At 37.8% G+C, this 72089-nt stretch overlaps 5 protein-coding genes and 1 long non-coding RNA gene across 7 annotated transcripts; 5 read left to right on the forward strand and 1 right to left on the reverse strand.

Annotated features, from left to right (window-relative positions):
- Positions 1-6473: 6473 nt before the first annotated feature.
- On the forward strand, positions 6474-7216 carry LOC133785240 (uncharacterized). The gene is made up of 2 exons (XM_062224490.1): positions 6474-6539; positions 6614-7216. The coding sequence occupies exons 1-2, from the start codon at positions 6474-6476 to the stop codon at positions 7214-7216; spliced, it is 669 nt and encodes a 222-aa protein (XP_062080474.1).
- Positions 7217-21321: 14105 nt separating this feature from the next.
- LOC133785241 (uncharacterized) lies at positions 21322-22032 on the forward strand. The gene has a single exon (XM_062224491.1). It carries the CDS (start codon positions 21322-21324, stop codon positions 22030-22032), a length of 711 nt encoding a protein of 236 aa, XP_062080475.1.
- A 2259-nt stretch (positions 22033-24291) lies between these two features.
- Positions 24292-26058, forward strand: LOC133782307 (probable cytokinin riboside 5'-monophosphate phosphoribohydrolase LOGL2). 2 transcript variants are annotated; one of them, XM_062221560.1, is made up of 4 exons: positions 24296-24683; positions 24948-25076; positions 25191-25375; positions 25457-26058. In XM_062221560.1, exons 1-4 carry the CDS (start codon positions 24483-24485, stop codon positions 25848-25850), a joined length of 909 nt encoding a protein of 302 aa, XP_062077544.1. In that variant the 5' UTR covers positions 24296-24482; the 3' UTR covers positions 25851-26058. The 2 variants fall into 2 exon arrangements, with proteins under 2 accessions (XP_062077545.1, XP_062077544.1); XM_062221561.1 differs by lacking the exon at positions 24948-25076 and having other exon boundaries at positions 24292-24683.
- A 615-nt stretch (positions 26059-26673) lies between these two features.
- On the reverse strand, positions 26674-28944 carry LOC133782308 (mitochondrial import inner membrane translocase subunit TIM22-3-like). The gene is made up of 5 exons (XM_062221562.1): positions 28663-28944; positions 28177-28241; positions 27968-28040; positions 27831-27884; positions 26674-27086 (listed from the first exon to the last, which is right to left on the reverse strand). The coding sequence occupies exons 1-5, from the start codon at positions 28847-28849 to the stop codon at positions 26836-26838; spliced, it is 630 nt and encodes a 209-aa protein (XP_062077546.1). The 5' UTR covers positions 28850-28944; the 3' UTR covers positions 26674-26835.
- Positions 28945-29345: 401 nt separating this feature from the next.
- On the forward strand, positions 29346-31504 carry LOC133782309 (uncharacterized). The gene is made up of 3 exons (XR_009870458.1): positions 29346-30731; positions 30826-31021; positions 31178-31504. It is a non-coding gene; the product is annotated as an uncharacterized LOC133782309 (long non-coding RNA).
- A 12837-nt stretch (positions 31505-44341) lies between these two features.
- Positions 44342-45180, forward strand: LOC133785242 (uncharacterized mitochondrial protein AtMg00810-like). Its single transcript, XM_062224492.1, has 3 exons — positions 44342-44473; positions 44579-44818; positions 45157-45180. The coding sequence occupies exons 1-3, from the start codon at positions 44342-44344 to the stop codon at positions 45178-45180; spliced, it is 396 nt and encodes a 131-aa protein (XP_062080476.1).
- The last annotated feature ends 26909 nt before the right edge of the window (positions 45181-72089 follow it).

Here is a 72089-nt window from a genome sequence, read left to right on the forward strand (position 1 = left end):
GGGCTACGCCCGGCAATTCAATCACATAGGATCGTGCCCTGCATTACAAACTATAAGGCCATGCCCTGCTCTATGGGTATAACAGTTTTCTTACCTGTGTCCCGAGCTTCTTGAGCACCGAAATCCCGAGCATAGTCCTCTAACCCGGGCCTCGCTGAAAACCTAGTCACAACACACAAGTAACACTCTCGTTACTAACCAATTCATTATTGTACCCCAGAACCAATCTCGTGCACTCGGGACCTCCCGTTTCCCCACACAAGGTGGAAAAAGCTTCCCCTAAGCTAAAACCCTAAAAACACAAAATCACACATCCTAAAAATGGCCTAGCGCCATAGCACAACCCTATAGGGGTCGCGCGCGCCCAGCAGGGCTCCCTGTCTTGATTCAAACCAGCCCCGCGGCACGGAAGAACAAAGCCACGACGCTCATAAACGAACCCAGAAAACTGGGTTTTTCCTAACATTTTTCCCGAGCCAAAACTCATCCAAATCACTACCAAAGTACACCCAAGTCCCAATTCGACCTAAAACTTCAAATAAAACTGTATAGCAACTCAAAAATACCAGCAACAAACTCAAACACTCAACCAAACTCAAAAATCACCTAATGGTTTAAATCTCCACAAAACTTAAACCACACCAGAATATTTACTTCAGAAATCAATGAAATTCTTACCTCAAGTAGGAATTCGACCCTGAGATGCTTTCAAATCCAGTTCCAAGCTCAAATCCACAAATTCCTAAGCTTAACCTTGCCAAAACTTCATCCCATAATCCGCAAAGCAAAACACAATTCAGCTTACTAATATAACACTTCCAGTAGAAATTCAACAGAGAAGAAAGTTAAAACTTACCCTTGAACCCTTGAATTTATGGTCTAAAGTCTCCCAAAATCATGCACCCCAAATCAAGCACTATGGAGGGAGAGAGAGAGAAAATCGAATGGGAGAGAGCTGAGAGAAATTTCTATTCCTTTTCCTTTCTTTCTTCTGCTTTTGTCTAAATGCCTCTAGAACCCCTAGCTCCCACTGAGTATATTAACTTGCCAAAATGACTGAATTGCCCCCTTAAGTTAACCTAAGTCCTCAAATATCACCAAGGGTAGTTCAATCATTTGACAAATCCTGCTAAATCCTCGAGTACACCTAAAAATCCCCGTTAATCCCGGCATACTCAAATCATTACTAAATTACTACTTGATACTTAATAAATCCCAAACTCATATTATATACCCAAAATACCCCTAGGCTCCTCCCGAGCCGGGAATTTTACCCCGTTGTGACTTTCAAGCTAAACTGCTCCCTAGGACCGTCTCGGATCGTGAATCGCAATTTATATCACCACTCACATGGTGTCAATCACAATATACACAAATATTGCATTTATGCCCTTAGCAGGCTAAAATTACAACCATGCTCCTAATAACCAAATGGGGCCCACATGCATATTTATTTCACCTAAACATGAATTTCTAATCACATACTTATCAAATTCACATTTTAACATAATAAATAAATTATTGCCCTCCAAGCATGCTAATCAAGGCCCTAAGCCTTATTAGCAAATTTGGGATGCTACACCTCACTTCAGGAAAGATTCAACAACCAAAGAAGCCACCTCCCAGTTCAACCAATTAAACACAAATATCAAACCAATACAATGCACACATAACATAATCACATAGCAGTCAAAGGGGCCATGCCCTAGCATTATATATACTCATCATGCTCTACATATATATCAATCAAGCAAACAGGGCCATTCAGATAAGCAATTGAACAGACAATTCACTTAATACCAACCAACCCTTAGTCGAGCTTGTTTCTGGCAATGAGCGTACTTATTTGGTCAATCTCCAGGAACCATAAACCCTGGCACACTATGATACCAAGTTGTAACGCCCTGCTACCCTAGAGTCGTTACTGTGTGATTTTAAAATGTGTCGTTAACTTGCTAATCGAGGTATTAGACAAAAAAGTATGATTAACTAAAGTAAAGACTCATTTAAATAAGAATTTAGTATAAAAGTATGGTTCATTCAAATCATAAAAGTGTTACATTGGGATCCCAAAGTATTGCTTTAAAATATATTTACAACTCAAAAGTTAGTGTACAGTCGACCTAAGTGACAAAATCAAACATTTATAACACGTTCCTCAAAACTACCTCCAGCCGTGGCAGCTAGGTAGGCAAAACATGTACGCTCCGCTCCATGCCCTTGAACCCATGATTGGTCGGTATTTCCTTTGCCTCTTACCTGCACCATAGAGCACCCATGATCCAAGGCCCAATAAGAAAACTCCACAAATATAGCATATAACAATTCATTTCAGTAAATGCATAACTTAAATAGATACAACAGACAATTCACATAGCGGCCTAATTCGATCAAGGTGCGTTACCAGGCACCAAGTTCACAGTCTTCACCAAACGGGTGAGTACAACACCCTAGATGGCCATGCCATGGCGGCCTACAGTCAGCACACTTATTGCAATTCTCGACCTTTACCGACCTCGACCCTAGCCGATCTCGACCTTTGCCGATCAATCACAAAAACATAAACATGACATAACAGTTTTAAACATTCATACATAACACTAAACACAGATAATCGACCCATGCCCTACTCTACAAGCACAAACAGTTTTCTTACCTGAGTCTCGTGCTGACAAAATAGGGTGATCCCGAGCACGATCCCTAATCCCAAGCCTTAGCGGTAAAACCTAGACACAACGTATTAATAATAACTATCCATCAAACCCTAAACAAATTAAAATCTTTGGAATATTATTTTAGCCTCCGGGACCACAAATTCTACTAAAATTGGTAGTAGAATCTCTCCCGAGCCCTTAAATTTGAGTTCCCGAGCTTAAAAATTTGTTTTGGCCATTTCCCTTAATTTGAGTCATGGCCTAGCCCCTATGGCCACAGCGCGCTATAAGTCAGAGAGCCCAAGGCTCTCTCCTGGGGGACGCGGGCTGCGACGCGCCCCAACCTGCACCGCAGTGCCTGGGCGATTCGCCAAGCCCCTAACATGCAAACGAGTCGCGGTGCTTGAAGAACAGGGTCGCGGCTCAAGCTCCAAAACCTACAATTCCCTTACATTTTTGTTGACCCTCGATTTGGCCAATGACACGGAGTCAAAATAACGACAAAGAAACAAGAAGGAAATTAAGAATGAAATCAAATGGGAAGAAGGTGACACAAATGATTTATAGTGGTTCGGCCCCAACTGTGTGGTAATAACCTACGTCCACTTAGTGTTCTTATTGATGTTGAATCCTAATGCCGTGATCAAAGAACTAGGGTTCTCGAGTTTCACCAGCCTTAAGAGAATTACAACTTTTCGATGGATAATCACACTATGTTCTCTCTCTCAGTATTCAGGTTCAAGGTTCAAAAGTCAAAAGTCCATTCCTTGAGCCCTCTCATGCATATTTATAGGCTCAAGGGGGTTACATGGGCCAATGGGCCTTAATTATCCTTAATATCAGCGTATCAAGGCAATAAAGAAAAAATATCATAAGTGTAGTTATTACAAAATTACATATCTTTAAAGGAAATAAACCAAAGCATGCGACCAGGCTAGTCGCATCTAATCGCGAGATTTGATGAGGCAATATACATCTGGTCGACAGGCGAATAACATCCCTTTACTTTAACGCTTCCACATGCCAACCACATGTAATAAATTCTTGCCACGTCATCAGGAGTCTTTTTTGGGTAAACATTTTCCCCCCAAGTTTATTTTATTGCGACCAGCATAAAGTAGACTTAGGAGACTAACCCTTCACATACCCCACCAAATCTGTCAAAGTTGTCCATGCCTTCTCGAAAAAGCCAACCAATCATGTCTTTTTAATTTCCAAAAAGTTTTCTGATGGCTATTGCGTTTCCCCATGTCTTGAAAAAGTGATTCCCATTATTACCTCTTTTACAGTGCCACGATCAATATAAATAACCCATCCTTTTCATTTTTTTTACCTTTTACCTATCCCTTTGCCTTCAAGAACTCTGAAGAACAAAGCAAAACTAAACCCAGAAAAGTTCGTCGATCCACGGTGGGCCTGTCCGATTTTCTGAAATCCTCTCGATCCTTCATCGAAGTAAGTCTTCTAATCGATTCTTTTCTGTTACGTTGTGCCGTGCAATGCCTATTTTTCCTTCATTTTTAATTTCTGAGTTCTTGAATATCTCTATCAGTTCTTGCAAAATGGTTTCGGGGTAAACGGTTATATTGATTTGTGCTAAGTTTGGTAGGAAAATAACACTTTGTTGGGATGATGAATTAGTTGGGTAGTTAGGATTATAACTTTAGGGCTTGAAATCGAAGTAAAAATTTGAATTCTAAGCTTGTAGAAAAAACTGGGGTTTTCCCTCCCTTTCAGAGTCAAAAAGTTTTTTCTGAAAAACTTTTCACTTCTGCTTTTTAATCCAATTTCCAAACTGTTCGCTTAAAATGTAGTGTTTTTTGTCAGAATGATGTTGGTCGTATAACAGCTTAACTTTTATACACCAGCAACGTTATTCCAACTTTTAAACATCTTGATCCTTTTGGCCATTAGATTCTCATCTCCCCTTTTCGGTTCGCAGATTTTCATGCAAGATTCGTGGGGAGGAGAAAGGCCAGTCGACGATGATCTGCTAGCCCAACTGCTCAAGGACAAAGAACAACTGTCGCTGCTAGTTCCAAAAATTCCTTTTTCTCAAATTCCCCCAAACAGACCTCTTTCTAGTCCATCCAAAATGGGTAGAGTAAAATCCACTGCCCAGAAAAAGAAAACATCAAAACCTTCCAAAAATCGGCCTGCTTCTCGGGCTGAGATTCCTTCCACCAATGGTAGAGCCGAAACCACTGATCCCAAAATCCAAACAGAGGCCCGTCTCCACAATGCCATTCGACCAGACGTCGAATGGTACCTTGCTCCCCCTAGCACGATCACTGCTAGGATGATAAGTAATTTCCTCAGAAAGTATGGACTTTCTGGGGTTACTTTATTTCTTCCTACCATCGACCAAATGGTAAACCAGCCTGGCAGCGCCTTCAGCTCCTGGTTGAGGTACCACATTGAGGCAGGAGCAATCCCGCCTCTTCATCCTTACTTCTAGGGAGTGGCCAATTATTTTAGGGTTGCTCCCTTCCAGATAACTCCAAACGGGTATAGAATGCTTTCCGCACTCTATATCCTATACAGCCATAAAAATGGCCTGTCCCTTCTACTCACAAGATCAACTACCTGTTCGATCTCAAATCTAACCCCAACCAGGACAACACGGGGTTCTTTCATCTCTACCACCAGGAAATGAATCGCACCTTCCTGAGTGAGACTACCTACAAGTCTAATGTAGGAAAGTACCACTAGGAGTACTTTTTAACTACCGACCTGGTTGCCAACAACTTAGCCTTCACCCAAGGAGGTAACCTCTTCGTTCTCGTGGTCGTTTATTTTCTTTTATTTTATCTGCATTTTCCTTAGAAAATTAGCTCTCTTCAGGTCCATGGCTGCGACCAGCTCCTACTCCAGAATTGGAGCTTCGAGCAGCAATGTTGGCCAGTATGACTGACGTGAAAAAAAGCGTCAAACAGCTGGTCACTGAAGCTAACCTAAGATTGGTCGGGCTTTCGGCACCTCACCGGGATGTGAGGGAAACCACTGCAGGGAGTGCCACTAATGAAGGAGTTCATGAGCAGCACCCAGATGTGTCACAACCACCAAGGAGGAGGACAACTGGAGTGACAATCAGGGAACCCTCCAACACCCCGTGAGAAGATGCTCCTCGGGCCCCTTTAGGGAAGGGCAAGAAAAAGGCTTACGAACCCTCTGTACCCATCGACGAATCTTCAGATGAGAACAGTACTGATCTCTTGCTTTTAGATAGTTTGCCTATTCCCTGTCACTTATTTGATGGGGACGACAACTTTAAGTACACTCCCACTTTAGATTCAGACTTCTTCATGCCAGAAAGTGAGTGTAACACTAGTAAAGTATATAATGTAGCGATCAATAATTATAGCTCGGATATTTTACTTACAATTGCCTTTGTTTCCTTTTTTGACATAGCACACTCATTTATTTATATTGTCTAAATGTTCGTGTACTTGCCTTCTTACAGACATGCCATCCGAAGACATGTTCAATCTCTACAGTGCGCCTGATGCTCTTGCGAGCAAGAAAAAGGCGAACAGGCAGCATCGCGGGGAGTGCAACAAAGAGCCTTCGGCCAAGAAAACCCGCACTGAGGACCCTCCAGAAACTGGTCCTTCGAAAGACACAACACCACCTCCATCTCCCCTCGAGCAACAATCTCCGCATGCACTAGTCGGGTCGACCCATCCTCCACCGGCTCCTATTGATTAGACATAGCCAGCTGCCCCTGCTCAAACATGGGATAACTTATCGAGCCGTGCTTTAAGGTCGTCCAAGGACAGGATGACAAGGATCCTAAGGCACGAGCGCAGCTAAGAAGCCATGGCTGGGATAGAGTCAATGGATGTCGACCAGATCTTGAACCGCGCACTAAACGAGCTTGCCAGTGTAATTTGTCTCTTCCTGTTGAGACTCAATCTTTTTATCTATTATAGTCATTTCAACTTTTGTTCTGATCGCAGGCAATGCTGACCGTGACTGCCAGCCGGCTCCGCTCGAGGGTCATTACTGAGCAATCCAAGGCATCCGAGCAACGGAATGCTAAGGAGATTAAGGATATTGAAGAGAAATATAAAGAGCAGCTTGAGGTGGCTCAGAAGGCAAATGCGACATTGCTCGAGGAGAAAAATAAACTGGTCGAGGAGATGGAGCAAAAGCAGGCTTCTCTGAATAAAGCCCTTGAGGCAAAGGAGAAGTACAAAGAGTCCCACCTCATAAATTTTCGCAAAGCCAAAAGACTCGAGGCGGACCTGATCGAGACCAGGCAAGAGGCTGATAAGTTGGAGGCTCGCATCAAGGATCTCAAAAAAACCAACGCCAGCAATCTTGAGAGGTACAAGGGCGCCACGTCCAAGTGCTTCTATGATTTCTGGAAACACAACCAAGGGGCCAATTTCAACTATCTGTTTGAGCGCATGCGGCAAATAGAAATAGCTCGGTGCGTTGCTTGCTTGGAAGAAGAAGAGAGAGCGAAGACCCCAGCCTCGCCCGAGATATCCTTGGCCACTGGCGTTGAAGGCATAGAGAACGAAGTCGAAGCTACAGTCGACCAGGAAAATCCATAAGACCTTCCTGCTCCATGATTATATATTTCTTTTTTTATTATTTGTATTTCAAGACAATTATATTTATTGATGCACGGGCAGCTTTAACTTTTAACAGACAATTACATCCGAGCAGTAACTGCTCGCAGTGTAAAAGTTTTCCTTTTTTATATTAGAATACTTGCATTTTATTACAACATCTGTTCGCATGACCAAACTTAGCATAGTACTTTGGTTTGATTTAACAAAATACAAATTTGTGAAAAATATTTTGAAAAATACTCTAGGTACCGTAGCATGCTTTCACTTATTTTCCTTGTGTGTTTTCATACCTGTTGATATGCTTTGCTTACTAGGTACCGTATATGCCCCCCAAGTGATGGAGGAGCTTTAGGTCCTCGGTCACTTGCCTTGACCGAAACCTGTTCGAACATTTTTGCTCGTAATAAAGACTTGTAAAAATGATAATACAACAAAATAACACACGTAATGAGCAAATACTTGTAATAAATACAATAGATGGCAAGAATGACTGGCTGCGCACAGTCCCTTTTATTTCTCATAATAAATGGACAAAACATGTTTGTACGAGTGATCACCAAAATGATCTTACACTTATAAACGATCAGTCACATAAAATGACCAACCATTTTTCATAACTTGTAAAAAGTAAAATTAATACAAGCCAATTCTTTAAGAAGAATTGTTTATTGATAGTACTTGCACAGGTGTTCTCCATTCCAATAGCGAGGAATGAGATCTCCATTTAAGCGAGCAAGTTTGTAAGTGCCTGGATGGAGGACTTCTTCAATTTGGTACGGTCCTTCCCAGTTAGGTCCGAGTACTACAGCGGCCTGGTTGCAGGTGTTGAGGAAAACCTTTCGAAGTACTAGATCTCTGACATTGAATTTCCTTTCATGCACTTTAGAATTGAAATATCAGGCGACCTTTTGCTGGTAAGCTGCTACTCGGAGTTGGGCCTGCTCTCGCTTTTCATCGACCAAATCTAGCGATTCCATCAATAGCTAGCTATTAGAGCCTTGATCGTACATTATTCTTCGATGCGATGGCGGATCTAACTCAACATGCAACATAGCCTCTGTTGACTGCATTTTTAGCCAACGACGTGAGAACGTCTAATACGACAAGCCTTCAAGAGAATGTAACGACAACAGACAGTTTATGAACAGAAAATAAATAACACAAGAGATTTTATAGTGGTTCAGCCCCGATTGTCGGTAATAGCCTAATCCACTTAGAGTTGTGATTTATAGATCTGTACTCAAGATCAGATGGACTAAGCCAACCGAGTTTCTTCAGTACAAATTGCAAAAATACAAGAGTCCTCTCAAGATTCAGCACTTTCTCTCTCTAGAATACTCAGACCCAATTTTCTCTCTCTAGAAAGAAGAAGCAGAAGAATCCCTCTCTCCTCCATAAGCCCTCTATTTATAGGCCTGGGATACTCAACTGATATCCCCTTTAGATAGGGATATTTTATTATTCATCTTATATTTATATTACAAGAAATATTTAAAATACAACTGATTCCTCAATTTGAGTGAGGAATGAGAGATTCCCGGATGCTCAGACCAATTCTTGCTGAAGTCGTTCCGGGGATTTTGACGTAGTCTCACATGCATGTTGATTACTCCTTCAAGCTTTCCTTGGACCAAGGTGATACAAGCTTGGCTCTCCTTGGACCAAGGTGGTCCGAGCCAACTCCCTTGTTTCTCTCCTCGGACAAGTCCGAGCATACCTCTTCCATTCAAGGTCCCTTCAGACCTTGTGGCCTTCTCCTCGGACCAAGGTGGTCCAAGGCATCCTCCTTGGCATCTCACCTTGGACAAGTCTGAGGCACTCTCCTTGGCATCTCACCTTGGACAAGTCTGAGGCACTCTCCTTTAGCATCTCCCAACTATGTCCGATCGGACATTGTGTAGGCTCTCCATGTCAAAATCTAAGTCTCCATTCTTGACTTGCATGGGATTCCTCCTCCTTAGCTACTTACCTTGGACACTTTCGAGCCAACACTTAGGAAACCTTGGGAGGCTTACCTCGGACATCCTCCTTGGGGTCTCCTAGGACCACATACTCCTTGGGGTCTCCTAGGACCACTTTCTCCTTGGGGTCTCCTAAGACCACTTTCTTGAGTTCTCCTCGGACCTCATCCTTGGGTTCTCCTAGGATCACTCTCTTTAGCCTCCTAGGATGCATTTTGTCATCTTTATTGCCATGCCATTGATCTCCAATTTTTGGGTATAACAGCCTCATATCCATAAGCTAAGGAAAATGGAGTATGGCCTGTTGCTGTTCAATGGGAAGTTCTGTACGACCACAGGACCAAAGGCAATTGCTCTGGCCATGCCCCCTTCACTTCTTCAAGCCTTTTCTTCAGAGTATCCTTTAGCATTTTATTTACTGCTTCGACTTTTCCGTTTGCTTGAGGGTGAGCAACTAAAGAAAAGCTCTTGATAATTCCATGTCGCTCGCAAAAATCTGTGAACAGATACCGTTGTCTGAGACAATTTTTCTTGGCAATCCATAGTGACACACGATGTTTTTTACTGCAAAATCCAGCACTTTCTTGGTCGTTATGGTTGCAAGTGGTTTAGCTTCGACCCATTTAGTGAAGTAATTGACGACCACTAGGCGTACTTGACGCCGCCCTTTCCTGTGGGCAGAGATCCAATTAGATCTATACCCTAGACTGCGAACGGCCACAGACTTTGCATCTGTTTTAACTCATTTGGGGGTGCTCATGGAATTTTGGAGAACCTCTGGCATTTTTCACACCTCCGCACAAATTCCATCGAGTCTTTATTCATTGTTTGCCATAAGTATCCTTGCCTTAGGATCTTTTTTTATAAACTTTGCCCCCCAGCATGATCCCCACAAAAGCCTTCATGGATCTCTCTTATCAATTCTTTGGCCTTCTCTTTCGAAATACACCTGAGGAGTGGCATTGAGTATCCCCTTCGATACAAGATTCCATCGACCAGGATATACCTAGCAGCCTGCCGCTGAAGGGTCCTAGCTTTGTTCCTGTCCATTGGCAACACACTCTTCATTAGGTACTCTATGTAAGGTGCCATCCATGTATCCGCTGCTTGAATTACCAAAGATGCCCCTTCTGCTTGGATACTTGGTGTAGATAGTCGTTCAACTGGCACTATGTTTAGGGTGTCAGCATCCTTGGCACTCGCCAACTTGGCCAAAGCATCAGCGTTTGAATTTTGGTTGCGAGGTACTTGCTGGAGAGTGTACTTATCAAACTGCGCCAATAAATCCTTCACTTTATTCAAGTAAGCGACCATTTTTAAACCTCGGGCCTAGTATTCTCCAATGATTTGGTTGACCACTAACTGAGAGTCACTGTAGATATCAAGGGAATTTATGTGCATGATTCTAGCTAACCGTAATCCTGCGAGCAGTGCTTCATACTCGGCTTCGTTGTTAGAAGCAGTGAAGTCAAATCTGACGGCGCAGTGAAATCGATGCCCCTCGGGCATTATCAAAATCACTCCTGCTCCTGCGTGGTGCTCATTAGAAGAACCATCTGTAAACAACTTCCAAGGAGTTTGGCTTTGAGACTCAGGCTCTTCAGGCCCTTCTAGCTGTACATTGTCTAGAAGCCCAATGAGTTCTGTGATGAAATCGGCTAGAGCCTGTCCTTTTATCGCTGCTTATGGCAAGTAAGAGAAATCAAACTGTCCAAGTTCGACCGCCCACTTCAATAATCGGCCTGTGACTTCTGTTTTTTGCAGAACTTGCCGTAGAGGTTGGTCGGTCAGAACTGTAATTGGGTGAGCTTGGAAGTATGGCCGCAATTTTCTAGAGGCCAAGATCAAGCAATAGGCTAATTTCTCAATAGGTGGATATCGCATCTCCGCTCCTATTAGCCTTTTGCTTACATAATAAACAACCTTTTGCACGCCTTCCTCCTCTCTTACTAGGATAGCACTAGTAGCGTATTCTATAATCGCCAAGTAGATGAACAAAGTTTCTTTATCAACTGGCTTTGATAGAATCGGTGGCTGCGTCATGTGAGTCTTTAAGGCTTGAAAAGCCTGCTCGCACTCCTTCGTCCATTCAAATTTCTTGTTGCCTCTGAGTAGATTAAAATATGGGACGCATTTGTCTGTTGATTTGGAAATAAATCTACTGAGAGCAGCAATTCTTCTGGTCAAACTTTGAACATCTTTGATTTTTTTTGGCGATTTCATAACGACCAGGGCTTTGATCTTCTCGGGATTGGCTTCAATTCCTCGTGAGTTTACTATAAATCCCAGGAATTTCCCTGATCCAACTTCGAAGGAACACTTGAGGAGATTCAACTTCATCTGGTATTTGTTCAAGACGTTGAAGCACTCTTGCAAGTCCCCTATGTGTCCTTCTGCCTTCTTCGACGTAACCAGCATGTCATCGACGTATACTTCCATGTTTGTTTCAATCAGCTCCTTGAACATGTGATTGACTAGTCGCACCAGCGTATTTCAAACCGAAAGTCATTACCTTGTAACAGTAGAGCCCCATATCGGTCTGAAAGCTAGTGTGATCCTCGTCAGGGGGATGCATACTAATCTAATTGTATTCGGAGTATGCATCCATGAATGAGAGAATGTCGTGCTCTGTAGTGGCATCGACCAGCTGGTCAATTCTAGGGAGTGGGAAACAATCTTTAGGGCAGGCTTTATTAAGGTCTGTGAAATCCACGCACATTCGCCACTTGCCATTCGGCTTGGGACCAAGCACGGGATTAGAGACCCATGATGGATAAAACGCTGCCCTGATGAATCCATTCTCCTTTAGCTTCTTGACTTCTTCCTTTAGAGCCTTTGATCTATCTTTGTCGGGTAGCCTCCTCTTCTGTTGTACTAGTGGAAAACTCTTGTCTATGTTCAGGACATGGCTAATAACTGCAGGGTCTATTCCAACCATGTCTTTATGTGACCAGGCAAAGACTTCCTGGTTTTTCCTTAAAAATTCCACCAGTTCTTGTTTCGTTGTTGTCTCTAAGTTTTTACCGACTTTCACAACCCTAGTCGGATCTGCGTCATCAAGTTGGACCTCTTCAAGGTCCTCAATGGGACCTATCTCTTCATCAAAATCCCCAAAGTGAGGATCCAAATCCCTATCCTTACTTTGGGCAACACCCTATTTGGTGACACAATCACCTGATTGGGCTTGTACATCACTGGCCGTTTGCAACTCCTTTCCAGCAGCTTCCCTCAATCAGCCTTTTCTCGCTGTTGATATTGAGGCATTATAGCACTCCCTTGCTTCTCGCTGGTTTCCCAATACGCATCCTATCCCTGCGTCAGTTGGGAATTTCATGGCAAGGTGACAGCTCGTAGGTCGACCAAGATTGGCCTTCCAATTACAGCATTATACGCTGAAGGAAAATCAACCACTATGAAAGTAGTGAGTAATTTCATGTTTGCAGGCGCACTTCCTGCTGTAACTGGGAGTTTAATCAACCTTGTCGGGGCGAGCTCTTTCCCAGAAAAACCATATATGGTTTGGTTGCACGGCTCCAGGTCCTTGACGGACAACTTCATCCTTTCCAGTGAGGACTTGTACAAGATGTTGACTGAGCTTCTTGTGTCAACTAACACCCTTTTAACCATCATGTTTGCAATTTGGACGTCAACGACCAGCGGATCGGAGTGTGGGAATCGGACGTGTTGAGCATCGTCTACAGAGAAGGTTATCAACTCCTCCTCTATTCGAGCTTTCTTTGGTGCTCGATCCTCCACACTCATCATCTCGATGTCCTGGTCGTGGCGTAAAGTCCGAGCGTATCGCTCCCTTGCTTTCCCACTATCCCCTACAATGTGTGGACCGCCATAGATGGTGAGTAATATTCCTGCCACAGGAGCTGGCTGTAAAGGTGGCGAGCGTTGGCGTGCAGGCACCTGCTCGTTGCCACCCGGTGCCTCTTGCTGAGATCCTCCTGTGGCTCATACATATCTCCTTAGGTGTCCTTGCCTGATCAGGAACTTGATCTCGTCCTTCAACTGGTTACACTCATTGGTGTCATGTCTGTAGTCGTTATGAAAACGACAGAATTTTGTCGTATCTCTCTTGGAGATATCCTTCCTTATAGGCGCTGATCGCTCATAAGGGACATTAGCACTGGTCGCTTGATAGACCTCTGCTCTACTCTCGACAAGGGCCATATAGTTGGTGAATCTTGGCTCATATCTATTGCATTTGGAGCATTTATTTTCAGATGTTGACGGCTCATTGCCTGCCCTTTTTCCACCATTTCTGTCGTTCCCATTCCCGTTGCCTTTGTCGTTGCCATTAGGTTTATCTGACCCGTTGGCGGCTTTGGCAGGATCTTCCTTTGGTCCCTTGTCTTTTGTAGGCGACTTCCCCTCATTGGAAATCGCATCTTGAAGCTTGATGTATCGATTAGCTCGATCCAAGAATTCTTGGGTACTTCTTACCCCATTCTTTCTCAGGCTGCTCCAGAGGGGGGAGTGGCGTCTAATCCCAGCAGTTAGGGCCATCATATTTTCTTCGTCTCCCACTGTTTTGGCTCCAGCCGCTGCTCACATAAAGCGCTGGACATACTCCTTTAAGAGCTCTCCCTCCTTTTGGCGTATCTCGACCAGCTGGTTGGCCTCAGTGGGGTGTACGCGACCCGCATAGAATTGTCCGTAAAATTATTTCATGAACATTTCCCAGGATACTATACTAGCAAGAGGGAATTTAAAGAACCACTCTTGGGCAGTGTCAGATAAGGTGGCGAGGAAGATCTTGCATCGGGCATCGTCCGACACCTTCTGAATATCCATTTCTATCTCAAATTTGTTAACATGAGATACTGGGTCCCCGTACCCATCAAAGTTCGGCAGTACCGACATTTTGAACTTGCTGGGGGTTTCTGTCACATCAATCCTCTGCACAAACGGAGAGCCTTTCCTCTGGTCGTACTCTATGTGGGATGTCCGGCTCCCGACCAGCTGTTGTACTTCCTAGTTCAGAGCATCGATTTGAGCTTGAACTGCGTTTGGGATTGCTGGGACGACTGGTGCTGGAGGAGCATACTCATCATGTCTCTCATGCCTGTTGTTGAGTATGTCCCTCAAGTCATCATCTCTGTGCCTTAGCTCGCTAACTCCTAGCCAATCAAAGACGTTATGCCGTCTGGGCTGCCCCCAGCATTATGGCTTACAGGCCTATTGTCTCTTGATGGGGGATTCCTGTCTCCACCTCTTCCCTCATGCCTTCGACCAGCATTCCCCCTGCCAAAATTGGCCTCATTGTAGTCATGGCCGTCTCTAAACTGTGGCCGACTATGGCGTGACCGATTGGTCACGCTATTTCCTCCTCTGGCTGGAATCTCTTGAGCATCAGGGGGAGGCCTGCACTGGTCGTTGGGTCCTCGTGCATTATTATGTCGTGGGGGGGCCCTGACCGCAGAGCCTGACTCATTATGCCTTCTATTGGCAGAAGGACGTTGACCCCTGCTTGATGGATTTGGCTCATCGTCCCCTAGGCGTCTAGGGCTACGGGGTGGCTGCCCAGCCCTATTCAGCCTCTGGCGCTGGGGATTGCCGTGACCAGTCTGAGAAGGTGGCTGTTGCTCAGGATCTTGAATTGGGACATCATCCTGAGCAACAAGTGGCTGCTCCGGCCTTTGTGGGCGTGCTGGCTGGATCGAAGGACTCAGATTTGGGGCCCGCTGTGGTGGCGCACTTGGTGGCTGATCTGGTTGAGAGGCCGGTGCAGCATGCCCTCTGGCCAATTGAATGGCTGCTTCAAGAGCGGTCGTGGCATCTCTCTGCCAATGCTCCATTTCCGCCTGCTGCTCATTTAACTCCTAGCACTAACGCTCGATCTCCCTTTGTTGCCGCGCCAAGGTCTCTGCCGCATTTTCCTTATTGGCCCTCAGACTGGCCAACTCATCCCGCAACACGCCTAGTGTTACCCTCAGCGTCTCGGAATCTATTTCCTCCTCTTCGAAATCCAAGCATGGTTCATTTTCAGCCACATTTGGAGGAGGAGGTTGAGACGATGCAGCGCCAGCAGCCTGTCCAGCTTTCTTGGATGTCTTCTCCATTTGATTTTCTTTAAGCTTCTTGAGTTCAACTCTCAACGAAAGCACCAGAATGTTGACCCTCGATTTGGCCAACGACACGGAGTCAAAATAACGACAAAGAAACAAGAAGGAAATTAAGAATGAAATCAAATGGGAAGAAGGTGACACAAATTATTTATAGTGGTTCGACCCCAACTATGTGGTAATAACCTACGTTCACTTAGTGTTCTCATTGATGTTGAATCCTAATGTTGTGATCAAAGAACTAGGGTTCTCGAGTTTCACCAGCCTTAGGAGAATTACAACTTTTTGGTGGATAATAACACTATGTTCTCTCTCTGAGTATTCAGGTTCAAGGTTCAAAAGTCAAAAGTCTCTTCCTTGAGCCCTCTCATGCATATTTATAGGCTCAAGGGGGTTACATGGGCCAATGGGCCTTAATTATCCTTAATATCAGTGTATCAAGGCAACAAAGAAAAAAGATCATAAATGTAGTTATTACAAAATTACATATCTTTAAAGGAAATAGACCGAAGCATGCGACCAGGCTGGTCGCATCTAATCGCGAGATTTGATGAGGCAATAGACATCTGGTCGATAGGCGAACAACATCCCTTTACTTTAACGCCGCCACGTGCCAACCACATGTAATATATTCTTGCCACGTCATCAAGAGTCATTTTTGGGTAAACAATTTTCTCGAGCCCATTTCACTAAAATCCACCCTAAACAATACCCATACCCAAAATTATATCTAGAACTCACATCAATACAACATAATCACTATAATTACCCCAAAAACTACTCCATACTTTCACCAAAACCCAAAATCAGATCAAGGTTTAAACTTCAAGAAAACCTTTAAACTACAATTGAAAACCACCAGAAATTCAGAGACAACCTTACCTCAATCTGAGAATTGACCCTGAGCTAAATCCCAACCACTTCAAGCTTCAAATTCTAGAGCTTCTCCTTCAAAATTCCCAAGCCTAGAGAGAGAATGGCACCCGAGAGAGAGAAAGTGAGAGTTGAGGGTGTTGTGTTTTTTTCTAAGTGCTCTGCTGAAGTTAGCCTATCCTTAGCTTCAAAATGACTAAAATAACGCTAGATTAACCCTTAGCAATTTAATGCCTCCAAGGGCAATCCCATTATTTGTCACATTCCCACTAATTCCTCGAGTAGTCTTATAAATCTCCAATTAACCCCGGCATACCCAAATAACCACTAAATAACTACCCGTTACCCGATAAATCCCGAACACACACTAAGTTCTTAAATACCCCTAGGCTCACCCCAAGCCGGGTATCTGACCCCGTTGTGACTATTCCGCTAATCTGCTCCCTATGACCACCTCGTTCTACACATCTCAAATATATCCCCACCATACTGTGGTCTCAAGCATAGCACACACATAATTACATTTACGCCCTGAACGGACCAAAATTACAAATATGCTTTTATTAACATGAACGGGACCACATGCATATTTAATTCACCTAATCATGTATATGTAAGCATATAATAATATAACTTGAGTAATCAAGTACTGATACACATATATCACAATTAATCACGTAATAATATAGTTAAATCAATTATTGTCCTCCCAGCACACTAATCAAGGCACTAAGCCTTATTAGCAAATTTGGGGTGTTACAGTGCCCGTCCATAAGGTTCTATTGCTGAAGTTTATGTGGTTAATGATGTGTTGACATTTTGTTCTAGGTATCTTCAAGGTGTGGAAACTAGATTTAGTCGACCAGAATAAAAAGATGATGCCATCACGAACAAGTTGAATCACGAGTTCTCCATATTTAAGCATGTGGGACGGCCTATTGGTGCCAAAAAAAATTATACAATGCTAATAGATTTGAAGTGTAAGGCGCAGTGGTACATATTGAACAATTGTGCAGAAATTGAGAATTATGTCAAGTAAGATTTGTTGCATTTGAAGTTTTGATATTTTTTATAAGTTGAGAGTCGATATCTTAAAATTTGAAATTTTTCTGTGTAGTGAGCATATGAATGAGCGCAGAACAAGGGGTGATTCTAATCTTGACAAAAGGCAAAAAATGAGTTCCCTGATTTGTTCAAGAATCGAGTAAGCACATATATATTTTATTCTCCTAATCTTGTACATGTTTACAAATAAATCAACTTCCCTAACCCCTCAATTTCCACTTTTTATATTAATCAATTTTGGCAAATTATTCTGGATCAAGTGTCTGATGAGTTGTATGCCATTGCGAACCCAGCAAATGTCGTTGTGTTTTCCTATCCCGGATGCATTGTCAACTGTGTCAAATTTTTCGTTGAGAGCAGAGATATAAATCGTAAAACTCATAATAGCGGTGTTATGGTGCCTGGTGAAGATGGAATCAATTTTTATGGTGTCCTTCAAGAAGTCATTGAATTGAGTTATTTGAAAGACTGTAGTATTTTATTGTTCAAGTGTAAGTGGTTTGACACAAATGCCAGCAGCGGTAGGATTGAAAGTGATCCTGTTTTTACTAGCGTTCGTGCCAATCGTGAATGGTATCAAAATGAACCGTTTATACTTGCATCCCAAGCAAAGTTAATCAATTACATCAACGATTTGATGATTCAAGGCTCATAAGCACTTACATCCTGCACAATGTTTGGGATTTTCTAGACGAAGCAAAGGACACTATTCAAATACTCCAAGAAAACAACTCATCAGGAATTCAATTAGTTGTACAACTTCCACACTTAAGACAATTTTGACTACATACATGAGGATGTTTCCCTAACCAAAGTTCATGACATTGATGATGTAATTCCCATAAATGAAAGAGAAATTTCAGATGACTTTTTGGTTGATGAAGGAATGGCAGAGGCAACAAGAGGAACAATGAAGGCAAGAACAAGGGCAATTTTAGAGTTATTTTGAGACACAACAAGCCTTGATGGCTCAAATGGCTAATTTGTGGTCACAGCAGAACCTTGGACAATCGGCGCCTCCGCTTCCCCAGATTATCTACAGTTCTTTCAGGCACCAACTCCACCACCTCCTACTCAGGATGATTTTGGTGATGATGTTGGTGCCACTCAACTCTAGGTTCTAGTACATTTTTTATGTGTGTTGAACTTGATAATTATAAGTTAAATATTTTGTACTGAACTTCTTAATTATTGTGTTTAATTGTCTTTACTGAACAACTAATATTTAAACTTTTGAATTCTTAATGTTAATTAAGTATTAGTTATTTTGATTTTAATTTCAATTCATTATCAATTAATAAATATATATAAAAAATTATAATTATATTAATTAATATATATGAGAAAATTAAATTATATAATTTAAAAAAAAAAAAATTTAGTCAGCTCTTCCTAGAGCGCTAGCAAGTCTTTTAAACCAACATCTTTTACGGGTGCATTTATGTTTTCGTCAGCAAAGATATGTTTACCGGCGTGGAACCCCGCCGGTGAAAATGGTCTAATCGCCGGTTAAAAGGGGTCGTCGATCCAAAATCCAATGCCATTTTACCAGCGAGTTGGCCTTTGCCGACGTGTAAATCCATCAGGATTGTAAGCTTTACTGGCATGGTCTGTACAGCGTCGATAAAACATCATTCAACGACCAGGCATCGCCGACAAGTTTTGTTGGCGATAAATTTCACCAGCAAAGTGTTTTTGACCTTTGTCAGTGCATTTTGGGTACTTTTGCCAACGCTAATTTTCGTTGGCAAAAGCCTCCATTTTGTAGTGTCATTTGCACCAAATTGGTTTAGACCCCTTTGGAAGGTCAACTAATTCCCAAGTGTGGTCACACATAATTGAATTAATTTCACCATTAATTGCCTCCTTCCAAAAGGCGAAGTCCCTTAAGGATATATTCAAACCTTGCACTGCTAAAGGATAGAGAGTCAACTTTGCCATCCTTCCAATGGATTTGTGTGTTATAAATGATTATAATTAATATTTAATTCTATGTAAACATGTTCCCAGCAGTGAAAAAATGAAAATTACAAAGTCCCACATTGTTTTTAGAGTTAAATTTTCTCTAATTTCCATCTATATAATAACCCAATTCGTTTTTATCTAAACAAGAGTACTTCTTTGAGACTTTTATAGTTTAAGAAGTGTAGTTTTTATTTTTCTAGTTAATTTTAAATTATGATAATAATTTAAAAAATATTATAATAGAATAATTATTGGTATTTACTCATCACTTTGAGAGGGGATATCTCTTCAGGTATGTAAGTGTAATTGTACATAAAAAAAATTGTTCTTTAATATTTTTATCAACAAAAAAAATTGTTCTTTAATATTTTTTATCAATATAAATGTGTAATTTATGAATACAAATTATGTAACAAATATTTATTTGATATTTTTTTCCAATATAAATATGTAATTTATGAATACAAATTATGTAAGAATTGTATGTGTATGTGTAATTGTACATAAAAAAATTTGTTCTATATTTATTTGATATTTTTATCAATATAAATGTGTAATTTATTAATACAAATTATGTAAGAAAATGTGTTCTATATTTATTTGACACGGATATGAAAAATCATTATAAAAGAGTTTCAAATGTGTCACATTTTCCTGAGGTGGAGGTTGACAATTCAAAAAGAAAAAAAGTTTCAATTATGTCACGTAGTTGACAATTCAAAAAGAAAATGTACTTCAATTGATATGACTAATCTTCCTACCGACCCTGGGTTGTGACCTCCGATTTCTAATTACAACACAGATATTCAAGATGAAATTCGAAGACAATATCTATAACAAGGGCCTTCTCAACCAAGAAGTCATGAATTTCCTAAGACATTCTTTGGAACACAGGACCGTCGATTCAACATTGCATGGTTTGATCAATTTTCTACTTGGTTGGAATCTAGCATCAGTAAGGATTTTGCATTTTTTTTCTATGTTGCTATCTCTTCAAATCAAACATTAGAAAATAAGCTGGCGGCAACACATTTGTTAGTGAGGGTTTTTCAAATTGGAAGAAAATGAGCATATTTGAAAAACATTTCGGAAATCACAATAGTAGTCATTATAAGTGTTTCAAGAATTGTGAAGCTTTAGTGGATATAAAACAACAAATTGAACACATTTTTTAAAAGAAGAACATCAAAGATCGAATAAGTTACCGTGTTTGATTAATTGCTTCATTGTATTCACTTTCTTGAATGACAAGGTCTTGCATTTCGTGGTTATGATGAGTCCCAAGATTCTAATAATCTAGGTAACTTTCTCGAACTTCTAACTTTTCTTGCTAATCATAACGATGAAGTTAGAGTTGTTGCTTTGAAAAATGCTCCTGAGAATCTTAAGCCGACTTCACCAAAGATTCGGAAAGACATTGTAAATGCATGTGCTATGAAAACAATTAATGTTATTATTATAGATATGAGAGATGTTGTTTTTTCTATTTTAGTTTATGAATCTCGTGATGTATCCATAAAGGAGCAAATGGTTGTAATGTTTCGTTATGTGGACAAGAGAGGGTGTGTGATTGAGCGATTCATTGGTATTGAACATGTTCCTAATACCATTGCGATCTCACTTAAAATAGCAATTGATAAGTTGTTTTCAAAGCATGGGTTAAGCATATCCAGATTACGAGGTCAAGGGTATGATGGAGCTAGTAACATGAGTGGAGAGTTTAATGAGTTGAAAAATATTATCATGAAGGAGAATGAATGTGCTTTTTTTGTCCATTGTTTTGCTCATCAACTACAATTAGCACTCTTGGGTGTGGCAAAGAAACATGAATTAATAGGTATTTTCTTTGTTATTCATGTTCTAGTAATACTTGTTTCATAAACAAATTTTTTTATATATATAATGATTTATATTTTTATGAAAAAATAGGTACTTTTCTCACCGTAGTGTCTAATGTGGTGAATGTTTTTGGAGCCCCATCTAAGCGTCGTGACATTCTTTGGGGAAAAAAGCTCTCAAAGTCATCAAAGCCTTAAAATGTGGAGAACTTTTGAGTCGAAGAGGCCAAAATCAAGAAAATGGAATTAAGCATTCATGTGATACACGTTGGAGATCACACTTTGGTACTTTGGTAAGCTTTACTATCATGTTTTCATCTATTATTGATGTGCTTAAGGAAATTACAAATGATAGATTGAATAGTGAGCAAAAATATGAAGCATCTATTATGTTACAAATAGTGCAAACATATGATTTTGTCTTTAGCTTGCATTTGGTGAAGAATATTCTTGGGATCATAAATGAGTTGTCACAAGTCTTACAAAAAGGTGATCAAGTTATTGTGAATGCCATGGATTTGGTTAAAATATGGAAGAAACAACTACAAATGATGAGAGACAATGGCTGGGATTCCTTAGTGGAAGGTAATTTTTGTATGGAGTTCAATATTGATGTTCTTAATATGAATCATTTGTATTGTCCTCAAGGGAAATCACGGCGCAAGGCTCCAAAGCTTACAGATTTTCACTACTTCTGTGCTGATTTTTTCAATACCGTGATGGATTTATATCTACAAGAGCTAAATAGTCATTTTAACGAGGCTAATACTGAGTTGCTACTTTGTTTATCATGTTTATCTCTAGCTAATTCATTTTCTGCTTTTGACAAGGGAAAGTTAATTCGTCTTGATCATCTTTATCCATATGATTTTTCTACATTGGATTTAAATGTACTAGAATATCAACTTCAAACCTATATTGATGATATGTGTTCTCATCTCAAGTTTTTAGATATGAAAGAGATGGTTGATCTTTCTAAGAAACTGGTTGAGAAAAGAAAGGATGAGGTATTGTTGTGAAATTTTTTCTACGCAAGTATATCTAATCACAACTGTAGTAATATTTGGTAAATCTGATTATTGTCCCACGAAGGGTGACTACCAATTACCAACAATTAATTTCCAATTATATTTTACCAATAAACATGTAATGTTCTTTAAAAAAAGTTAAAAGTAAAATAAATAAACAAACAATTATAAAAACTTTGAATTAAAACCTAACTATTAACACCATGGACTAATCCAAGAAAATAACAAATTAGGGAATTTAATCTTATCAACCATCCACTCTATTATTTATCAATGCAAGATTCTCAATCTTTCCTCCTTATTAAGATAGTGAGTTTACCAAAACATTTAATACTCAGTTTATTAAATATTAAACTCGACCTAAATGAGAATTTTCTATATTTCAATGATAAATTCACATAAAAGAAGCATTAAGATTAAAAACTTAAAAACCACACAAACAATCGTGATACTCTCGTTCAAGATTAAACTTATGTCTGATCAATTATAGAATATTTGAACCTCACTTTTTATATTTTAATTCAAACTCATATAGATTATGTAAAAAGATGGCCAATCAACCACATATCAAAATCACAAATTGAACAAATCTTAAAAGAGAAGAAGAGAAATCATAAAATTTGCATTAGTTCATAAAAGAGGTTCAAGAGATTCAATTAAAAACCCTAAAACTGAAATTAGTTCATCATCATATCAAAGAAATCCATAATACTAAAATCTAACATAAAGAAAATTAAAGAAGAGGAAAAAAAAACTCTAGAATTGATCTCTGAAATCGTTCTCCAGATGTTCTCCTTGCTTCCCTTCGTAAAAACTGCACTAAAAACGGATATAGATCACCTAAAACTTCTAAAATACGTTTCAATATGAAACCCTAAAATTGTTCAGCCAAATAAGATGACAATGCCCTTCATTCAGTCACATTCGCAACCAAGTGTCGCGGTCCACCTCAAATAACTCAAATTTTATAGTCTCTGACTTGTCCAAGCGTCGTGACCCTACCAATAAGTGCCACAACCCTTTTAGCTCCAGATTCGATCCACTTCTCAGACTTGGACTGCGCCGCGACCCCACTAACAAGCGTCGCGACTCTATCACAAAATTTCGTTATGTGGACAAAAGAGGGCGTGTGATTGAGCGATTCATCAGTATTTTAGGTTGTTTGTTAACGTATTCTAATAAATCTTTTATTTCTTTCTTACTAGAAATTTTTTCAATATTTATTAAAAAGTTTTCTATTTTATTATTTGTATTAGTTATTTGTTTTTTTGATTTAGTCTATATTATCTAATATTTTATTTTGAAACTCTTGATCTTTAAGACTATGTTTAATAATTTATTAATCTTTATAAGTTTTCTTTTTAATATTCTTATAATAAATTGATGTTTTAACTTATAAAAAGCAATGTAAAAGAGACTACAAAAGTGTTGATATTTTCTGTAAAAAATTATAATGACTTAAATGTAGTTTTTAAAGCTATTTAATAACTTCGCTACAAATGTTTCGAAGCTTAACAGAAAATAGTGTACGGCTGCACTAAAATAGTGATGAAAGTGATATTTGTAGTAAGAATAATTGTTTTATGACTCAAGAACTTTTGACACTAATTTGTGATTTCTTAGCAAATTTTGTTGATAAAAAATAAAATTACAAAAATAATTAGTGATATTTTTAAAAACATGGGATTTTTTGTCAAAATTTCACAAAATGCGAGTTTTTGTTTTTTTTTCAGTGGAAATTAATCCTATTTAAATTTAAAAATAAATAGTCACTTGCAGAACTCTTCTAGTGTTTATGAAAACTCTTGCATTTGCCCATTTCAAGTACTGGGCAAATTCCTCGGGGAATATATTTGCATTTGCAAGTTGAAAAAAATGATGGAAACAATGGTGCTGTTTTTATCACTTAAAAAATAATTTTTATTTAATTAATTAAAATTTTAATAATTAAACATAAAATTAATAATTTTATTTTCATTTATTATTTTTTAAAATTTATTAAATTTTAAAAATAGAAATTTTTTACTTTTAAAATTTTTTAAAATTATTTTCGATTTTTTTTTCGGTTCTTTTTTAAATTAATATCTCATTTTATATTATTTTATAAAAAAATAAAAATACTTTTGTATTTTTAAAAATAAAAAACAAAAGTAATTATCAAATATATTTTTATTTTTATTTCCATTTTATCAAATATTTCCATTTTCTATGATTAAAAAATTCAAAAACTTTTACAACACAACCAATATTCTTTATCTATGCAAAAATTTGCAGGCTCTACTATTCCCATCATAATTTCTAAACTTCACACTAAAGCTTCTTGTTCTTTAGCTTAGTTCCTCTTCTATGCCAATCACAACACTTGGTTACACGAACCCACCTAAAGTTTCGGTCAATTACATGCGGAAAAAATCTTTTTTGACAGATTGAACAATCCAAAGATGGGATTTTCAACTTTGGACTTGGGTTCCCATATTTTTGTCGGAAATTGTCATGGAAAGTATGTGAAGTTCCAATATTTTAATGAAATAGGAAGAAACACCCTTAGTTTCAAGCTTCCCGACTCTCGGCGTGTCTCAACAAGACCACTCTCAAGCAAGTTTGAGTCAATTGAATTCGAAGAAAGAACAAGCCCAGCTGAGGTAAATCAAGTTTAAACATCTCATCTTTTTAATTTTTATTTATTTTTAACAATTACCCACTTTCTAATTCTTTCAAGTTTGTCCCATTTGGAATTTTGAGTGATTCTGGATTATATTGGGGGTAGTGGAGCTTTCAATTAAATGTGGTATGTTTTGAAATCTGATGCAAGAATCTTGAGTTTAAGAGTGGTATTAGGCATTTTTTCTTAAGTGGCTACTGCAATAATTTCTGATAAACTTGATAGCTCCCTCATTGTTTGAAAGGTCAAAAAAGAAATAGAACTATGCTATGAACTCATACGCAGACTGGGGAAGGGAGTAGTGTATTTGGGTTCATCAAGGATGGGACCTGGTCATTCACATTACTCACAAACACTAGAATTGGGAAGAGAGGTGAGTTCCTTCTTGGTTTTTCTATGTTCATGAACACATGTTCAAATAACAAGGACACAAATAAGACTATCCAATAATTAATTTTGTCTTTTTTCCATGTGTCCTACTGAGCAGATTGCAACTCTTTTGGACTGTACAACTTGGTCAGGAGCTGGTCCGGGGCTAATGGATGCTGCTACCAAAGGTGCTATAGAAGCAGGAAAACCAGTTGGAGGATTTAAGATTGGTAAAGAAGCTGGGGAATGGACTACATCAAAGTTCCATCCATACCTACCATCAGAAGCATATCTAACTTGCAGGTATGTGCAATTCAATGCTAGAAAGTTTTCAAAAAATGGTTTCGGTTGCCCCAAGTTGATTTATATGCTTTATGAATGCAGGTTTTTCTCTGCTAGGAAACATGGTTTGGTGGATGCTGCTTTGAGAAGGAGTATTACAGACCGAACTGCTGTTGTTGCCCTTCCTGGTGGAATTGGGACTCTAGATGAAATGTTTGAGATATTAGCATTGATTCAACTGGAGCGAATCGGGTCAGAGCATCCAGTTCCATTCTTGCTCATGAATTATGATTCCTTCTATTTGAAGCTGTTGGATTTTCTTGAAGATTGCAAGGACTGGGGTACTGTCTTCAATGGAGAGGTTGCATCTTTATGGAAGGTTTGCAATAGCAACTCTGAGGCTTTAGCTTATTTATCCGAATTTTATAACATGACTATTGGTGATAAAGATATTTATGAAACGGAATCGACAAGTGGGCGTGGCACTATTTGTTGATAGGATTTGGAATTTCTCTACTCGTTGCAAAAAAATCGTTCTGCAACTAATGCTCAGCTGATATCTCAAACTGTTGTAGACTCCATAAGTAATTGGATCTGGTTAGTGGAATACGCTTATTTTGTTTTGAATAATACATAATAATATATTAATTACTATCCGTACTGTTACTTTATATCTGACTTCCAAGACTTGATATTTTCGTTTTCGGGTTTGTTTCTTCTCTCTACTGCCTAGCTGCTCTCCTTTCAAAGTTTTCTTCAGAATGAATGGTTATCCATGTGAGAAATAAAAATAAAACAGAAATAATGAATAGAATTATAACAGATTATGGAATAGAGAAATGATGAATAACCTAAAGAAGTTGGTCACTGATAAAGTTCCATAGTTATTCATATATTGGTAGATAAATAATATGTACCATGTAAAGCTCTCCTTAAAAACAGAGAGGTCACATGCAACTGTGAGTTCCCCTTAAGGGTACTAAGAGAAGTGAATCTAAAACCCCAACTTCTCCTTGTAATGCTAGAGGAATGAGAATTAAAAGTCCACAAAAAAGGACTAAAAGCTCACACTGAAGGCATTATAATATTACTTCTATAGGATAGAAAAGAAAAATAATAAAAAACGGATGCCGAATTGGGTTTTTCCCTATTGTGTCGCAAAATGGAGCTCTGAGTTTGAATCAAACTGGGAATCATATATTGGTAGGGCTGATAAAACCCTATTTCACAAATATCAATAGTGCAACCAAAGGCAGGTACTTATAAAGTTATAAACTATTTCCCAATATAATTAACTATTGGCAATCAAGAATAATAGCTAGATAGAAAAAGATGATGTTATTACTGGCAAATGCAATTCCGACTACAAAATTTACAAACTACATCATGGTCTGTCTTAACGAACCCAACCAACCCCTCTTACCACCTCATAACTAAAACACAAAGATCATGTAAAACCACGAAAACAAAAACACAATTTCTTAGGCGGCTGTGGAGAAAGGACCATTCTTGTGTTTCTTCAATGACTCACAAAACATGGAGAACGCCTCTCCTAGTTCATTCGGAAGAGGAAACTGAAGAGGGAGAAGGGTCCTTGAAGGACGGACATTCTTGTGTTGCTTAGTTACAGAAAATTGATGAGCCAGAGCTGGCTGCTGCTTATTAAGGCCTTCAATGACAAATGAGAATGCTCCAAAGGTAAGACAACTCTGCAGAAGAGATTGTGGTGCACCTATAGAGTAAATAGAATACTAAAGTCAATAAATTTATTTCAAATACCTACATCCAACTTCAACAACTTGCCACAAATCACATATCATTTGATGGAGAATATCTGTGAATTTGAGACTAAAGATGTGTGGACACATACAACACAAGCATGAAAAGGGCAATTATGCACAATTTCAAGGAAATAGAAAATAGATATATGTATCAATGGATGCAAACGAGAATTGATGAGCCAGAAAGACTAGTAAGAACATCTCCAATATAGTGTTAAATTTGGTACAAAAATTGTACAAATATCATATTTGGCACAACATTTGACATGGTGCTCCAATGCACAATAACATTTTAAGATGTAAATTGGTATAAAAAAAATAATAAAGTATCATTAAGGATCCATTATTATTTATTGAAAATAAACTTTTCCTCTTTTTTTTTTTTTTTTAATTCTCTAATAGAAGTATTGTAATGCTTAGCCAAATTAGGCACAATTTTTACCATGTGCCAAATTTGTCAATTTAGTACTCTCCTTCGACTTTGATATGCTCTAAGGTGTTCAATACTTGAAGACAAAGAAATAATGAAAATATACTCTCCTTTACTTAGGGTTTACTTAGCAAAGTTCCAAAAGTCCCAAACAATATTTTAAGGGCATCTTCTCCATTCCCTCACTTGATAAAACAAAAAAGCATTAAAGTTCCCAAGCAAGCCCTAATGGTGATATTTCTTTGCAAAACATAGTGATAATTACCCGGAAAACTAAGAGCAAGACCAGTGCAACATCCAGCTACTCCTGCATTGATAACTGCATAGCAAGAAAGTGGGATTAAATAACATTAACATACACACTATGCTATAGAAGCAATCTGGCATTAAAACTTAGTATACCATCATCTTTTCCTCGAATCTTCTTCAATATGCAGACAACCAAACTATGAACTCCAGACAAAACAGCAAATGTCTGAAAAAAGAAAAAAAAAATTATACATTTGAAAGGATCCTCAAATTCAATAATAATTGCAACCTCTACTAAATCCACTCATTCAACAAAATACAATTATAACTAATGGCAATGATATTGGGATCCATATACATACCTTGGCAGATGATGCTGCTTCTGAGAACGATCCCTTAAAGCCTTTTTTCTTTACAAGCCCCGCACCTAAAACACATACATATTTATATTTATACGATATACAAGTATAATATAACACACATCATCCAAAACAAATATGATCATTTTCAGTTTGACATTTATGAGACTCTATTAACAAAAGCATTAGATAGCTTGAGCACTAAATTTAAACCAAACCCACACAAATCACAGGTCCCATTTTCCTCCAATAAACCTTATCCACCACCCAAATGCATGGAAAGAGTTTATGGGTTTTGAAGAAAAATATAACCAAATATTGATATCATCACAAAACTCAACCCCAACCCCTAATAAGAAAATCCAAATTTAACCCAATAAAAATTACCTAAATTTTACCCAAATAAAAAATCAAAATTTAATCCAATAAAATCACCTAGAAATAAATTTAAGCGCAGAGAGAGAGAGAGTTATATAAATAGTGAGGTACCATAGCCGAAAACGGAGCCCATGAAAGCACCGGCGGCGGAGTCACCGGCGAATCTAAAAAGACATACGGTGGCGCCGCTGGAGGAGTTAGGAACCAATGCATTAGAAGGGTTAGGGTTAGGGTTAGACTGAGAATCGAATTCAGAGTCAGAATCAGGTATTGGAAAATCCGACGTTGCTGCCGCCATGGCTATACCTATAACTATATTTCTTCTCTTTCCCTTTAGCAGAGAAATATAATTAAACTTAAAATACGCAAACAGTGAGAGCGAGTGAGATGATCCGATTTTTTTCGTTACGTTTTTTTCTATTTGTTAGATTATTGCATTTATTATTCAAAACGACATCGTTCGTCCATTAAATGTCCTTTCTTACATTTTGACAAAAATAAAATATCCATACCTTTTCTCATAAAAAAACATACGAAAAACGACAGCGTTTTCTATGTAAAACATATTATCATCTCTTTTCTCTTGCATTACCTAACCAATTAATATCAAAACATTAGTATAACCAACTATGATCTGGGTAACAATTTAAAAAGTAGTTTTTTCAATTTTTAACTAAAAATCTGAAAATATAATATGGAAACACGTTCGGTAAGTAACTTTTGCTTTTTATTTTTTTAATTTAAAAATAAAATTAAGTAAATTTTGAAAACAGAATTTTGTTGCTTTTCAATTTTTTTCCAAACACATTTTTCACTTCACTATCTCTTGTCTTCTTCAAGCAGCACTACATCAATGACGATTTCTTTTTCTCTCATCCATGGCTTCCACTCTCCACTCGAATTTCTTTAGGTAAGATTATCGTCTCATTCTCTAATGTCTTTATGATCTATTTCACTCTCTCTCACCCCCTCTCTGTAAAATTTAGCGAAAATTTAGACGCATGCCCATCCTCTTCTTCTTATTCTTCTTCCATCAATCTCTCTTTTGAGAGGCTCCTCGACTCCAGGACCTCATATTCGGATCAGACTCAGCTCATCGATTGCATCTTTTGGTCTTTTGGGAGTGTACTACTGTAGTGGTTCTGTCTGGTTTTCATCTCTGAAAAACTACTTCCATCATTGCTCATTTTGCTATGGATTCTAGTAGTAAACTGATCATTACCCTTCTTTGTTCTCTTATTTATCTATTCTTTTCTCTCCTTTTGTTTTGCTGAAATTATTGTCGTTTGGGAGAGATTTAAGTGATGGGATTCCAGGGGAGTGAAGATAGTAAAATGTTGGGACTCAAAGTGATTCCAGTACACAAGCGTGCAAAGGGGCAGCTTCACATTTGTGCTTAAGTTTTTTTTGTTGATACTTAATTTAATTCTTATGTTATCTATAGCAATCATTCTGGTTAGACCCTTTTCAAGCTTATCTATATACGTTTACAGAAACTATGCACTATCTTGTTACTGTGCTGACAAAGTCACCTGCAGCTTAACCAGTCAAGGCACAAAATAGTTATCAATAGTATAGAGTAGGCTGAGTTAGATTCCTGCTGTGTAGTGGTTTTTTTATTCCCCAAAACTTATCAGTTCAAGTAATGATCATTATACCATTACTATGTATATTTATATATATATAAATAAAAGTAATGTTGCTGTGACATAAAACTGGTAGCCATGTGTTAGCTAATTACGTTAAATAAACGAAGCTTAGCTCATGAGCAAGTGGCACAGTTCAACCAACAAGATATCAGTCCCCTATAGCCTCCTTCAAAGCTGTCACCTTCCCTTCTCTGTAGAAATCTAAGAAAATCATTTACACTTAAACGTTCGTCACAATTTGCATCAAACACATGGAATATTATGTCATCCACATTGCTCGTAACTGAGACTCCGCATACCTGTATGAACAAATCACCCCCTTTAGTAGTGAAAATCCATTGATTCTGAGTGGGAAAGTATGTAAAGAATCTCCCTAACAAGGTGGATGGAACCTGAATATTTTTTAAGTAATCAGAAGTTGAATGCGAAAGAAAGGGCTGAAGCTCTCAACAGGGCTAAAGGTTTTAAATCTAATTCCCATTTTTCATGGTTTCCATGCGACCGTCGTTTGTTGGATCTAAGTATAATATGGTAAGTAATTATATGCTTCTTACAAGTTAAGCTGAAATATATATTACATAGAAAATGTTTCTCATATTAACTTTATTCTTTATCTTCTGTCAAGATTATACCATTTGTATTTGCAAAATATTACCTCCTAAGTAGTAAGCATCAAGATGCGATCCTTAATGTTCAAGATGGAAGGACCTGGTTTGTTAAATATTATTTCAGATTGCATAAAGGATCTCCAAAAACTAGATTTGAGCCTGGTTGGAAGGCATTTCCTCAAGACAATGAATGCAACCAGTCATTGTAATTTTGTAAGTATTTCAGTTTATTCATGAAAAATTATCAATTTCTGTTTACTCAAAAACTTAGTATCTATTTTCATAACATATCTTTTCTGTCTTCCTTGATGAGTAAAGTATTTTATTGTTTCACATAATGTATTGAATTCTTTGCTTTTCATTGGACAGTTCTTGCCATACAAGTTTGTGGAGAAGTACATTAATAAGAAAGAATGTGAGGTAAGACTGGGTTTCAGATGGTAGATCATGGTTTGTCCAATTGAAGGTGAGGCAGCCAAATGGTTTACCAATAGCTGAATTATGCCATGGCTGGAAAGTATTTGTATTGGACAATAGTTTGCGAATGACGATATTTGCACATTTGAACTAACAATGACAATGAAATTTCATTTTGAGTTTCAATTGTTAAATGAGCTAGTGATGCATTTAACAAGCAAGGTGAGACATTCTCCTAACTATTATAATTGAATGCAATATTTATGATTATAGTATTAACTTACAATTGTTGTTTTTAGTTGCAAATAAGGAAACAATTACACCATCCAAGCGAAAGAGAAACCTTTGTGTGAAAGTTGAGTCTTCTTTAAATTATGATAAAGCCAACATGATTCACCGAACCAAATTGCAAAGATAGAACATGAGAAAATTAAAGTTGAACCTTCAGATGTGACGATGAATCAAGAATAATGTAAAACAATCTTAAGAAAAGTTAGCTTACATTTTGTTTATAAATTAATGTACTAATAAGAAGCCTTCAACTTGAGGACTTAGCTGAGCTTCTAAATCAGGTAGCCAATTCTTCTAAAAAAATCCTTACTTCCAAGTGGTGTTGCGATCAAATCACGTTCATGGATGTGAATTGGTATGTTTAAATTGTTGCTCTTATAAATATATGGTTTAGTTATAAATCCATACTAATTTGTATAGAAAATTGTTTTTGAGTACTTGTAATGAGATTTACATATTAATTCTTCTTTATGCAGCATATTCCATTTACTTTTGGAATGCATTATTTAGAGGAAAAGATACAAACTGTGACACTTTGGGTTGGTGAGAAATATTGGTATGTGAAGTTATTGACTTATAAATCAGAATATTGGTAGACAATTCTCTTCAGCCAAGAGATGTATGCATCTTAGAGCTGATTAAGAGAAATCAATCTGAGATGAAAGTTTACATATTTAGACAAATTGGTTGGGCTCGTTGAATGATTTAAAATTATGACACTGTAATTCTTTTTTAAATATACACATACTTTATAACTCTTGCATGTTTTGAAAAGTTTTTTTTATATATGGATTTTCGGTTACCTTATTTTTAGAAAACAATTATGTTTTTTCGCAAATTATGTTAAGAAATTTTACGGGACGTTACACAATATGTATTGTTAATAGTTCATGGTGAAAAAATCTTATTTATTCTTAAAAATAATATATAATGATCACAAAAAAGGCCTTTATTATTTAATTTATAAAATAAAAAATAAAAAGATGTTTACGAAACATGTTTTTTTTTAATTTTATTTTTTTAAACAAAAAATAAAAATCACCAAACGCGTTTTTATTTTTTTCTAAGACAAAAAACAAAAATAGTTAACAAACACATTTTAATTTTATAAAAGTCAAAAAATAAAAATATATTTTAATTTTTGTGTAGGCACGTGTGGTATCTGTTATGCTAATATTTAAATAAAATAAAAATTAGAATATTATTAAAACAATTTCAATTAGAGGTATGCATAAATTTATGCAAATAGCTAGGACAACAAATATTTAAAACACTTAGGTTGTGTGTGGTAAAAAAAATTTTTTAAACACAAAAAATAAAAAAATATTTTTGTTTTATGTTTTTTAATTTTTATAAAATAAAAATGCGTTTAGTAACTATTTTTTGTTTTTTATTTTTAAAAAATAAAAATAAAAATGTGTTTGGTAACTTTTATTTGTATTTGTTGTTTAAAAAAATAAAAAACATATTCGGTAAATATATTTTATTTTTTATTTTCTAAACTAAAAAATAAATATATTATAAAAAATAAAAATATTTTTTGTGACCATTATTTATTATTTTAAAAATAAATATAAGAAAATTATAGCAAAAAAATATCAAATTAATAATATCCAAGTAATTTCAAAACTCAATATCTATCAACGAGATAACACAAAATCAATAAAATCTACGTAATATATTAAAAACATATGAAGTGATAATTGTCCAAACTTAAAGAAAATATTAATCAATCAACTAATGTCTTTACTCAATCTCACTATCGTCAATTAGCTCTTTATATATGATTAACAATTTCATCACGAACACAAGTCATTTTACTTAAATGAAAGTAAATGAACATATTAATTTAAAACTCTTCAACAAATATCATGTTGACAAAAACACATATGTTTTTCCATATATGAGGGAAAGGTACACCACAAAGAAAATTGAGTAGATGTTTTCGGATATAATAACATAAGATCTGAACATGCATAATGGATACATTTTACTAGGGGTGTTCATAAAACTGCACACACTGCACAAACCGCCTACACCGCACCACACCGCACCGCACCGCAATTTGCGGTTTAGAACCTTTCGTGGTGCGGTTGCAGTTTGTATTTTTGCCAAACCGCGCGGTGCGGTGCTGTTTTAAATTTTATAAATGCGGTTCAAACCACACCGCACCGCATCATTATATATATTAATTTTTTTATATTATTTTTTCAATTTTACTACATTTAAAGTTAATGCATAAATATTTATATGGTATAATATAATATACACATTATCTAGAAAAATATATATATAGGACAAATGGACAAATACTATGTCTTTTTGCTACATCTTCTTTTTTTTTTCAATTTATTTCATATCTCCTACCAAATCCAAACATTAAATATTCAATTTGAAATCATGTCTATTCATATTAGAAATTAGAAATCGAATATAATATAAAATATGATAACACATATTTTACTTCAATCTAAATATATTCCTCATTAATTAAAGTAATATTTACTTTTTTATTACATTTTTTCTTTGTTATTAGTTTGTTATATTTTTATTGTTTTGCTTAAAGTTTATTAGCTTGTTGTACATTTAATTATTTTGTTAAACACTCTATGGTTATGAGATTTATTATGAATCTTTCTTAATTATAATATTTAATTGTTAAATTATTTGGCAATAAGTATAAACCGCCCACACTGCACCGCACCACACCGCATTTTTGCGGTGCGGTTTATGCGGTTTGAGGTCTATGCGGTGCGGGTTGCGGTTTGGAAAATTGTTCAAACCTTATGCAGTGCGGTCCAAAAAATTAGAAAAAAACCACACCACCCGCACCACGAACACGCCTACAATTTAGAGCACATACAATGAAATAGTACGTGCTTTTTTCATCATCAAGAGAAAAAATGTCAGTGTGCACTAATTCAAAATATCAGTCTGCACTACAAAATCACATATTCTTTACTTCATGAATCATACTTTTCAAGTCAGCTTCTAGATCATAACAACACATAAAATGTTGACTTTGCCCTACATATTGTGGCCAGCAGTTTTCTTTAAAGTTCACACATCTTGGTCTCTACATTCCTATATCATCAAATGTCTACCAATTATAAGTGAGGCTCTTGTTCACTTATGCCCATGAGCAACCATTGCACCAACAAACCAGAAGATCCACATTGATATCTTCATATAACCTACTTTTACCCAATAATTATCTGGTTTGAGTCAATACCAATCGCAAATTTATGTTAAATTTTTATCACAATCATTTGTTTGATATAATTTGGGTCAATGCCATCTGTGTTCAAGCTAGTCAATATTATTAATAAAATTCGACTTTTACTCTTTTTCTTTTGATAAAATATCTATCTATCTATTAGATATATAACCCTATGCATGCATTTCACAAGTAAATGAAGTCTTTTCTTCTCAGGCAACTGGCAAGTATAAATCTATCTAATAAACACTTATCTGAATAATCCAGAACTTGTAGGGAAGCCAATTATTGTAGCTGAAGTTAGAGACTGATTTGTTATGAGATAACAAACATAATAGGCATTACAATTGTTGACGTGGTTTTTCGCCAACAGTATATTAAGAAATCAAATAAGTAAATTAGTACTAAATTATAAACCGTAATGAAATAATAAATACCCTCTTGAACACACACAACTTTTTACGTGGTTCAGTGGTTAAAATCCACCTAGTCCACGAGTTAATATTATTTCTTTTTTCTCTTAATTTCTGCAGAGTTTCAGTAATGCAAAAAATGGTTATCCCCTTCCCTGTCCATTATCCCTAGTATTTATATGGGAATTTCATGGACAGGTTTGGGTAACCGCGTAAATAAATAAGGTATATATTTAATACATATTATTCCCATTTACATTGGGATATGATTTTATAACAGAATAGAATATACTCCTGCTATCTCGGATAATAAATGATAGATATGCGCTATAACCTGGGCATTAATGAGCGTATAAGGAGCCTTTGAATCTCTTGGGATCTTCAGTATGCATTCTGTCCAGGTTCCCACGAGCTGAATATCTCACCCGAGCTCGTGTTCAAAGTCTATCTGAACCTTAGCTCGCAGTAAACTCAGGCGCCCAAAGTTGGATTTGGTCACTATAAGTCTCAAACTCAATTGTTATCATGAAAGGCGGTCTTATAATAACCTATGTATCGTGCTGTCAAGCCCCCAAACTCGAGCTGTTCACATCAACGTTAGTCAGATATTCTACTTGGCTATTATTCCATATATTCATCTGCCAGCTGTACCCGAGCTGAATAATCGAACTCGTGCTAATTTTAGAGTACAACATTTGCCCTCCAAGCTCCTGCTCGTGCTTGATGTTGTTACTTTCTGACATGCATAGTAGGGGCTTTTAGGCTTCTGCCATGTAAAATCGTGACTGCCCACTACTCAAGTACTGGACACGTGGCTGTCTGCAATTGGCATTCGTTCGGGTTTTGAGGACTGTGACAACCGTCCTGCCAACTTTTTGTCGTCGTATAGTTCATTTAATCTTGGCCTTTGGATCTCGAGCTAACCCAATTGGATGGCCCGAAATAATTCCCGTAGCTTACATATAAATAGGGTGATTAGACTTGAAACCTCACCACCTTTGCATTAAAAAAAATTTCCTTTTCAAAAAATAAAGTTTCCCTTTTTCTTTTTTAACTTCTTGAAAAACCCTCTGTCGCCCTTCGTATTCTCAGAGGCCTTCAAGAAATTTCCTGTTGACATATCGACACTTCTCCAAACCGATCATATCAACTGTAAATATTTCTTCACCTGGTTTTAATTTTTCGACTCCTTATTTTTTAGTGAGTTTTCTTTTTTACCGTGAAAAACATCCTTCACCCAATATTGTTTAGGATACGTCTGTTTGTAAATAGGTGATATGATTCAGTTTAAGCTAGATGAACGATATTAGGCTTATTCAAAAACAGGGTATTCATAAAACTGGGCAAACTTTATGGTTTTTCAAAGAAAATCCTAATGGTAAATCAGTTTGAATACTTGTTTGGGGTGTAGAAGCCGAAGGAGTTTTAAGTTTAAACCTAGGTAGCTTAAAGATTACGGTTCCTTAGGTGGTTTTGCATTAAAGTGCTTTCAAAAGGAAAGTAGTAGGTCTGGCAGATCTGACACGCGAATCCTAAAGTATCAGAGAACTTTAAGAAATCGAAGCGCGTGGCCTAGGACCACGTGTTGAGGCTAGGACACAACTTAGCTCGTATAATTTTTTAATTCTCGAAAGTAAACCAGTTAAACCTTTGGTCTTCCGTACCCCCACAACTGTAGCTAGAAATCATCTTAGGTTGCCTACTAATAGGTCGATTTGTCATCAGGCGATCTGAATCATAGCACCCGCAAAGAAGACTGTTGCGAGCTCCTCTGCTCAGAACATAGATAAAGGCAAGCAGGTCGCCTCTGAATCTCCTATCCCTCCTTTTGGTCCTATGGTGGAGAGAGAAATCGTGGTCAACCCCGATGCGTTCTTCGAGGCCGAGCACATAGTCTCCTGGATAACAACTCAGGGAAAAGTTAACAAAATCTTACTGAGTCATAGGATATAGATAGGAGTCGATGGCCTTATTGCCCGACTTGCGCTGAAGGGAGAGCGAAGTTGTGCCCCTCTCCAAGATGACTACGGGGCTTGGAGTGATGAGCACTTGAAGGTCGGTGCCTTCCTCCCATTGGATTAGTATTTTGCAGACTTTCTGAACTACGTCAAACTGGCTCCTTTCCAGCTCCCCCCAAAATCATACAGGCTTTTGGCGGGGTTAAATATTTGTTTCAGAGGAATGAGTGGGAGGTCCCCACTCTGACAAACATCTTGTGCTTCTTCTACCTTAAGGCCAATTTTGACCAGAAGAGGCGAGGTGATGGTTTTTACTACCTCACTCGCTTCCCAAACTCCACCTCTATCATCGACCTCCCCAACCACCAAAATGACTATAAATATTTGTTCTTTGTGTCAAATGGGTTCAAGAACTGCGACCATCGATACTTCAACCATCCTCATAAGTCCTCTATCTTTGTGAATTCAGCACGTGAAATTTTTATCACTTGTACACTATAAATTTTTTTGTTTAAGGATTCTGACTGAATTCATTCTTTGTGTAGCTATATTCGTGAGGACAGAGCGATCTGTGATCCTTGGGGGTCAGTACGAGACCTTATCTAGTGTTTCTCCCAAGGAGAAAGAATATTTTCAAATTATGAACGACGCCACCATGGTGGCTTGCAATCTGATCAACAACGGCCAGCAGTTAGTCTAAGGACCCGAGCTCCTCCCTTCTCAAGAGGCCTTGCCAGCCAATGAGGACGCCGAGGAGGAAGAAAACATGGCACCCCTGGTGCATAAAAGGCAAGCTCCTTAAGATAATCAGGGGCCCGATCCTGAGGGAGTTGTGTCCGGGGCAACAGCTGGCCCCTCCAGCTAAGGTAACCCATACCCTTACAAAGAGTTAGATTGGGTTGCTGCCAGTTATAGGCTAATTCGATTCAACCCTAACCAGCTCGTTAATCGTCACCCCACTGACCCAGACCTAAACACAACCCTCTTTCAGTATGTGGACCATTTATTGGTACACTATGATCATAGCTACACCAAAGGTACCATCGTAATTGACAACACTATTCATTTTATATCCACCATTTTTTAAGAGTATGGGACAAACTGTTGGTCCTGGCCTTCCTTGTGTCAGGGCATGTATGCCCCTGGTTTTAGGCAGTACGTAGATGAGTCCAGCCCCGAGGAAGGACCTGAACCCCCTAGGATCCAGGAAGTCATAACTTTAGATTCTTCCCTACCTTCGTTAATCCAGAAGTTAGAGGTTGTGCCTAGCCCGATTAATACCCTCGAGTTGATCGTAGTAAATTCCTCCCCTAGCCCAGAGGGTAGGGTTCTTGCTCTTCTTCTTGTGTGTTTTAATACTTTTGAATAATTAATTCTGTAAATTGAATCTTCTGCTCGCTTTTTTTTTTCTTTCAGGTAAAGAGATGGAACTGCCAGGAGCCCCGGGTTTGAGGGGTGCTTTTAAGGCCGGCGGGACCGGAGCTAGTCCCATGGTGAAGATGCCTAGGGTGACAAAGAAAGCAGCTCCGAAGACGGGGGTACCACCAAATCTCCGGCTAAGGACAAGGGTGCCAGCACCACCCGGGAGCAGCCACAAAAAGAGCTTCCCCCAGCTCCAGTAACAACGGTTACTGTTAAACAAGCTCCTCCTCCTCCTCCTCGACATATACCTCTCTCAAATCCTTAAGTGATCTTAGGAGAGGCTCCCACTGTCCAGATCCTGGTCAAGCCACACGACCTAGACAAGATCCCCGAGGCCTTTTAGGGTATTGTGTACGAGATGACAAGCCACATGTTCGACCACGCCTATAGAGCCAGCGCCAGAGATTTAAGGGCTATAGAGGAGCCCAGTCCTGAGGACGTCCTTGAATCTTCCATGGGGATGAACCTTATCATGAGTCATTTTCACTCTCCTAACCTTTTCTTTTTATTTAGGTTCTTTTTCAGGAATCATGGTTACCTCGGTTTTTCATTTATCATTTAATGATGAAGATGATTATGATGGAATCTTATCAGCTGTGAGTTCCTCCAATACTACCTTGCTCCGAGGTTTATAGTTAATCATATAGTCATGTTCAAGGAATGTCGCATTTGTGGAAACAAATACCTTTTGATCCTTAGGACTATAGAAATAACCACCTCTTGTTTCCGGAGTGTAGCCAACAAAAATGCACACTTCCAACCTTGATTCAAGTTTCCCTGATTTAGGTCTAAGAACATGAGAAGGACAGCCCCAAATGCGAAAATGATGCAAAATAGGTTTGTTTCCATTCCACAGTTCCAGTGGCGTTTTTCTAATGGTCTTAGATGGGACTACATTCAAAATGTATGTCGCCGTATGAAGTGCATATCCCCTGAATGAGAGAGGAAGTGAAGAGTAGCTTAACATAGACCTGACCATGTCCAACAAAATCCCGTTTCTTCTTTCAGAAACACCATTTTCCTGTGGCATTCCTAGTGCTGTGAGTTGGGATAGAATACCATGCTCCAGCAAGAAATCTTTGAATTCTAAATCCAAATATTCTCCACATTGATCAGATCGAAATGTCTTTAGAGTGTTACCTAACTGCTTCTCAGTCTTAGCTTTGAATTCTTGAAACTTACCAAAGGTTTCAGATTTCCTAAGCATTAAGTAAGTATGACCATATCTTGAGTAATCGTCAATAAAAGTGACAAAATACTCATACCCACCTCTTGCTTGTACATTGATTGGACCACAGACATCACTGTATACAAGCTCCAAAGGTTCTTTGGCTCTATTGCCTTTCGCTGAGAAAGGACACTTGGTCATTTTTCCTTCTAGACAAGATTCACAAACCAAAAGAGTTCCAACTCTTAGTTCTCTCAAAGGTCCATCTTTTGTTAACTGGTTTATCCTATCTAGACCTATATGACTAAGTCTAAGATGCCAAATATATGTGTCATCTTTGTTTGAAACTTTTTGTCTTTTGTTACCTTGCGGTTTTGCTACTTTAAATAATTATGAATTATTGAGCATTAGTTCATTTTAATGAAAGCGATAAAGTCTGAATATTCAATTTCATGTCTAAACAAAAAATTAAGAATAATAAAATTATAAATAAAATATTCTTAAGTCATGACATGCAATAAAATTCCAAAATAACTAAAAAAAAATTAACTAAACATTGTTCAAACAACAATAAAGTTTTCTTTTAATAAAACTAAAGAATTTTAAATAAATGGACTTTCTTTAACACTTTCTTGAACTATAAACTTTTCCTCTTTTTCTCTTCAACTTTTTGTCTCCATCTTCAAGTTCCTCTTGATTGCTCAAGTGTCTGTAAAGAAGAACAAATAATAAAAAATATGATTAGTGGTTTCTAAATCAAATATTTAGAACTTTATGTATCATAATCCACTATTAAGCCTAAGATAAAGGTAAATCATTGTTAAGACTAGTGATTGTACATAACTAATGTTTAGTTAGCCAGCTGTAATTGTTATAATAGTTGTTATTCTCTAATTGTATTCAGTTACTTATCTTTACTCTAGATTGAGATGTTTATACTTGTACAATCCAATTAGTTGAATGAGAATCAGTTTTTCCATATTCATCTTCCTTTACATGGTATCAGAGCATTTCTTGATTCTCTCTCTCTCTTGTTCGAATATTTTTCTTCCCCATTCTATTCTTCGTTGCTTCTTTTTCATCTTTGAGCTTTCATGGCATCGCCCAATTGTTCCAACACTACTTAGGCTACCTCTGCTACATCATCATTTGTTCCAGTCATCTTCTCCCACAAGCTAGCACCCAAGTTGGATCACAACAACTTTGTGTTATGGAAACCACAAGTTCTCTCTGCCATTTGAGGTCACAAGCTGCAAAATTACATCTCTGGCTCGCATACTCCTCCTCCTTAGTTTCTTTCCAATGAAGATCGTACCTCTGGCACTGTCAATCCTACCTTCGGTTATTGGGATCAACAGAATTAACTTATATACTTGTGGTTGTTATCATCGATGACAGAACTAATTCTTACGCGTGTGGTTCACAGTGGTACTTTAGCAAGGCTTTGGTCAGTTCTTGAAACATACCTTGCTTCTCAGACAGAGGCCAAGATCGATCAATTCATGACTGAGTTGCAGAATATCAAGAAAGGCTCTCTATCTCTCAATGATTATCTTCTCAAGGTTCGATCTCTCATTTATAAACTCAATTCTGTTGGTCATATTACTACTCCTAAAGAACATATTGCAGCAATTTTTCGTGGCTTACCTTCATCAGACTATGATACATTTGCTATTTCTGTTAACTCTCATTTTGAGCCTCTTAGAATAGCTGATCTTGAGGCACTTCTTCTATCAAGAGAATCGAATTGAAAGGAAACATAATGATCTGGACTCTACATCTCTAAACTTCTCCAACTCCAACTTTAGATCTCGTGGTGGATCCACTTTGAACTCTGCTCGAGGCTATTGGAATCCATTTGCCACAGGTTGTCGTGGTGGTAATTTCTCAGGAAATCAGTTTCCCTATGGTGAAAATTCTTCTAGTCAATCATCTGGTGGTCAAGCTGCCTCTCTTATCCTCCCAGTCCTTTCAGTCCAAATCCTGGCCGTGGACCTACCCCTCCGAGCGGACATCCGGTATGCCAACTTTGTTCCAGGCCAGGACATTATGCCTCTAAGTGTTATCAACGATTCAATCCAACTTTTCTTGGTTTTGGAGCTAGACCAACAGATCATTCTTAGGCCTCTCCGACTTCTATGATAGCAACATCTAAAAGTGTTTGTGATAATGCCTGGTACCTCGGTTCTGGTGCTTCTCATCATTGCAACTCCAATGAAGGCAATCTAACTCAGAAAGGAGAATATCATGGTTTAGATCAGGTGCATATAGGCAATGGTACTGGCCTCACCATTCAAAATGTTGGTAAGACCACATTTCCCTCCTTAGATAACTCTAGAAATCTTATCCTCAATAATCTTTTACATGTTCCTAGCATAACTAAAAATCTCATTTTTGTGTCTCAATTTTCTTGTGATAATTCTGTATTCTTTGAGTTTCATCCTAACTTATGTCTTATTAAGGATCAGGATTCCCAGAGAGTTCTTCTGTAGGGTACTCTTAGCAAGGGCCTCTATGTTTTCCCTCCTCTCTTCTTCCATTCAAAGTTAGTTGTTCAAACTCAGGAGTCCAGTTTGTTTTCTCATATTTCTTGTAATAATACTGAAGTTGTAGAGCCTTCTAGTCAGTCTAATTCTTTGTTTCATTCGTGGCATAGCCGTCTTGGTTACCCTGCTGCCAAGACAGTGCAAAGTATAATGGCCTCTTGTAATATACCAAATCGAAATAAAACCATTTCTGATTGCTGCTCAGCATGTTGTCTTGGGAAAATACATAAGCTTCCATTTTCTAACTCTAAAATAGTGTATTTTGAACCTTTGCAATTGGTTCATTCCAATTTATGGGGACCCTCTCCAATGGATATAGATACTATATCCATTCACTAATGCTTTTCTAGGTACACCTGGGTATATCTGTTAAAACACAAGTCTGAGGCTCTTAGGACTTTCATAAACTTTCGAACACAAGTTGAAAATGAGCTGAACTATAAAATTAAAGGGTTTCAATCTGATTGGGCAGGGGAGTTTCAAGCATTTAAGAATTATTTACTTACTCATGGCATCTATCATAGAGTGTCTTGTCCCACAACCCATGAGCAAAATGGTTTAGATGAACGTGAACATAGGCATTTAATAGAAACTGGGTTAACTTTGTTAGCTAATGCATCCATGCCTTTAAGGTTTTGGGATGAATTCGTACGTTCCTCAGCCTTTCTTATAGACCGTCTACCTTCCTCAGTCCTATCTGGCGCCACTCCTCTTCAAAAATTATTTTCCAAAGACCTTGATTACCGTCAATTGAGAGTGTTTGGGTGTTCTTGTTTTCCCAACATCAGACCTTACAACAAGAATAAGCTGCAATTTAGATTTGAAGAGTGTACTTTCTTGGGGTACAATATTAAGCACAAGGGGTACAAGTGCTTGTCTTCTACAGGTGGAATCTACATCTCTCGTGATGTCATTTTTAATGAGAATTCTTTTCCTTACTAAAAAACACCTTAGAAATCTTCTCCTCGGTCTTTCTTCTCCCTCTACTGTTGAGTCTTCCTCAGTGTCGATTCCACTTGTGTCACCTAGTGTCAACCCTTCATCATCCATTCAGTCACTGTCTCCAAATCAATCTCCACAAACCATTCATCATTCTCCACCACCTACCAATACCCCACCATCCACTTCAAGTCAGGAACATGTTCTTGCCATGTCACCAACACCATCACAACCACATACACCAGCTGCACCACTGAACCAATTACCTGCAACTCTACCTCCCACCAACACTCACACTATGACCACTAGAGCCAAAGCTGGAGTTTACAAGCCTAAGGCTTACCTTACCTCTAAAGAGCCATTAAATATTAAATATACACTTGCTCCTCCTAATTGGAACAAGGCTATGGTCACTGAGCTGCAGGCATTACACACCAATAATACTTGGTCTCTTGTGGAACTTCCTCCTGGCCGAAAAGCTATAGGCTCCAAATGGGTCTTCAAGCTCAAGGAGAATCCAGATGGTACTATAGCCAAGCATAAGGCTCGTCTTGTAGCTAAGGGGTTCCACTAGCAGTATGGGTTCGACTTTACAGAGACTTTTAGTCATGTGATCAAGCCAACCACGATCAGAGTCATTCTTACAATTGCTTTGTCTCAAAACTGGCCAGTAAAGAAACTCGATGTGAATAACACATTCTTAAATGGGACCTTATCTGAGGAAGTATTCATGCAGCAACCTCCAGGTTTTATCAATCCCTCCTCTTCTCATTTTGTTTGTAAACTGCACAAGGCCATTTACTATTTGAAGCAAGCTCCCTGAGCTTAGTTTGATAGGCTCAGGAAGTCTTTGGTTCAGTTTGGTTTTCATAATGCTCGGTCAGATCACTCATTGTTCATTCAACGTACTACTTCACACACAACATATTTTCTAGTCTATGTTGACGATATCTTAATTACACACAGTGACTCTAAGGTGATCACTGAGCTAGTCACACAACTGAACATTGAGTTTGCTCTAAAGGACTTGGGGGAAGTCAATTACTTCCTTGGGATCCAAGTACGACATACTACCACTGGTCTACACTTATCACAAACAAAGTATATCACTTATATACTCTGTAAAGCTAAGTTGCAATTTGAAAATATCTTACCTACACCAATGACAGGAGGAGAAAAGTTGTCTACCATTCGAAGTGATCCTGTCCAAAGTCCCCAGGTATACAGGAGTTTAGTGGGAGCTCTTCAATATGCTGCAATAACTCGTCCTGAAATATCTTATGCTGTTAATCAAGTTTGTCAATTTATGCATACACCCCTTGAGTCTCATTGGTGATCTGTCAAACAAATTTTGAGATATTTGAAGGGTACACTTGACTTTGGCCTATACTTTCATAAGCCTGCATCACTTGACTTGGTGGGATTCTGTGATGCTGACTGGGCAATAGATCCAGACGACAGAAGATCAACTACAGAACTTTGTGTGTTTCTTGGATCAAATCTCGTGAGTTGGTCTTCAAAGAAGCAGCAAACCATGTCAAGGTCTAGTTATAAAAGCTTGGCCAGCATCACTGCAAAAATTACTTGGATCCAATCCTTATTGACAGAAATCAGAGTGCAAATTCCAAGGCAACCAACGGTTTGGTGTAATAATCTTAGCACAGTCCTTATGTCAAAAAAATCATGTTTTACACTCAAGAACCAAACATATTGAGTTGGATTTGTTCTTTGTTCGAGAGAAAGTTCTAGCCAAATCACTTGTTGTAAAACACACCCCTGCTCATGAGCAAGTTGCTGACATTCTCACCAAGGCACTGTCCAGTGCTCGATTTCTATTCCTTCAGTCCAAACTTAGTGTAGCTTCACTATTTACCCTAAGTTTGAGGGGGAATGTTAAAACTAGTGATTGTACATATCTAATGTTTAGTTAGCCAGCTGTAATTGTTAAAATAGTTGTTATTCTCTAACTGTATTCAGTTACTTAGCTTTACTCTAGATTAAGCTATTTATACTTGTAAAATCCAATTAGTTGAATGAGAATCAGTTTTTCCATATTCATTTTCCTTTACAATCATATCTACCTTTTTCGTGATTGTGGTCTTGTCTGTAAATCCTCAAAGGAAACATCCCACAAATCACTAGCATATTCAATGTGTTCGAACTTTTTCCTTAGCTTTTCTTCCATGGTACTAAGACAGTAAAATCTCGCCATGTGATTTGATCTCATCCAATTAGCATATTTCGCATTTTCCTCTTTGCTTGCATCCCATGATGGTATAGGAGGAGGCCTCCTATCATTATAGATATGTTTAGGATTTTTGGCAAGAAAAACGAACAAAGTTGAATTTGCCCATCCATCTTCATCCTCTTCAGTCCTTTTTACTTTCTTTATATGATCATCAATTTTTTTATGCATTACCAAGCATGTTATAGGAAAAAAATTGGGTGACAATAATTTATGACTGAAAATAAAATACAATAATATTATCTTTTAAAAAAATATCAATGTTTTGGACAGTACACATGTTGCATGAATGCAATAGTTAAAATACATAAATTAATATTTACCTTTCCACGATAAAACTACCAAATAAATAAAGTGTCGCCTTAAGGTCGGTCAAGTTAAATTCAGATAGCTTATAAGACAATCTTATCTTTATAATTTAAAACTTAAAATAACTATTTATTTTCTCTTTTAAATATAAAGTACCCTTGGTTTGGTTAAGATGCAATTATCCACCGCAAAAGCTTAATTATATCTTTGTAAGTGTAACCCATTATTTCAGAATTCATGACTTAACTTAGAGAGTGCCACCTTAAGGTCGGTTAAGCCTAAAATACATCACTTCTTCCTATCTTTGTAAGAATCCAACATTGGTATTAATATATCTAGAAACCTTTCTTAGGGGGACAGAAACAAAATCGCCTCGAGGCCCTATTCATATCTCACGGTATTGTACTAATAGTGGAGACCGTAGGTCACATTGAGATGTTCACCTTCTCCCACTTACTACTTTAGATTAAATGTGTTTTATTAAACTAATCAATTAATTCTAAATTAATTACTACTTTATTAATATCCCTATGAATGTAATTAATTGCAAAAATCATAATTATAGAGCATGTTTCTATAATTAATGTGATCTAAATAATTACCCATTACATTCATCTAACTTTACTAAAAATACTTTTTACATCAAGTTGGTTATTTTAAAGGCCTATAAAATCTATTTCCTTTATTATGGTGTGAGTTACCAAGTTTTAACTAATTTAATACTTAGTAGTTTACATGCAATTGGTTTATCCAAAACAATTCATATAAACAAATAGAACAATCCTAGATAATCATGTTTCTAAAAGATGCATGATTAATGAGAAACTATGTGGGGTTTCATGAATGGCATGTAATTGACTAATGCATGATTATGTTATCAATCAAACATCAATGAAAATTTATTTAAATAAATACATTAATAAATAAATAAACAATAATTGATGAACCGAGTACTAATAGGTTTTTCTAAGATTTACAACCATTTGAAAAAATTAGAAACAAAATTGCAATCTAAGCCTATGTAGCTTTCAAGACTCTCCAAGAATGCTCATCCTCTCCTTTAGACTTTCTCGCTAATCTTTAGGAACTTTGTTTTGCCCAACTTATTAATTAGAAACAAACTTTCTAATTAATTTATTTAATTAAAACTAACTTTTAATTAAATAATTATTTTTGTCATCTTTTTAATTTAGTTGAGTTTAAATAATTAAAGAATTAAATTCAAATAATTATTTAAACTTAAAATATTAAAATATCTTAACCAACTAAAAAATATTTTATTTTCTAATAAAATAAAATAAGATAATTAAACTTTTAAATTCAAATAATTTAAAATTAATTAAATAAAAGATATTTGCAAAAAAATAGGAATTAGAGTTTTGGCACCAAGCTCGGGATGGGAGGCTGGGCATGTAGGTGCATCAGGCGCGGCACACAGTGGCGCACAGGGAGCTAGGCAGAGGTGCCCAGACGTAGGCAGGCAGTAGGGGCTCGGCTCGGTTGCGCAGGGCACGTGCAGGCAGGCACGAGGCCAAGCATGGGTGCACAGGTGGCCAAGAGGGCTCGGGCTGCTGCCATGGCTGGTGGCTCGAGTCCTTCTCCACTTGTGTATAGATTTTTACAATACATATTTCATAAATAGAAATTTACAAAAATCCTATGCCCTTTGTGGCTTACATAAGATCTAGAAAAATAATAAAATTCCTAACCCAATAGCACATATAATTAACGATCCATCATTCAACCATACATTAAAAAAATACATCCATCCATTCAATATACATATCAACATACGTATAACAAATGCAAGAAACCCACACAACATTTAATATATATATATGTATAGACTGCTCTGGTACCAATTGTTGGTATTAAATGATCAAATCAAAGGTACGTAGCGGAATATAATGACTCATTTTAATAAATATTAATACCAGCCAGGATCATACACATATATAAATATAAAATCACATACAAATAGATCAGAGATTACCTCTTGTAGTCTATCAAGTGTCCTTCAGTCTTTTTGTATAAATCAACGACCTTTCTATCCAGTGTTATGAGATCTCACACCCTGATCTTCCAGACCAATCCTCAAACACACAAGGATGTGTGTGGGCACGTAGGATTCAAAACGTTGATTTATGTGACTCCCTAGATGTACTCAACACATGAGATCTAGAGATTTTTTTACAGAGAGAAGGTTTAGAATAGTTTCCAGGTTTAGAGAAAACTATCGCTTTAGAGAGATAATCTATCTTTTTTATTTTTCAAAATAATAATGAAGTCTTATTCTGAAAGTCACGTACTATCAGACTTATAAAGATGTTTAATCTAATTAAATAATCTTTATTTACTTAAAATATAATTCAAATTAAAACTGATTAGATATTTTTATTTAATTATTTATTTAAATCATATTTAAAAAGAATAATTGAATAACTGATTAAATAAAATTGTTTGAAATTCAAAATTCAAATCCCAAGGATTAAATCCTTGATGCTAGGCGCCACACACTGTATAATACAGTGTGTGTCGCCCAAGCCTCTATTAGGTTTCTCTGATTTTCTCATTTGTTTGTTTAATCAATCTATAAGACAATATATTTATCCCAACATAAATATCAGTTAATTCAAAATTAATTTTATCTTAAAATATCAGTTATAAATTAAATAAATAAATATCATATTATAAATAAGATAATTATTATTCTCTCTCTTTATTAATCCAAACAAGATTAATATTAATTTTAACCAATAGTTTTTCAAAATAAAATCTTTATAGTAAAATAATTAATTAATTCACAATTAATCAATTACCCATAATTATCACAGAATTATTTCCTTGCCTTGAAAAATTAATTCCTTTGCAATTTAGTCATTTCTCTTTAAAAATATTTCTTTTTGTAACGACCCGAATTTTCAAGACTCAATAATGCAGAAATATAAATGTTTTTATTTAACAAAATGTCTCAAAAACCCGTATAAAAAAAAACTTTTTTAAAAAGTCGTATGGCCATACTTAACATCTAATTACAAACATATTTTATAAAGAGTAGAGTGAGCCTAGTTTAGGAAAATTACACAACATTTCTAAAAATAAAACGACTTCCCAAAAGGTCGGTCCACATGTACATTGGCAAGGTAGACTCCACCGCTCACTGCTCTGCCTTGCCCTTGTTCTTACCATCAACAAGAAACAACTAGGTAAGCGAAAACGCTTGGTAAGTTAAATCTTAAAACAAAAGCATGCAGAGAATTAGGGTTCCGGATCCATCCAGACCCTACACAATCAATTTCAAGAATGCAAAAGCGTCCTGGAAAACTTATGATCATGCCTGATAACCAATGACAAATTATTTCATATAAACAGATAAATTCATGCACTCAGAAAATCCCAGAACAAGCAGATATATTATATCACAACTATATCTTATCAAAAAATATATATCCCTGCTGTAATGCCCTGGCTAGCCAAGACCGTTACACTGTGTGTTTATAAGGGTGCAAGACTTGCTAATCAAGTCATTTAATTCAAAACGTGTTACTGAAACTATAGCTGAACTAGGGTTAAAAGATTTTGGTCTCAAAAGCTGCATTTCTTATAAATAAATATTTTCTTTTTACACGGGATCCCAAAAGTAATAAGTTAAAGACTGTTTACAAAAGATTCAAGATTTAAATACAGTGATTAGCCACTTTAAGGCAAAACAGACAGTTAAGCATTTCTCGTCCTGTTCCACTCCTCGGCCAAGGCGGCCGAACAACTGACTATGTACATTCAGCCCCACAGCTCTCCATCTCAGGATTGGTCCAACTTGCCTTCGCCTTTACCTGCACCACGTAGCACCCGTGAGCCAAGGCCCAGCAAGGAAACACAACAACAGAGCACAATCATTCAACAGACAATCAGATAACTCATACCGCATAAGCATGTACTCAACAGTTTAAGCATTCATGTTAATCAAGTATTCAGCATACCAAGTATATCACTTCATATCAACAATCAATCCACATATGATAACTAGGGTTAATGCTCTTAGGCCGCACCCTCTATTTATTCCACTGACTCCGACCCGCTTAAACCGAGCTCAGTGAATATTAAGTTTTCCTCGGCTACCAGTGGCCGAGCCGCGCCTTGTGCGTAATACCAAGTATGGTTTACGACACCCTTAGGCCGTTTATCACATGTCCCATGGCGTAATACCATATATGACATTATACAGATATCGAGAGCACTTAGTCCCATCACAAACACATAACCGGGTGCAGTTTTCTTACCTTTAGATTTGCTAGCTTTGTTCGATTTGATCCTTAAGCACGATCCCTCTTGAGCCCTAGCGTACACCTAGTCACAGCCATAGATCACAATCATCACCAAACCTCAAGTCCAAAACCTAACCTCGAGACCAATCCCGAGCCCTCAAGAAGCCCCAATTCCACCAAACGGGGTGGTGGAATCGAACCTCGAACCCCCGGGCAAAAACCCTTGAAAATAACCCAAAAACCCCTTTCTGGAAACAGGGTAGCGCTACAGTGCTCTAAGGAGAGCGCTACAGTGCTAAAAACAGAGAAAAAAGGCTCAAGAACTTCAGGGCCTAGCGCTACAGCGCCCAGTGACTAGCACTGTAGCACTAGTCACAGCACAGCCCCGCACAACATTTTCTCCTTCGAATTTTCCCGAGCCAAACCTTACCAAAACTCTTCCAAACTTCTACTAAACTTAAAAACAAGCCTACCAACATCCTCCACTCATACCAAACATCCTAACCACACATAATTCAATCACATGCACCCTAATCAAAGAATTCACCATAGCTGGACCTAAAGCTTAGAAACTCAGCAAAACCACATAAATCACAAAGCTTAAAACTAAAGTTCCTTACCTCTGATGGATGAGCTTAGCCTAGGTTGTCTCCCACTCTTGCTCATCCTTCTCCTCCTCAAATCTTCAGCCTCAACTCCCTAGGATTCCCACAGAACTTTGCTTAGAAAAACCAGCCCAACACGAAAACCAGGAACTGAAATATTAACCTTAAAGTCTTACCTCAACTGATGAACAACCTCAGCTAGTTTCCCCAACCTGATCAAGACCTCAGGCATACAATCTCAGCCTTAAGCTCCTTTGGATTCTAGCCTCAAACCTCCAGAAGAAAATGGTGAGGAAGTCCCAAACCGACCTTAGAGATTGCCCTGTTTTTCTTTCCCTTTTTCCTTCTCTTCTTTCTTTTCTTTCCTTTCTTTGCTTCAGAATTCCAGCCCTTTCTACACAATCCACTAAGTATAAAGCCTAATAACATTTATCCCTTATAAGCCAAATGACCACAATACCCTCCCATAATTCCTAAGCCTTTTAATCCACCTAGGGGCATTTTTGTCATTTCACCCAATTCCCGCTAATTCCTCGAGTGTCTCTAATATTTACCACTTACTTCCCGACACTTAACTAATCACCAATTATATTACTCAATGTCAAAATAGACTCCAATATATTCTCTAGATTCCTAGAAATACCCCCAGGCTCGCCCCGAGCCAGGTATAAATCCCCGCCGTGACTTTTTCGCTGAACCGCTCACTGGGATCGTCTCGAGTCACATATTACAAATATATCCACATAATAATGTGGTCTTGACAGTTTATCACATATATATATACAATTATGCCCTCAACGGACCAAAATTACGATTATGCCCTTCTAACCTAATCAGGACCTACATGCATACTAATACACATAGTCATGCATCACAGATACTCAAATAGTCATATAACATGCGTTTAATCACTAAATCACATATAATCCAGTTATGCCTTCCCGACACACTAATCAAGGCCCTTAAGCCTTATTAGTAAATTTGGGTCGTTACAACTGCACTCAGAAAATCCTAGAGCAAGCAGATATAATATATCACAATATAATTCGAGACCAACGCTCGAAAATTTCCAACAATTCAGGCATAACACGCCCTCCAGCATAAATGCTAATCTATAAGAGAGAACCGAGTCTCAACACTAAGATCTTGCCAATAAATATCCCCATCAAGGGTAACCATCGTGTTACCTAGTGCATCGCTACTTATCCAAGAGTAAATCCCTCACAAGGGTAACAATCAAGTTACCTAGGGCATCACTACATATCCAAGAGTGTAATCGAATTTACACGGTTTTACAGAGACTTCTATGTTAATCAGTGGTGCTGGTGAGCAGTTACCCCTAGGGTGTTCAGCCTCACTCAAACTTGGCAACCCCTAGTATCTCTAGGCACTCTCACTGAATGACCAATATTCACGGCTGCTATCCGGGAATAACTTATCAGAGCACTTGCTCGGGTTCTAACCGTTCACTGATTAAGTAAGCATGAGGGCCCCTAGGTCCCATTTATTTTGGCGCCCCTATGTTTAACCAACAATCCTCACCTCTTGGCCACTTGTCACGGTAATGAGCCGGACATAATAAAATCAAGCAGTGTGACGAGGATCAGCCGTCTAGGATATGACGGATATCTACCGTTCATATTTTCTAAATCAGCACCCACTAGACTAACGTCTCTAAGCAACTTTCTAGGACAATGTATATGTGCATGTGTCCCTATACTAACATACAATACAATAGTCATTTCATGTTGCAGCCACACAATATAAGTTGACTTACTTGGAGTCCTTAGAATTCAGCAGGATTTCACCCTCCAATGTTCAGTCTAGTTACGCTAGCCAATACTGTAGTTATCCATACAGTATAATCGGATTAATTATGACACTCATAATTCATTATTATTATTTTGGGCAGTTTGGTCATTTTAATAAACATCATTTGTAAGGATTAATGATCCTTATTTGGTTTTAAATCCATTAAGGAAATTCATACAAAAACATTTGAGACTAAACCTAAGTCTCGGGGAGACCTATCCTAGGGTCTCGATACCTAGGCTCGGGTATCACAATAGTATTTTCCCACAGTCTGCTAAGAATCTTATTCTTTAAATGCATCGCTATTAACTCGTACTTTCAACAAGTCAGTTAAATATATGGAAGATTTTAGCCGGTATTATATCCAGAAAATACTAATTAAATTCCTTAATTATTTTTTAAAGAAATTAAGTTCTTAATTTTCCTTTTATTTTTCTTAAGGTTTTAATCTCTAAAAACTGTTTTAAGAAAATTGCCTAATTTCTCTTAATTAGGAAAACCGTTAAAAATTTCTCATCTTGACTAGTTAATTTTTCAAAATCAATTAATCAAGTTTACATACTAGAAAAATAATTCACTTATCATTTTCTCAAAATATAGGGTTTTAAACCTTCTTTTAATTTATTAACTTATTAATAAGTAAATTCTTTTATTTTTTAAAAAGAATAAAAATTCTTTAATAAAAATAATTCACACTAAACTCAAAGTGGTAATTTTAGTCAAAATATGTTTTCAAGACTTACCAAGTTTATATCTTACAATAAGAAAAAATTTACTTTTTACCTTAACTTCCAAAATCTCATTTTTTTTACACTAAGTGTGAAAAACCTATTTTTTTTTTCTTCAGATTTTTAACTACATACTTTGTTAGTTCATAACTTTAAATTTACTTACCCAATTGTTACCAAAATTTCCCAATTTTATTTTTGGTATGCCATTTAGGACTTTTTAAAATCTTAGGTCAAAATAAGCATTTTTTATTGGTGAAATTATTTTCCAACAATGAGGTAAAAATGACCTTATTTTCAAGTCCTTATTTTTTTTTCCAAACTTTGACACTTAATAACTTTCAAAAAGTTCATTATTTTCTTACCAAATTTTATAATGGAATACTAGGTTATGCAAATAATATGTCCACCAAATTTTAGAAAAAACTGGGTTCATTTTCCCTATACAGTGACTGTCCAAACTTGGTCCCGAAATTAAGAATACGAAAAAACAGTTTTTTACCTAAATTTTGAAATAGCATAACTCACTCATTTGTAAACATTTTTTAGTGTTTCAAAAGCTCAATTTTATGTACTCAATCTCAAAAAAATCACAATACAATTAATTTTTACAAAATAAATATACAGTGGATGCTTGACCCCTTGGAAGTCACAGCTCAAAAAATGTATTTTGTTTTAGGGTTTCCTACAAAACCCTTGGGGGTTTTGGTCCCTATTTTCAAAAATCAACACACAAGCATCATAAAAATTATAAAACAACCACCATAACCTTATTACATCACCAATAAGAAACTTTAAGCATTAACTATACAAAATAATGGTTAAAACTAAAAACCATACAATAACAACCATAAAAGTAAACTTTTTACCTCTTGTTGTTCTTGCTTAAGGTTTGGGTCTTCCTATTAGCTTTGGCTCCTTCAAAAACCTTTCAAAACCTTAACCAACTCCCCCCAACAACATAGATTATTAACTATTTAAAAATCTATGGTTAAAACTTTACAAAAGTCTAGTTTATTAAAACTTTACCTTAGGGAAAACTCTTTTTAGACCAAAGCTTAAATGCTTCCAAGCCTCCTTAGTGTTCTTGAGGTTGAAGATGGAGAGAAAACTTGAGAGAATTTAAAAAAAGATGATAGTGAAAGAGAGTGGTTGGTTTTTTTTTTTTTTTTTTTTTTGGGGGGGGGGGGGGGGTGGGGGGAAGGTTAGAAGAGTTTATACAACTCTAAAATATATCACATTATCCCTAATATTTAAAATGGGATTAAACTCAATTAAAATTTTGTCATCCCCATTTAATTCTTCACATGGCCGGCCACCACAAATATTATATATGTGATCTTATTTTTTTTTTTTATATAATGGTTAATAAATAATTTGACTTCCTATAACCTTTTTCACTCCTATTAAGTTTTAAACACAAAACTTAACACATAATAATTAAATTAAATGTCTCTCACATTTAATTTAATTAATCACACAATAAAATTTAACCTAAGGTCCATTCACGGAATAAAATTCCCCATTTCGGTAAAATTAAGCATTTAACACAAAATGCCCTAAACTTTCCATTTTCCCTTAGGTTTATTATTTTTGACCAAACTTTAATTTTTCTGAATGTATTTTATGGCCAAAATATATTTTGCATAGTTTTTAATTTTATTTTCTGAGAATTTTACCCGATCAGGGTTTTCGTGTCGGTCCAAGACCGAAAGTCTTATCTTAACTTTTAAATCACAAAATTCATATTTTGGCTAGCAATAACTCACAGAATAATTTCCAAACAAATATAATATTATTTAAAATAATATTCTTAACTCGGGGAAAAATCCCGAACCGAGTCGTTTAAAGGTACCCGAAAACGCAGGACGTTACACTTTTGGCATCCTTACCCTTGACAGTGTAAGACAGAGGTGATTTGGGGATCATGGACATATAATACGAAGCTCCAAAAAACCAAATTATTAATTAAACTCTTTAATATAATAATCGTATTTATTAATTCCATGATTACTCCACTATAAATATGGAATTGCATTATAAGTATCTATAGAATTATATTTACAGAGTCTTCTCTAGTAGTCCATTGATATAATCAATATATGTAGTTGTGTCCTCCATTATTGGTTTGTTAATTAGAGTTGGTCAAAATTATCGTTTTACCCTTCTAATTACTTCTTGATCCTGAAGTACCATTAATTCACTGGCAAATAATTAATCTATAATCTAATTATAGATTTGAGCTCAATAACTATTCAGCTCCAGAATCAACCCTTAAGGGAACCAATATTCGATCCATTGGGAAAGCATGGGTTCCATTATTGTAATTCATGTTCCCAACCATCCATGATATTGAATCTCCAAAACAAAAGTCATTAGCCTCATTATTCTAAGAGACCTTAACGAGTGAATCAAAAGATCCAATAAACATAAATAGGAGTTCATGAATACTCAGGATCTAGAGTGAGCTACAAATGATAATCTATTATGATAAGAATTAAATCTTTACGTCAAACGCCAAGTTTATAAAGAAAATTAATTCTCATCGGTCCTATCATATTTAATCTCTATCATATACATCACCTTACTAAGATGTCTATCCACATCAATAATCTGAATCTAGATTACTTGCATCTTGTATGCTTAGCAAATTGTACTAGTAACCATTCATTAAAGATTCCTTACTTTAATATGTTACTGACTATTTTATTCATTAAATATGATCTTAATTCTCTTGTACTAATACAAGATCATATTCTCATGAATGAATAGGAAATTTTCTTGATATTATTATATAATTAATATAAACAATAATTATAACATTCAAATATAATAAAATTGTACTTTTATTTAAAACTAATAAAATGTCTTTACATGTTTTTAGGGCATTAATCCTAACACTTTGTATATCAATTGGGGGAAGATCAAATTAAATCCTTTCTTTTTACCCCTCCTAAAAGAGATAATTTACTCTATGATAAGAGAAGCAAGATCCACTGGTACACCTGTTCCAATCTTAAATAGAAACACAACAAGGTCTTGGGAGACAATAGCAGGATTAGAAGAAGGTAACCAATTGGAAAGAGCAAACCTCATTAAAATAGAATATTGGTGAGTGAGATTGCTTATCGAGATGGCAGTTCTTAGGTTCCAAGTAACTTTCTGCCCTACTATCTCAGACAAAATGACATCTTTATCTACATAAAAATCTTTAGAGTCCACTCCATGGGGAGTTGCAAAGCAGCTACTATGTCAACAGTAGTGAAAGAGAAAAGATGGCCCCAGACATACACTTTTCCAAGCAATGGAGAACTTGATTTCAAAAAATCATTGGTAAAACTTGCATAAAATTCCTTGACTATCTGATCCACATAACCAGAAAATCCTTGCAAGGAATCAACCCAAACCCTCTCTTGTAACCAACCCACAACTCCAAAGCACCTATGATATGCCATATCATAGTTCTTTTTCGCAAATAAACTTGCGAGCATAAAGAGGCATATCATGTTCATTGTCATTATAGCAAAACAGATGAGAGTAAGGTTTGAAAGTAACACCAGATTTTGAAGTTTTCGGTGGTACCTTTGTTGCTGAGGGGGTTGGAAACACAAAAATCTTGCTCTTCATTAACCTTTGTAGCATCAAGAGAGGAGTCTGTAGGAATAGTAGAATCCTTATCAGAAGCTGAGGATTTCTCCTTCGATTTCTCACTAGAATCTTCTTCAGACTCAACTTCTGAAGGATCAGACACTTCCTTCGATTGACCAGATTCACCCTTTGAGATAGGTTCATAGTCTGCCATAGGAGTGTTCGAAGGAAACACATCCTCTATCTCAGTGCTTGAGATTTTTTTTCCTTTTCAGATTCCTCATGAGAGGGTGATTTCACCTCTTTGAATAGAGAAGGCTTCAATTTGGACGATCCAACCATTCATGCCTTTTTCACATAGGCCTTTTTGTAGGCTAGGACTTTCTTTCTTTTCGAACCAGGAGGATCAGTTGATTTGGCACCCTCATCAACTGATTTTCTAGAGTGCGATTTAGGGCTCATAGACGTGGAGGGTGCGATGCTGCAGAGAACGATACTGAGACTTTCTTAGACAAAGGAGAGACAAGTGAAATCTCAAGAGGTTTTCTGGAGCTCACAGGGAAAGTGGACTTTCGTGCTAGAGTTTTGCGATGAGTGGTCAGAGGAGACGTCAGAGGCATGAAGGTGGATGGGGAGTCAGTGGGGTTCTTGGGTGGATACTCTTTGTTCAATTTCTTGGCTTTGGAAGGATTAGAGTGTTTGGTGCGAGCCATTTTTCTGAGAAAGAAAAGTGAATTTGGAAGAGGAGGAGCACGGGTGAGAGAAACAAGCCAAACAAAGTGGGATTTTATGGATGATGAAGTGTGTTAAAAATGGAAACTAAAGAAAATGGGACCAAAACTTTCATCAGTAATCCTAAAACAAAAAATCCACTTTCCTTTTTAAACAAGCACTCACTATTGACCAAGAATACCCAATTAATTAGAGAAATCAGGACAATAAAGCACCCATTAAAAACAGTATTGAGATAGATCACAAGAAATGCTAAGATACAATTCATGAGAAAAATTCCCTTATTTATTTATTTATATTTTTTGTTTAAAGAGAGAAAAAAATGTAGCTGCCATGTATCACTTGATTAATGGAAAATCAAGATCTGTTTGTAAAAAAAAAAAATATATGTTAACAAAAAATCAAAGAAATATTTTCAAATGGGAGAATAAATTATTAAATCAACCTATCATTGTGATGGCACAAAATCAGGATCAGAATAATCAGGATCAGTCACATAGTATATTAGAAAAAATCAATATGGGTATGAGACTTACATAAAAAATTATTTGTTTTATTTATTAGGCATTAGTGTGTGCAATGAAAGCAAAAACACATTGTTCTTTTGTGGCATTTTCTTGAATTCACCTTTTTCTGAGGATCATTACCCTTTTTGGCAATTGCAACCTTTTTCATTTTTGTATCCATTATGGACACTATCACACTACACTGATGGTAGCCATTTTCAATGGTAGTGTATCCTCCACATAATTCTCTGTTACATGGTTCTAACTTACTCAAAGCTGACTTTCACACATCAATGTAGATAGCTATATTCCAGAATGAAACTTGATAAAAGAAACTTAATTAAAATCAAATTCTCATTTTTACCCATATTAATTCATCCAAATATACTGAGGAGGATTCCAAATTTATTCCAAGCTGGAGATTTTGCAACAACACAAATCAAAATAATAAATTCTCCTTTTATGAAAACTATTCATTGATTGATGGTTAACAAAAAATTTCAAAAATAGATCAAGAATCACGTAGGTAATGAAGCAGCAACAATGACAAGTGAATTTAAAGAGCACAAACCCCCAAGGATTTCCTGAGGGAATCAAACCAAACCGAGTCAAGAGCTTTTGTGAATATATCAGCAATCTGTTTTTCTATCTCAACATATTCTAACACTAGTGTTTTATTTTCAACTAGATCTCCAATGAAATGGTGTCTTATATCAATGTGTTTTGTGCGTAAGTGTTGAACATGGTTTTTTGATATGTTTATTGCACTAGTATTATCACAGTATATGGTTAAAGTTTCTATTTTAAAGCCATAGTCAACCAATATCTGTTTCATCCACAATAGTTGGGCACAACAACTTCCTGCAACAATGTATTCTACTTCAGAGTGGAAAGTGAAATAGAATTTTTCTTTTTGCCCAGCCAGGACACTAAGTTGTTGTCCAAATAAAAACATCATCTCTGCTTTTTCTATCATATCATCAGTGTTACCTGCCCAATCAGCATCACTAAAATACACCAAGTTAGGATTAGTTTCCTTAGAGTACCGAATCCCATATTCTAGTGTACTCTGCACATAGCTAATTATTCTTTTTACAACTGCCACATGAGACTCCATTGGATTTCCTTGGTACCTTTCACAAACCCCCAAACTGTAGCAAATTTTAGGCCACTTGCTGTGAGATAGACAAGACTCCCAATCATACTTCTGTATAATGTGGGATTTGCTTTGACTCCTTGATCATCCTTCATCAATTTGATATTTGTGGCCATTGGTGTTTTGGTGAATTTCGCAGAATCAAGACCAAGCTTCTTAAAAAGATTTTTGGCATATTTACTTTGAAAGATAAATGTCCCTTCTTCTGACTGTTTGACCTACAAACCTAAAAAATAGGTTAACTCAACTACCATGCTCATCTCAAACTCCTTTATTTGTTGAACGAATTTCTGCACTTCAAAGTTAGATGTAGAACCAAAAAAAAAATCATCAACCTATATTTGAGCAATGATTATATCTTTTCCAACCCTTTTTATGAACAAAGTTTTATCTACACCTCCTCTGTGGTAACTCTGGTTAACTAAAAATTGAGTTAATCTTTCATACCATGCTCGTGGGGCTTGTTTCAAGCCATAGATAACCTTTTTTTTAATTTGAACACATGGTTTGGAAAATGAGGATCTTCGAAACCCTTAGGTTGTTAAACAAAGGCTTCTTCATTCAAAATACCATTTAGTAATGCAGACTTAATATCCAGTTGGTGTAATTTGAATTTCATGAAGCAAGCAATTGCTACTAACAACCTAATAGATTCAAGACTAGCAATTGGAGCGAATGTTTCATCAAAGTCAATCCTTCCGACTTGAGTGTACCCTTGTGCCACTAATCTAGCTTTGTTTCTGACAATGGTGCCAAATTCATAAAAATCCATTTTGTTCCAATCACATTCACATGATCAAGTCTTGGCACAAGGGTCCACACATCATTTCTTGAGAATTGCCAAGCTCTTCTTGCATTGCCTTGATCCAAGATTCATCTGTCAAGGCTTCCTTGATATTTTTTGGTTCAAGAGAAGAAGTAAAACAAGCAAATTGAACAAGATTTACGTACCTTCTCCTTGTGACCATGCTGTCATCCAAGTTTCCCAAAATAAGGTCTGATGGATGATTCTTCTTTACTCTAGTTGAGGGTTCTTTTTGAATAGATTTTGAGATAATAACTGAGTCTATAGTCTTATTATTAGAAGATACAGTTTCATCAGTTACTTTAGCTGATTCATTAGACTCCGATTTTGTCTCATCCGAGTTGTGTGTTGAGACATCATGTTAACCACTTGAATCATCAATCACATTTTCAATGAATCTGTCAATTTTCAGCTCTACCGAAAACTCTGGAAAATCTTTTTCATCATCAACAACAACATTAGCAGATTCCATGACAGTTTGAGTTCTCATGTTATAAACACGATAAGCTCTACTTTTCAAGGAATAACCAAGAAAAATGCCACATATCTTTTAGTGTCAAATTTATCGATATTTTCTGATCACGCAAAATGTAACACAATGCACCAAAAACATGGAAGTAACATACCCTTGGTCGCTTCCCTTTCCAAATTTCATAGGAAGTTTTGGATGCGCTAGGCCCGCCTGTTTATGATATAGCAAGATGTGTTAATAGCTTCCTCCCAAAGTCTTTTAGACAGCGTTTTGCTATTTAACACTGCTCTGGCCATTTTTTGCACGGTCTGATTTTTCCTCTCGACAACTCCATTTTGTTCAGGAGTTTTGAGAGCTGAAAATTCATGAGAAATACTGTAGCGCCCTACTACCTTAGAGTCGTTACTAAGTGAGTTTAAAATGTGCAATTAACTCGTTAAACGAGGTTCTTAGAACAAAAGTGTGATTAAACAGAAAGTCAAGGCTGTAATCTTTAAAAGTACTCCATTCCATTAAAAGTTCCAAGAGTTTAACATTCGGGATCCCAAAATGAGGTTTGTAAAATATTTACAATTCAAAATAGATTTATAAATGACAAATTATCAAAAACATAGTTTAATACAGCCATTTCTCAAAATGCCCCCAACCAAAGCAGTCGGGCAGGCCAAACATGTACGCGCTGCCCCCACGCTCTCCGTACTCATGGCAGGTTGACTTTCTCCTTGCCTTTACCTGCAACACAGAGCACCCGTGAGCCAAAGCCCAGCAAGAAAACTCACACAGCACATAACATACGCATAACATATATCCATTATGTCAGATAACCCACAGACAAACAGATAGTCTATAAGATTTAAACACATATACGGCCATGTCATCCCAGAAGCGTTACCAAAGCCTGGGTTCTCGGTCCACACTGTAAGGATATCCCATGTACCCATTGGGGTCTCACCCTAACCATAAGCACTCCATGTGCTAAGTGATACTCTTGGCCCCACTGCTGTTCTCGGCCTTCGCCGTTCCCGGCTCCTTTGCCATTCATTTTGCTATAACCACATATAGCATTCTCAAACAATAAAACAATCTAGGGTCGTGCCCTGCAACAACACTATGCGCCCATGCCCTGCTCTACGGGTGTTACAGTTTTCTTACCTGTATCTCGAGCTTTCCGATGCACCAAGGTCACAAGTACGGTCCTCTATCCCGAGCCTCTCCGAAATCCTAGTCACAACACATATAAAACACTTTTAATACTAACCAATCCCAAAACCACTTCCTGGAACCAATCCCGTACTATCGGGACCTCTAATTCCCTAAAACAATGTATTGGAACCATCCCCCGAGCCCCTGGGCAAAAGCCCTAAAAATGAAAAATTTGACTGTAAAAAATAGCCTAGGGCCGCGGCACTTTCATCAAGGGCCGCGGCGCCCAGAAGCATTCCCTGATCCTGATGCAAGCCTGCGCCGTGGCACCAAAGAACAGGGCAGCGGCGCCCCTACGCGAACCCAGATTTCTGGGTTTTCTCCTGCATTTTCCTCGAGCCAAAACACTCCCAATTCAACCTAAACACATACCTAAACCCCAAAACCAATTTAAAACCACAAATAAACAATCTAACAACCTACAAACACCATCCACAAGTATAAACACATAATCACTTCCATAAATCACACTTTGATTCCAAATCTCAATAGTTCAAACCAGCAAGTTAAAAACTTAGACCAAAGCCTACAAAAACCTAAACCATGCTTCAAATTCCTTAAACCACAATAGAAATAAACCTCATAATTGCACAGAATCCTTACCTCAAGTGGAGAATTCAACCTTAAGCTCCCTTAATTCCAGCTTCAAGCTACTTCCCCCTTGATTATCCAAATTGAATTTTCCAAACCAAACCAGCCATATTTCCTTTAAATTCCCACACTTAATCTCTGAAAATCAAACTTAAATTTAAACAAGAACAGAGCATAACTCTTACCTCTGAATAATCCTAGCTTAAACTTGATTTTGGTTGCCTCAAACCCCTTAAATTTCCTCCTAGGTTTCAAATTTCAGCTCTCCTTCTTGTTTCCCTCTCCTTCTAGCTTTTTCTTCAAATTTCAGCATAAACCAATATGTGACTAAGTGTTGTACGTGGTTCCTCTTTTCCTTCAGCTGAAGCTTATCTACCCTTTTGCCAAATGACCACTTTACCCCTCATAGAAATCCTTTCCTAACTAAACCTCAAAGGCATTTTTGTCATTTCACCTTTCTTACAATTCTACCATTTTCCCATCTGAACTTGTTACTCTCAGTAGTTACTAATGGTTACTCAAGTTACTCAATCATCAATAACTATTATCCACTAATTCTCAAATTTACAAAATTCCCAAAATACCCTTAGGCTCCTCCTGAGCCGAGTATTTAATCCCGTTGTGACTTTTAAGTTAACTAGCTCCCTAGAACCGTCTCGGCACGTGCATCACATTAACATCACCACACCCACATGGTACAAATCACATAATGCAATTATCACATTTATGCCCTCAGCAGGCTAAAATTACCAATTTACCCCTAACACACAAACGGGGTCCACATGCATATTTATACCACCTAAACATGCATTCTAATCACATATTCATTTAAATTCATATATTAACATGCCAACTCACTTATTGCCCTCTAGGCACGCTAATCAAGGTCCTAAACCTTATTAGCGAATTTGGGGTGTTACAATTATCCCCTCCTTACAAGAATTTCGTCCTCGAAATTACCTGAACAACTCGGGATGTCGCTCCCGCATGTCAAACTCAAGTTCCCACGTCGCCTCTTCAACCTTGCTGTTCCTCCACAACACTTTAACCAAGGCGATGGTCTTGCTTCTCAGGACTTTGTCTTTTCGGTCGAGAATCTGAACAGGCTTCTCCTCGTACGATAAATCCTGATCCAGCTCTAAATTCTCATAGCTCAACACATGAGTAGTATCTGATACATATTTTCGGAGCATGGATACGTGGAACACATTATGAACCCCTGATAGAGCTGGAGGCATTAACCTGTAAGCTACCTCACCAACTCGTTCTAGAACCTCGAAGGGGCCAACAAACCTGGGACTCAGCTTTCCCCGAACACCGAATTGTTTCACTCCTGTCAGGGGCATAACTCTAAGGAATACATGATCGCCGACTTAAAACTCTACCCTCTTGCGTCTCAGATCTGAGTAACTCTTCTGGCGACTCTGGGAGGCGAGCATACGAGCTCTAATCTTCTCGATTGCCTCATTGGTCCTCTGAACCATCTCAGGACCTAAATATCTTCTCTCACCGGTCTCATCCCAATGTATCGGTGATCTACACTTTCTCCCATACAGCATCTCATATGGAGCCACTCCGATAGTCGCCTGGTAACTATTGTTGTACGAGAACTCAATCAATGAGAGATATTTACTCCAAGATCCCCCAAAATCCAACACACAGGCTCGTAACATATCCTCCAATATCTGAATCGTCCTCTCAGACTGTCCATCCGTTTGAGGATGATAAGCGGTATTAAACCGTAACTGTGTGCCCATTGCCTTCTGCAGGCTTCCCCAAAACTTGGAGGTGAAGGTGGGGTCCCTGTCAGATACTATCGACCTCGGAGCCCCATGAAGTCGGAAAATTTCCTTCACATATAGTTCAGCATACTGCTCCACAGTATAAGTTGTCCTCACAGGTAAAAAGTGAGCGAACTTAGTATACCTGTCTATAATCGCCCACACCGAATCATGCTGACCCACGGTCTTCGGCAATCCAACCACAAAGTCCATCGTAATATCCTCCCATTTCCACTCGAGAATCCCTAGAGGTTGCAATAACGCTGCTGGCCTTTGATGTTCAGCCTTGATCTGCTGACAAGTTAAGCACCTAGTCACATAGTCCACCACATGCCTCTTCATGCCTGACCACCAATACAAAACTTTCATGTCTTGGTACATCTCTGTAGTACCTGGGTACAAAGAGTAGGGAGTGGTATGAGACTCATCCAGAATCTCTCGCAGAATATCTGGATCAATCGGTACACAAATCCGTCCCTTGTACTTCAATAAGCCCATCTCTGAGATAGAGAAGTCCTTAATCGCTCCAGCTAGGACATTCTCTCTACGTTCAACTAACTGGGGATCCCTTCCCTGTGCTTCCTTAATCCTTTCAAGGAGCGTTGACTGAAGAGTTATGTTGGCTAACCTACCAACCACTAACTCTATACCTGCTTTGGTCATCTCCTCAGCTAATCTGTCTGATACCTGTCTCGAACTAAACAACTGTCCTGGGCCCTTCCGGCTCAATGCATCAGCCACTACATTAGTCTTCCCAGGATGGTATAAGATGTCACAATCGTAATCCTTTACCAACTCCAACCATCGTCTTTGACACATGTTGAGATCTTTCTGAGTAAAGAAGTACTTTAAACTCTCGTGATCAGTGTATATCTCGCACCTTTCACCATACAGGTAATGTCTCCAAACCTTAAGTGCGAATACCATTGCAGCCAACTCTAGATCATGCGTGGGATATCTTTGCTCGTACTCCTTTAACTGCCTTGATGCATAAGCTATTACCTTCCCAGCTTGCATCAACACACAACCCAAACCCTATCTAGAAGCGTCACAATAAACCACGAACTTCTCATCGTTTGTCAGCAGGCTCAACACTGGTGCAGTAATCAATCGCCGCTTCAATTCCTTAAAGCTGTTCTCACACCGATCTGTCCACATATACTTGGTTTTCTTTCTTGTCAACTCTGTCAATGGAGTAGCAATCCTGGAGAACCCCTCTACAAATCGCCGGTAGTACCCTGCCAACCCAAGAAAACTTCTGACCTCAAGAACACTGCTCGGTCTAGGCCAATCTCTCACTGCCTCTATCTTACTTGGGTCAACTAGTATCCCCTCCTTACTAACGATATGACCCAGAAATGTAACTTGCGGTAACCAGAACTTGCAGTTGCTAAACTTAGCATATAACTTATCTCTCAATCGCTGTAGAACCAGGCGCAGATGATGCTCATGCTCTGTCTCTGACTGGGAGTACACTAGTATATCATCGATAAATACAATCACGAACTTATCCAGGTAGTCCTTGAAAATTCTATTCATCATATCCATGAAAGCTACCGGGGCATTGGTTAATCCAAAGGACATAACCAGAAATTCATAATGCCCATACCTTGTCCGAAAAGCAGTCTTTGGTATGTCCTCCTCCTTAATCCTCAACTGATGATAGCCTGACCGGAGATCGATCTTTGAAAACACCATACTCGCCTGTTGTTGATCAAATAAATCATCAATCCTAGGCAGTGGATACTTATTCTTAATGGTCAGCTTATTCAACTCCCTGTAATCAATGCACATCCTAAGCGACCCATCCTTCTTCTTAACAAATAACACTGGAGCACCCCATGGTGAGAAACTCGGTCTAATGAACCCCAAATCCAGTAGCTCCTGTAACTGAATCTTCAACTCTTTTAACTCCGCCGGAGCCATTCTATAGGGTGCCCTGGACACTAGCTCTGCCCCCGGCGCCAACTCTATGAAAAACTCGATCTCCCGCTGTGGCGGTAATCCCGGCAAATCCGTTGGGAATAAGTCTGGAAACTCACATACCAATTTGGTTTCATTTGGTCCAACTGTCACCACCTTAGAGGTATCTACAACACTCGCTAGGAATCCTATGCAACCTTCCTGCATCAGGTCTCTAGCCTTCAGTGCCAAGATCATAGGCACTCGCGGTCCATTCACCGTCCCCACAAACATAAAAGGTACCTCACCTTCTGGTTCAAAAGTCACCATATGCCGCTTGCAATCAATCGTTGCTCCATACCTCGTTAACCAATCCATCCCTAATATCATATCAAAGTCATCCATGTCTAACTCAACCAGATCAACAAACAATTCTCTACCATCTATCTCTACTGGTAATGCTCTAACCCATCTCCTAGAGACTACCAGTTCCCCTGTTGGTAGCAAAGTCTGAAAACCCCTAACATACACAATACTAGATCTACAAAGCTGGTCTATCACCCTAGCAGATACAAATGAATGGGTAGCCCCCGAATCAATCAATGCAGTATACAAAGAACCAACGCTAGAGATCTAACCTGTCACAACTGAGGGACGAGCCTCCGCCTCAGTCTGAGTCAAAGCGAATACCCTGGCGGGAGTGAGACTGTCTCCCTGCTTTGGCTCTTCTTTCTTAGCTTGTGGGCAGTCTTTATTCAGATGGTTGGCACTCCCACAGATAAAACATGTCCTGATTCGGCACTCACCCTGATGTCGTCGCCTGCACCGAGGACACACTGGAAAACACTCCTCCAGTTGTCACCTCCACCCTGACGACCACCAATAGAACCTCGTACCCTCCTATCAGAATTAGGAGGAACAAATGAATCTGGAACCCTTCTTTTCTGCTCGCTGGGGCCACTGCCCCGACTAGACCCAACAAAAGGAGGTACCGTCCTCCTGGCATCGCGCCTAACAACACTGTCCTTCCATATCTGATCCTCAACCCTCTCTGTAGTAAGGGCCTTATCCACTACTTGAGCATAAGTAGTAGTCTCTGGAATCAACGTGATATTCACATCATGGGCGATCATCACATTCAACCCCCGTATAAACCTATCTCTCTTGGCCGCATCCGTCGGCACTAAGTCTGGCGCAAACTTTGCCAGCCTGTCAAATCTCAGGGCATACTCCGTAACTGATAACCTGTTCTGAGTCAGGTTGATAAAATCATCAACCTTCGCAGCTCGAACTTCTATGCTGTAGTATTTCTCATTAAAGATACTCTTAAATTCTTCCCATATCATAATTGTAACATTCCTCCGCTGACTTACTACATCCCACCAGATGCGGGCATCCTCTCTAAGCATGTAGCTAGCACAAGCCACCCTTTCAGTTCCTTCGACCCTCATAAAGTCTAAGATCAAGGAAATCATATTCATCCACTGCTCTGCCCGCAGCGGGTCCGATCCACCCTCAAAGGTAGGAGGTTGTTGCTTCCTGAATCTTTCGTACAAGGGTTCCCACCTGTTCTCAATCACAGGCTGAACCGGCACTGGCGCCACATTCTGCTAAATTGGTAACCCTGTGACCTGTGAAGGGGCCTGTTGCCTCATCTGACGAAGTTCTTCCTCTGTTCTCTGCAATCTAGCCTCCATTTCGGCTAATATCTGTTGCCAGTTCTGTGGGGCAGATGGAGGGTCCTGCGGCCCGACTGCCGCGGAGTCTAGATGATTGCGAGGCATTACAACTATATGCTTGCAATCAGTGACACCGCTCATCAGGCATGATAACAAGATCCAATTCCACCTCTCAATCTCATCAACAAACCAAGATCAACAATCCAAATAACATACAGATAGCATATAGCACACAACGGGCCTTGCCCTGACATCATGCATATGTTATTTCATTCATCATGCTCTTTATAAACTAAGAAGGCAAACAAGGCATTCAAACACATATTCAAGTATATTAATCAACCATACCAATCAACCTTGAGTCGAGATTTTCAATGGCAGCGAGCGTACATGTTCGGTCAATCTCTAGAACCAATAAACCTTGGCTCACTCTGATACCAAGTTGTAGTGCCCTACTACCTTAGAGCCATTACTAAGTGAGTTTAAAATGTGCAATTAACTCGTTAAACGAGGTTTTTAGAACAAAAGTGTGATTAAACAAAAAGTCAAGGCTGTAATCTTTAAAAGTACTCCATTCCATTAAAAGTTCCAAGAGTTTAACATTCGGGATCCCAAAATGAGGTTTGTAAAATATTTACAATTCAAAATAGATTTATAGATGACAAATTATCAAAAACATAGTTTAATACAGCCATTTCTCAAAATGCCCCCAACCAAAGCAGTCGGGCAGGCCAAACATGTACGCGCCGCCCCCACGCTCTTCGTACTCATGGCTGGTTGACTTTCTCCTTGCCTTTACCTGCAACACAGAGCACCCGTGAGCCGAAGCCCAGCAAGAAAACTCACACAGCACATAACATACGCATAACATATATCCATTATGTCAGATAACCCACAGACAAACAGATAGTCTATAAGATTTAAACACATATACGGCCATGCCGTCCCAGAAGCGTTACCAAAGCCTGGGTTCTCGGTCCACACCTTAAGGATATCCCATGTACCCATTGGGGTCTCACCCTAACCATAAGCACTCCATGTGCTAAGTGATACTCCTGGCCCCACTGCCGCTCTCGGCCCTTCGCCGTTCCCGGCTCCTTTGTCGTTCATTCTGCTATAACCACATATAGCATTCTCAAACAATAATCAGACATATAATAACTCATTTGAAGCTACACCCTAACAATAAAACAATCTAGGGTCGTGCCCTGCAACAACACTATGGGCCCATGCCCTGCTCTACGGGTGTTACAGTTTTCTTACCTGTATCTCGAGCTTTCCGATGCACCAAGGTCATAAGTACGGTCCTCTATCCCGAGCCTCTCCGAAATCCTAGTCACAACACATATAAAACACTTTTAATACTAACCAATCCCAAAACCACTTCCCAGAACCAATCCTGTACTCTCGGGACCTCTAATTCCCTAAAACAATGTATTGGAACCATCCCCCGAGCCCCCGGGCAAAATCCCTAAAAATGCAAAATTTGACTGTCAAAAATAGCCTAGGGCCGCGGCGCCCAGAAGCATTCCCTGATCCTGATGCAAGCCTGCGTCACGGCACCAAAGAACAGGGTCACGGCGCCCCTATGCGAACCCAGATTTCTGGGTTTTCTCCTGCATTTTCCCCGAGCTAAAACACTCCCAATTCAACCTAAACCCCAAAACCAATTTAAAACCACAAATAAACAATCTAACAACCTATAAACACCATCCACAAGTATAAACACATAATCACTTCCATAAATCACACTTTGATTCCAAATCTCAGTAGTTCAAACCAGCAAGTTAGAAACTTAGACCAAAGCCTACAAAAACCTAAACCATGCTTCAAATTCCTTAAACCACAACAGAAATAAACCTCATAATTGCACAGAATCCTTACCTCAAGTGGAGAATTCAACCTTAAGCTCCCTTAATTCCAGCTTCAAGCTACTTCCCCCTTGATTATCCAAACTGAATTTTCCAAACCAAACCAGCCATATTTCCTTTAAATTCCCACACTTAATCTCTGAAAATCAAACTTAAATTTAAACAAGAACAGAGCATAACTCTTACCTCTGAATAATCCTAGCTTAAACTTGATTTTGGTTGCCTCAAACCCCTTAAATTTCCTCCTAGGTTTCAAATTTCAGCTCTCCTTCTTGTTTCCCTTTCCTTCTAGCTTTTTCTTCAAATTTCAGCATAAAACAATATGTGACTAAGTGTTGTACGTGGTTCCTCTTTTCCTTCAGCTGAAGCTTATCTACCCTTTTGCCAAATGACCACTTTACCCCTCATAGAAATCCTTTCCTAACTAAACCTCAAAGGCATTTTTGTCATTTCACCTTTCTTACAATTCTACCATTTTCCCATCTGAACTTGTTACTCTCAGTAGTTACTAATGGTTACTGAAGTTACTCAATCATCAATAACCATTATCCACTAATTCTCAAATTTACAAAATTCCCAAAATACCCCTAAGCTCCTCCCGAGTCGAGTATTTAATCCCGTTGTGACTTTTAAGTTAACTAGCTCCCTAGAACCGTCTCAGCACGTGCATCACATTAACATCACCACACCCACGTGGTACAAATCACATAATGCAATTATCACATTTATGCCCTCAGCGGGCTAAAATTACCAATTTACCCCTAACACACAAACGGGGTCCACATGCATATTTATACCACCTAAACATGCATTCTAATCACATATTCATTTAAATTCATATATTAACATGCCAACTCACTTATTGCCCTCCAGTCACGCTAATCAAGGTCCTAAACCTTATTAGCGAATTTGGGGTGTTACAAATACCACAAGATTTATATAATTCATCATAAACATCATTTTCAAATTCTTTTCCATGATCACTACGAATTCTAACAATGTTACAATCTTTTTCAACCTTTCGTTTGACACACAAGGTTTTAAACGCTCCAAAAGCATTAGATTTTTCTCTCAAGAAATCAACCCAAGTGAATCGTGAGAAATCAACTACACAAACAAATATGTACCTCTTACCATTCAAAGTTTCCACTTGAATTGAACACATAAGATCCATTTGGAGTAATTCAAGAACCTTGGTGGTATTTGTATCAGAAATACCTTTGTGAGTGATTTTCAATTGTTTACCTAATTGACAAGGCTAACATTTACATGTAGATTCATTTCCCAATATGGGCAATCCACAAATTTTTTTTGTATTTGACAACTTTTTCAGATGTTTAAAGTTGATATGGCCAAGTTTTTTATGCCACAGATCCGTGGAATTGATCACAGTCAAATGACATGTTAAGGATTGACAAAAGAGTATAGCAATTGCCAATTGATCTAACCCATTTTAGTACACAATTTCCATTATGATCAATAACACAACAATCATCATAAGAGAAATTAACAGTAAATCCTTAATCACAAATTTGATTGATGCTAAGCAAATTAGCTTTCGATTTTTCATCAAGTAGCATATTTTTTAATTTAGGTGGCCCTTGAAGATTTAGGGTACCTTTTCCAATAACTTTTCCTTTCATACCATTACCAAAGGTAATTGTTGACTGTGAATTTAGCCAACGACGTAAGAACGTCAACTACGACAAGCCTTCAAGAGAATTATAAATGACAACAGACAGTTTTTTATCAATGAAAGTAAATAACACGAGATTTTATAGTGGTTCAGCCCCGATGATCGGTAATAGCCTAATCCACTTAGAGATTTTATTATGTATTCACACTCAAGATCAGATGAACCGTGTCAACTGAGTTTCTTCAGTGTAAAATATTCCAGAATACAAAAAGGGGTTCTCTCAGGGAAAACACTTTCTCTCTCTAGAACACAGGTTAATTCTTGATTTTGCCAAAAGTCCTTTTACGATCCTCCCAACTCTCTATTTATAGACCTGGGATTCTCAACTGATATCCCCTTTAGATCGGGATATTTCATTATTTACCTAATATTTATATTACAAAATAAATGTTTGAAATACAACTGATCCCTAAATTTGAGTGAGGATTGAGAGATTCCCGGACGCTCAGACCAATTCTCACTGAAGTAGTTTTGGGCAGTTTGACGTAGTCTCTCATGCATGTTGACTACTCTTCAAGATTTTCGTAGGTCAAAGGTGGTATGTGCATGGCTCTCCTCGGACCCAAGGTCATGTACATTTAGCTCTCCTCGAACCAAGGTGGTCCGAGGGTACTTACTTTGCTTCTTACTTCGGGCAAATTCGAGGCATTTCCCTTCATTGTGTCCGATCGGACACAATGGCCTTCTTCTTTGGCTTAAGGTGGTTCAAACCACCCTCTTTGGCTCCTCTAGTCAAGGTTCGATCGGACCTTGCACTTTCCTCCTCGGACCAAGATGGTCCGAGCCATCTCTCCTTGCCATCTCCTCGGAGCAAGATGGTTCAAGGAAATCCCACAGGCACCTTGTTCGATCGGGAATAATGCCCCTCTCCTCGGACCTAAATGGTTCGAGCCTTCTTCGTTCAACCAAGGTCCGATCGGACCTTGGACCTTTCTCCTCGGACCAAGGTGGTCCGAGCCACCAT

The sequence above is a fragment of the Humulus lupulus genome, chromosome 6, assembly GCF_963169125.1.
Source record: "Humulus lupulus chromosome 6, drHumLupu1.1, whole genome shotgun sequence".
In the NCBI taxonomy this organism is placed as follows: domain Eukaryota; kingdom Viridiplantae; phylum Streptophyta; class Magnoliopsida; order Rosales; family Cannabaceae; genus Humulus; species Humulus lupulus.

What these genes read in the sequence shown, in the direction of transcription:
- LOC133785240 (XM_062224490.1), top strand. Translation starts at nt 6,474, where the DNA reads ATGGCTGGGATAGAGTCAATGGATGTCGACCAGATCTTGAACCGCGCA. An exon ending in CACTAAACGAGCTTGCCAGT is followed by an intron (nt 6,540 to 6,613) that starts GTAATTTGTCTC and finishes TTCTGATCGCAG; the next exon opens with GCAATGCTGACCGTGACTGC.
- LOC133785241 (XM_062224491.1), top strand. Translation starts at nt 21,322, where the DNA reads ATGTTTTCATCTATTATTGATGTGCTTAAGGAAATTACAAATGATAGA.
- LOC133782307 (XM_062221560.1), top strand. Translation starts at nt 24,483, where the DNA reads ATGGGATTTTCAACTTTGGACTTGGGTTCCCATATTTTTGTCGGAAAT. An exon ending in AAAGAACAAGCCCAGCTGAG is followed by an intron (nt 24,684 to 24,947) that starts GTAAATCAAGTT and finishes ATTGTTTGAAAG; the next exon opens with GTCAAAAAAGAAATAGAACT. An exon ending in GAAGCATATCTAACTTGCAG is followed by an intron (nt 25,376 to 25,456) that starts GTATGTGCAATT and finishes TTATGAATGCAG; the next exon opens with GTTTTTCTCTGCTAGGAAAC.
- LOC133782308 (XM_062221562.1), bottom strand. Translation starts at nt 28,849, where the DNA reads ATGGCGGCAGCAACGTCGGATTTTCCAATACCTGATTCTGACTCTGAA. An exon ending in GATTCGAGGAAAAGATGATG is followed by an intron (nt 27,885 to 27,967) that starts GTATACTAAGTT and finishes CTTGCTATGCAG; the next exon opens with TTATCAATGCAGGAGTAGCT. An exon ending in TCTTGCTCTTAGTTTTCCGG is followed by an intron (nt 27,087 to 27,830) that starts GTAATTATCACT and finishes TTTACTCTATAG; the next exon opens with GTGCACCACAATCTCTTCTG.
- LOC133785242 (XM_062224492.1), top strand. Translation starts at nt 44,342, where the DNA reads ATGACAGGAGGAGAAAAGTTGTCTACCATTCGAAGTGATCCTGTCCAA. An exon ending in TATCTTATGCTGTTAATCAA is followed by an intron (nt 44,474 to 44,578) that starts GTTTGTCAATTT and finishes TACTTTCATAAG; the next exon opens with CCTGCATCACTTGACTTGGT. An exon ending in AAATTCCAAGGCAACCAACG is followed by an intron (nt 44,819 to 45,156) that starts GTTTGGTGTAAT and finishes AACTGTATTCAG; the next exon opens with TTACTTAGCTTTACTCTAGA.